At 48.0% G+C, this 53,860-nt stretch overlaps 1 protein-coding gene across 1 annotated transcript; it reads left to right on the top strand.

Moving 5' to 3' along the window:
- Positions 1-10,472: 10,472 nt before the first annotated feature.
- LOC136617896 (zinc finger protein 432-like) lies at positions 10,473-50,758 on the top strand. The gene is made up of 4 exons (XM_066594290.1): positions 10,473-10,589; positions 10,990-11,084; positions 28,802-28,892; positions 48,059-50,758. Exons 1-4 carry the CDS (start codon positions 10,517-10,519, stop codon positions 48,871-48,873), a joined length of 1,074 nt encoding a protein of 357 aa, XP_066450387.1. The 5' UTR covers positions 10,473-10,516; the 3' UTR covers positions 48,874-50,758.
- The last annotated feature ends 3,102 nt before the right edge of the window (positions 50,759-53,860 follow it).

The following is a 53,860-nucleotide window of genomic DNA, read 5'->3' as shown; positions in this document are numbered from 1 at the left end:
TATTCCGCAACGGCTGTGGATAGGGGGCCTTATTATTCCACACACTCTGCTTCCTCTCCTCATTACCTTCCTCACACTCTGCTCCCTCCATTACCTTCCTCACACTCTGCTCCCTCTCCTCATTACCTTCCTCACACCTTACTCCCTCTCCTCATTACCTTCCTCACGCTCTGCTCCTCCTCCTCATTACCTTCCTCGCGCTCTGCTCCTCCTCCTCATTACCTTCCTCGCGCTCTGCTCCCCCTCCTCATTACCTTCCTCGCGCTCTGCTCCCCCTCCTCATTACCTTCCTCGCGCTCTGCTCCCCCTCCTCATTACCTTCCTCGCGCTCTGCTCCCCTCCTCATTACCTTCCTCGCGCTCTGCTCCCCCTCCTCATTACCTTCCTCGTGCTCTGCTCCCCTCCTCATTACCTTCCTCGCGCTCTGCTCCCCCTCCTCATTACCTTCCTCGCGCTCTGCTCCCTCTCCTCATTACCTTCCTCGCGCTCTGCTCCCCCTCCTCATTACCTTCCTCGCGCTCTGCTCCCCCTCCTCATTGCCTTCCTCGCGCTCTGCTCCCTCTCCTCATTACCTTCCTCGCGCTCTGCTCCCTCTCCTCATTACCTTCCTCGCGCTCTGCTCCCCTCCTCATTGCCTTCCTCGCGCTCTGCTCCCTCTCCTCATTACCTTCCTCGCGCTCTGCTCCCTCTCCTCATTACCTTCCTCGCGCTCTGCTCCCTCCTCCTCATTGCCTTCCTCGCGCTCTGCTCCCTCTCCTCATTGCCTTCCTCGCGCTCTGCTCCCTCTCCTCATTGCCTTCCTCGCGCTCTGCTCCCTCTCCTCATTGCCTTCCTCGCGCTCTGCTCCCCCTCCTCATTGCCTTCCTCGCGCTCTGCTCCCTCTCCTCATTGCCTTCCTCGCGCTCTGCTCCCTCTCCTCATTGCCTTCCTCGCGCTCTGCTCCCTCTCCTCATTGCCTTCCTCGCGCTCTGCTCCCTCTCCTCATTGCCTTCCTCGCGCTCTGCTCCCTCTCCTCATTGCCTTCCTCGCGCTCTGCTCCCTCTCCTCATTGCCTTCCTCGCGCTCTGCTCCCTCTCCTCATTGCCTTCCTCGCGCTCTGCTCCCTCTCCTCATTGCCTTCCTCGCGCTCTGCTCCCTCTCCTCATTGCCTTCCTCGCGCTCTGCTCCCTCTCCTCATTGCCTTCCTCGCGCTCTGCTCCCTCTCCTCATTGCCTTCCTCGCGCTCTGCTCCCTCTCCTCATTGCCTTCCTCGCGCTCTGCTCCCTCTCCTCATTGCCTTCCTCGCGCTCTGCTCCCTCTCCTCATTGCCTTCCTCGCGCTCTGCTCCCTCTCCTCATTGCCTTCCTCGCGCTCTGCTCCCTCTCCTCATTGCCTTCCTCGCGCTCTGCTCCCTCTCCTCATTGCCTTCCTCGCGCTCTGCTCCCTCTCCTCATTGCCTTCCTCGCGCTCTGCTCCCTCTCCTCATTGCCTTCCTCGCGCTCTGCTCCCTCTCCTCATTGCCTTCCTCGCGCTCTGCTCCCTCTCCTCATTGCCTTCCTCGCGCTCTGCTCCCTCTCCTCATTGCCTTCCTCGCGCTCTGCTCCCTCTCCTCATTGCCTTCCTCGCGCTCTGCTCCCTCTCCTCATTGCCTTCCTCGCGCTCTGCTCCCTCTCCTCATTGCCTTCCTCGCGCTCTGCTCCCTCTCCTCATTGCCTTCCTCGCGCTCTGCTCCCTCTCCTCATTGCCTTCCTCGCGCTCTGCTCCCTCTCCTCATTGCCTTCCTCGCGCTCTGCTCCCTCTCCTCATTGCCTTCCTCGCGCTCTGCTCCCTCTCCTCATTGCCTTCCTCGCGCTCTGCTCCCTCTCCTCATTGCCTTCCTCGCGCTCTGCTCCCTCTCCTCATTGCCTTCCTCGCGCTCTGCTCCCTCTCCTCATTGCCTTCCTCGCGCTCTGCTCCCTCTCCTCATTGCCTTCCTCGCGCTCTGCTCCCTCTCCTCATTGCCTTCCTCGCGCTCTGCTCCCTCTCCTCATTGCCTTCCTCGCGCTCTGCTCCCTCTCCTCATTGCCTTCCTCGCGCTCTGCTCCCTCTCCTCATTGCCTTCCTCGCGCTCTGCTCCCTCTCCTCATTGCCTTCCTCGCGCTCTGCTCCCTCTCCTCATTGCCTTCCTCGCGCTCTGCTCCCTCTCCTCATTGCCTTCCTCGCGCTCTGCTCCCTCTCCTCATTGCCTTCCTCGCGCTCTGCTCCCTCTCCTCATTGCCTTCCTCGCGCTCTGCTCCCTCTCCTCATTGCCTTCCTCGCGCTCTGCTCCCTCTCCTCATTGCCTTCCTCGCGCTCTGCTCCCCTCTCCTCATTGCCTTCCTCGCGCTCTGCTCCCTCTCCTCATTGCCTTCCTCGCGCTCTGCTCCCTCTCCTCATTGCCTTCCTCGCGCTCTGCTCCCCCTCCTCATTGCCTTCCTCGCGCTCTGCTCCCCCTCCTCATTGCCTTCCTCGCGCTCTGCTCCCCCTCCTCATTGCCTTCCTCGCGCTCTGCTCCCCCTCCTCATTGCCTTCCTCGCGCTCTGCTCCCCCTCCTCATTGCCTTCCTCGCGCTCTGCTCCCCCTCCTCATTGCCTTCCTCGCGCTCTGCTCCCCCTCCTCATTGCCTTCCTCGCGCTCTGCTCCCCCTCCTCATTGCCTTCCTCGCGCTCTGCTCCCCCTCCTCATTGCCTTCCTCGCGCTCTGCTCCCCCTCCTCATTGCCTTCCTCGCGCTCTGCTCCCCCTCCTCATTGCCTTCCTCGCGCTCTGCTCCCCCTCCTCATTGCCTTCCTCGCGCTCTGCTCCCCCTCCTCATTGCCTTCCTCGCGCTCTGCTCCCCCTCCTCATTGCCTTCCTCGCGCTCTGCTCCCCCTCCTCATTGCCTTCTCTCGCGCTCTGCTCCCCCTCCTCATTGCCTTCCTCGCGCTCTGCTCCCTCTCCTCATTGCCTTCCTCGCGCTCTGCTCCCCTCTCCCATTGCCTTCCTCGCGCTCTGCTCCCCCTCCCCATTGCCTTCCTCGCGCTCTGCTCCCCCTCCCCATTGCCTTCCTCGCGCTCTGCTCCCCCTCCCCATTGCCTTCCTCGCGCTCTGCTCCCCCTCCCCATTGCCTTCCTCGCGCTCTGCTCCCCCTCCCCATTGCCTTCCTCGCGCTCTGCTCCCCCTCCCCATTGCCTTCCTCGCGCTCTGCTCCCCCTCCCCATTGCCTTCCTCGCGCTCTGCTCCCCCTCCCCATTGCCTTCCTCGCGCTCTGCTCCCCCTCCCCATTGCCTTCCTCGCGCTCTGCTCCCCCTCCCATTGCCTTCCTCGCGCTCTGCTCCCCCTCCCCATTGCCTTCCTCGCGCTCTGCTCCCCCTCCCCATTGCCTTCCTCGCGCTCTGCTCCCCCTCCCCATTGCCTTCCTCGCGCTCTGCTCCCCCTCCCCATTGCCTTCCTCGCGCTCTGCTCCCCCTCCCCATTGCCTTCCTCGCGCTCTGCTCCCCCTCCCCATTGCCTTCCTCGCGCTCTGCTCCCCCTCCCCATTGCCTTCCTCGCGCTCTGCTCCCCCTCCCCATTGCCTTCCTCGCGCTCTGCTCCCCCTCCCCATTGCCTTCCTCGCGCTCTGCTCCCCCTCCCCATTGCCTTCCTCGCGCTCTGCTCCCCCTCCCCATTGCCTTCCTCGCGCTCTGCTCCCCCTCCCCATTGCCTTCCTCGCGCTCTGCTCCCCCTCCCCATTGCCTTCCTCGCGCTCTGCTCCCCCTCCCCATTGCCTTCCTCGCGCTCTGCTCCCCCTCCCCATTGCCTTCCTCGCGCTCTGCTCCCCCTCCCCATTGCCTTCCTCGCGCTCTGCTCCCCCTCCCCATTGCCTTCCTCGCGCTCTGCTCCCCCTCCCCATTGCCTTCCTCGCGCTCTGCTCCCCCTCCCCATTGCCTTCCTCGCGCTCTGCTCCCCCTCCCCATTGCCTTCCTCGCGCTCTGCTCCCCCTCCCCATTGCCTTCCTCGCGCTCTGCTCCCCCTCCCCATTGCCTTCCTCGCGCTCTGCTCCCCCTCCCCATTGCCTTCCTCGCGCTCTGCTCCCCCTCCCCATTGCCTTCCTCGCGCTCTGCTCCCCCTCCCCATTGCCTTCCTCGCGCTCTGCTCCCCCTCCCCATTGCCTTCCTCGCGCTCTGCTCCCCCTCCCCATTGCCTTCCTCGCGCTCTGCTCCCCCTCCCCATTGCCTTCCTCGCGCTCTGCTCCCCCTCCCCATTGCCTTCCTCGCGCTCTGCTCCCCCTCCCCATTGCCTTCCTCGCGCTCTGCTCCCCCTCCCCATTGCCTTCCTCGCGCTCTGCTCCCCCTCCCCATTGCCTTCCTCGCGCTCTGCTCCCCTCCCCATTGCCTTCCTCGCGCTCTGCTCCCCCTCCCCATTGCCTTCCTCGCGCTCTGCTCCCCCTCCCCATTGCCTTCCTCGCGCTCTGCTCCCCCTCCCCATTGCCTTCCTCGCGCTCTGCTCCCCCTCCCCATTGCCTTCCTCGCGCTCTGCTCCCCCTCCCCATTGCCTTCCTCGCGCTCTGCTCCCCCTCCCCATTGCCTTCCTCGCGCTCTGCTCCCCCTCCCCATTGCCTTCCTCGCGCTCTGCTCCCCCTCCCCATTGCCTTCCTCGCGCTCTGCTCCCCCTCCCCATTGCCTTCCTCGCGCTCTGCTCCCCCTCCCCATTGCCTTCCTCGCGCTCTGCTCCCTCTCCCCATTGCCTTCCTCGCGCTCTGCTCCCTCTCCCCATTGCCTTCCTCGCGCTCTGCTCCCTCTCCCCATTGCCTTCCTCGCGCTCTGCTCCCTCTCCCCATTGCCTTCCTCGCGCTCTGCTCCCCTCTCCCCATTGCCTTCCTCGCGCTCTGCTCCCTCTCCCCATTGCCTTCCTCGCGCTCTGCTCCCTCTCCCCATTGCCTTCCTCGCGCTCTGCTCCCTCTCCCCATTGCCTTCCTCGCGCTCTGCTCCCTCTCCCCATTGCCTTCCTCGCGCTCTGCTCCCTCTCCCCATTGCCTTCCTCGCGCTCTGCTCCCTCTCCCCATTGCCTTCCTCGCGCTCTGCTCCCTCTCCCCATTGCCTTCCTCGCGCTCTGCTCCCTCTCCCCATTGCCTTCCTCGCGCTCTGCTCCCTCTCCCATTGCCTTCCTCGCGCTCTGCTCCCTCTCCCCATTGCCTTCCTCGCGCTCTGCTCCCTCTCCCCATTGCCTTCCTCGCGCTCTGCTCCCTCTCCTCCATTGCCTTCCTCGCGCTCTGCTCCCTCTCCTCATTGCCTTCCTCGCGCTCTGCTCCCTCTCCTCATTGCCTTCCTCGCGCTCTGCTCCCTCTCCTCATTGCCTTCCTCGCGCTCTGCTCCCTCTCCTCATTGCCTTCCTCGCGCTCTGCTCCCTCTCCTCATTGCCTTCCTCGCGCTCTGCTCCCTCTCCTCATTGCCTTCCTCGCGCTCTGCTCCCTCTCCTCATTGCCTTCCTCGCGCTCTGCTCCCTCTCCTCATTGCCTTCCTCGCGCTCTGCTCCCTCTCCTCATTGCCTTCCTCGCGCTCTGCTCCCTCTCCTCATTGCCTTCCTCGCGCTCTGCTCCCTCTCCTCATTGCCTTCCTCGCGCTCTGCTCCCTCTCCTCATTGCCTTCCTCGCGCTCTGCTCCCTCTCCTCATTGCCTTCCTCGCGCTCTGCTCCCTCTCCTCATTGCCTTCCTCGCGCTCTGCTCCCTCTCCTCATTGCCTTCCTCGCGCTCTGCTCCCTCTCCTCATTGCCTTCCTCGCGCTCTGCTCCCTCTCCTCATTGCCTTCCTCGCGCTCTGCTCCCTCTCCTCATTGCCTTCCTCGCGCTCTGCTCCCTCTCCTCATTGCCTTCCTCGCGCTCTGCTCCCTCTCCTCATTGCCTTCCTCGCGCTCTGCTCCCTCTCCTCATTGCCTTCCTCGCGCTCTGCTCCCTCTCCTCATTGCCTTCCTCGCGCTCTGCTCCCTCTCCTCATTGCCTTCCTCGCGCTCTGCTCCCTCTCCTCATTGCCTTCCTCGCGCTCTGCTCCCCTCTCCTCATTGCCTTCCTCGCGCTCTGCTCCCTCTCCTCATTGCCTTCCTCGCGCTCTGCTCCCTCTCCTCATTGCCTTCCTCGCGCTCTGCTCCCTCTCCTCATTGCCTTCCTCGCGCTCTGCTCCCTCTCCTCATTGCCTTCCTCGCGCTCTGCTCCCTCTCCTCATTGCCTTCCTCGCGCTCTGCTCCCTCTCCTCATTGCCTTCCTCGCGCTCTGCTCCCTCTCCTCATTGCCTTCCTCGCGCTCTGCTCCCTCTCCTCATTGCCTTCCTCGCGCTCTGCTCCCTCTCCTCATTGCCTTCCTCGCGCTCTGCTCCCTCTCCTCATTGCCTTCCTCGCGCTCTGCTCCCTCTCCTCATTGCCTTCCTCGCGCTCTGCTCCCTCTCCTCATTGCCTTCCTCGCGCTCTGCTCCCTCTCCTCATTGCCTTCCTCGCGCTCTGCTCCCTCTCCTCATTGCCTTCCTCGCGCTCTGCTCCCTCTCCTCATTGCCTTCCTCGCGCTCTGCTCCCTCTCCTCATTGCCTTCCTCGCGCTCTGCTCCCTCTCCTCATTGCCTTCCTCGCGCTCTGCTCCCTCTCCTCATTGCCTTCCTCGCGCTCTGCTCCCTCTCCTCATTGCCTTCCTCGCGCTCTGCTCCCTCTCCTCATTGCCTTCCTCGCGCTCTGCTCCCTCTCCTCATTGCCTTCCTCGCGCTCTGCTCCCTCTCCTCATTGCCTTCCTCGCGCTCTGCTCCCTCTCCTCATTGCCTTCCTCGCGCTCTGCTCCCTCTCCTCATTGCCTTCCTCGCGCTCTGCTCCCTCTCCTCATTGCCTTCCTCGCGCTCTGCTCCCTCTCCTCATTGCCTTCCTCGCGCTCTGCTCCCTCTCCTCATTGCCTTCCTCGCGCTCTGCTCCCCCTCCTCATTGCCTTCCTCGCGCTCTGCTCCCCCTCCTCATTGCCTTCCTCGCGCTCTGCTCCCCCTCCTCATTGCCTTCCTCGCGCTCTGCTCCCCCTCCTCATTGCCTTCCTCGCGCTCTGCTCCCCCTCCTCATTGCCTTCCTCGCGCTCTGCTCCCCCTCCTCATTGCCTTCCTCGCGCTCTGCTCCCCCTCCTCATTGCCTTCCTCGCGCTCTGCTCCCCCTCCTCATTGCCTTCCTCGCGCTCTGCTCCCCCTCCTCATTGCCTTCCTCGCGCTCTGCTCCCCCTCCTCATTGCCTTCCTCGCGCTCTGCTCCCCCTCCTCATTGCCTTCCTCGCGCTCTGCTCCCCCTCCTCATTGCCTTCCTCGCGCTCTGCTCCCCCTCCTCATTGCCTTCCTCGCGCTCTGCTCCCTCTCCCCATTGCCTTCCTCGCGCTCTGCTCCCTCCTCCCCATTGCCTTCCTCGCGCTCTGCTCCCTCTCCCCATTGCCTTCCTCGCGCTCTGCTCCCTCTCCCCATTGCCTTCCTCGCGCTCTGCTCCCTCTCCCCATTGCCTTCCTCGCGCTCTGCTCCCTCTCCCCATTGCCTTCCTCGCGCTCTGCTCCCTCTCCCCATTGCCTTCCTCGCGCTCTGCTCCCTCTCCCCATTGCCTTCCTCGCGCTCTGCTCCCTCTCCCCATTGCCTTCCTCGCGCTCTGCTCCCTCTCCCCATTGCCTTCCTCGCGCTCTGCTCCCTCTCCCCATTGCCTTCCTCGCGCTCTGCTCCCCCTCCCCATTGCCTTCCTCGCGCTCTGCTCCCCCTCCCCATTGCCTTCCTCGCGCTCTGCTCCCCCTCCCCATTGCCTTCCTCGCGCTCTGCTCCCCCTCCCCATTGCCTTCCTCGCGCTCTGCTCCCCCTCCCCATTGCCTTCCTCGCGCTCTGCTCCCCCTCCCCATTGCCTTCCTCGCGCTCTGCTCCCCCTCCCCATTGCCTTCCTCGCGCTCTGCTCCCCCTCCCCATTGCCTTCCTCGCGCTCTGCTCCCCCTCCCCATTGCCTTCCTCGCGCTCTGCTCCCCCTCCCCATTGCCTTCCTCGCGCTCTGCTCCCCCTCCCCATTGCCTTCCTCGCGCTCTGCTCCCCCTCCCCATTGCCTTCCTCGCGCTCTGCTCCCCCTCCCCATTGCCTTCCTCGCGCTCTGCTCCCCCTCCCCATTGCCTTCCTCGCGCTCTGCTCCCCCTCCCCATTGCCTTCCTCGCGCTCTGCTCCCCCTCCCCATTGCCTTCCTCGCGCTCTGCTCCCCCTCCCCATTGCCTTCCTCGCGCTCTGCTCCCCCTCCCCATTGCCTTCCTCGCGCTCTGCTCCCCCTTCCCATTGCCTTCCTCGCGCTCTGCTCCCCCTCCCCATTGCCTTCCTCGCGCTCTGCTCCCCCTCCCCATTGCCTTCCTCGCGCTCTGCTCCCCCTCCCCATTGCCTTCCTCGCGCTCTGCTCCCCCTCCCCATTGCCTTCCTCGCGCTCTGCTCCCCCTCCCCATTGCCTTCCTCGCGCTCTGCTCCCCCTCCCCATTGCCTTGCTCGCGCTCTGCTCCCCCTCCCCATTGCCTTGCTCGCGCTCTGCTCGCCCTCCCCATTGCCTTGCTCGCGCTCTGCTCGCCCTCCCCATTGCCTTGCTCGCGCTCTGCTCGCCCTCCCCATTGCCTTGCTCGCGCTCTGCTCGCCCTCCCCATTGCCTTGCTCGCGCTCTGCTCGCCCTCCCCATTGCCTTGCTCGCGCTCTGCTCGCCCTCCCCATTGCCTTCCTCGCGCTCTGCTCCCTCTCCCCATTGCCTTCCTCGCGCTCTGCTCCCTCTCCCCATTGCCTTCCTCGCGCTCTGCTCCCTCTCCCCATTGCCTTCCTCGCGCTCTGCTCCCTCTCCCCATTGCCTTCCTCGCGCTCTGCTCCCTCTCCTCATTGCCTTCCTCGCGCTCTGCTCCCTCTCCTCATTGCCTTCCTCGCGCTCTGCTCCCCCTCCTCATTGCCTTTCACCACAGCAGCCCTCCCAGCCCTTCCCCCGCCTCCTCTTCCTTCCATAGAGCTGCATTAATGGTAAGCCCTGCCCCTTCCAGTCCAGTCAGGTGACCCTTCCTCCTAGCAGCCCATACACTATTAGCAGCGCCTGATCTCTGGAGCTGGCGGCCGGATATCTGGATGTAGGAGAATCTCCTCTCTGAGCGCCGCCAGTTCATGAGGAGATCAAAGCCGGCTGTCAGCTCCGCAGTCTGGCCGTGTAGCCGGCCTCCACCGACCGCTCAACCGGGATCTTCCTGCAGGAAACATTCAAGAATACTGGCCTCTAAGGGCCGGTAAAAAAAATATACCGCCACCAGCCAGGCTGGTGAATTAACGGTTGGGTGGCAACCCTAGGTGTAGCTGTAGGTGGCGGTCTGGTGTAAGTCTGCCGCAGAAGCCGTACTCTGCTAATCCGGGTACAGGAGAAGAGAAGGGAGTAAAGGAGTAAAGCTAGACTGAAGAATGCCCTTCTTGTCATTCCCTGGAGATACTTGGGGTTACTTGAGTCTGCTCATAGTCTGTCGAATGTGAGCGCCGGATTCTGGCGGATTCCCCCTGTCTTCAGACATACCACACAGTTTGCAGTATTACTTGTATCTAGAATTTAGGGGACGCCAAATGGGGTGGGGGGTCTTTTTAGGGAGTCAGTTTTTTTCTGCACAAGGGACAATTGGGCCTGGAGTTTATTCAGTTGTGTCCTGAAGTCCAACGGGCATTCCCTGCATTCCAGGCCGAGCCATGGGTCCAGTAACCAGATTGGGGCCACAATGGGGGTATTGCCGAGCACAGAAGAACCAGTGCTATAACATTTGGGGTGCTTGAAAAAAGGAAACTCATGAAAGTGACATTGATGAAAAAAATAAAATCTTAACAATTTTTCACCTGTTTATAATAATTTTTGTAAAAAACCGTGGAGTCAGAATGCTCAGTACACACCTAGATAAACGGGCTATGGGGTCTAGATTTCAAAATGGGGTCACTTTTGGGGGGCGTTCTATTGTTTTTGTACCTTGATGGCTCTACAAGCGAGCAATGGGGCCTGGAATCTATTCAGTTGTGCCCTGAAGTCCAATGGGTGTTCCCTCCATTCCAGGCCGAGCCGTGGGTCCTGTAAGTAGATTGGGGTTACAATGACGCTACGCCTTCACCGGCGGCCGCCGCTGGACGCTACACCCTGCCATGTGATAATACATAATATAACGCTTACATACACTAGTATTTGATAAGAAGTACAAAAATGCAGCCATGTTGACTATTTTTGTACTCCTGGATCCCAACAACACGATGTGAATGGAGACGTATTAACCCCTTAAATAACAAGTAACGCAGGTCATACACAGTAAGTTCTCTACACGTCTCCCTCCATCCACAGGAGTACACAGCAGTGAAGAAGACAGCGACTCCCATCATCCATCCTCACTCCCTGATCCAGAAGCTTCTAGAACTCACCAACAAGATGACGGAGCTGCTGACAGGAGAGGTGACTGCGGGGAATGTGGGGGGACATTCTAGCGGGGGGCTCTGGCTGATGACTGGCTATTGTGTTGTCAGGTTCCTATAAGGTGTCAGGATGTGGCCGTCTATTTCTCCATGGAGGAGTGGGAGTATGTAGAGGGCCGGCGGGATGTGTACGCGGCCGCCATGCTGGAGGCGGGGTCACCAGGTAAGAGGAGTGGGAGTATGTAGAGGGATGTGTACGCGGCCGCCATGTTGGAGGCGGGATCACCAGGTAAGAGGAGTGGGAGTATGTAGAGGGCCGGCGGGATGTGTACGCGGCCGCCATGATGGAGGTGGGGTCACCAGGTAAGAGGAGTGGGAGTATGTAGAGGGATATGTACGCGACCGCCATGATGGAGGCGGGGTCACCAGGTAAGAGGAGTGGGAGTATGTAGAGGGATGTGTACGTGGCCGCCATGCTGGAGGCAGGGTCACCAGGTAAGAGGAGTGGGAGTATGTAGAGGGCCGGCGGGATGTGTACGCGGCCGCCATGCTGGGGGCGGGGTCACCAGGTAAGAGGACAAGAATAAATACTAGATTGATTTAATCCCCTTTGTGTCCTCCAGTGAGATGCGGGACAAGCCCACCAATGCCGCCCCCCAGACCTGACCTTCCACTTTGTTACTCAGAAGAACATGCGCTCCTTCCATTGGATCACCAGGTAGATGCAGAGACCACAGACGCTCTAGTTGTTACTCTGACCCCTCAGGGCAGAATATTTTTAGTCATCACCAGACTATTAGAATTTGAAATCTAATAAGGGTGTAGCGTGTGCCACAGGGGGTTTACCAGGCGCTGCCGGAGGGGGAGGGGTGGAGGGGTATTACTAGGCACCACGGGAGGGTGTGCTGAGCGCTACAGAGGGACAGCGTTTCTGACTACCAGACCGCAGTTTCATGAAAACACCAATCCAGCATTGAAACGCAGCGCCATGTTTTCTTCTCACGTGGTTCAGTAGCTGAATGTTTCCAGGTTGTCCATCATGGCAGCACACAGGAGGTTGTCTCTTTGACCTCTGAAGGGACAGAAAAGGCTTCTCTGGCACCCGCTCTTCGCTTGTGTCCTCGCTGCACCTAGCGGGAATGCTGCTTGAGTCCTCGCTAGCGCCGCCATTTTGGGGAACCTTGTGGGTCCGGCGATATTACCACGACTCGTGAGGTTTTGTAGCCCATGTTTCCCTATAGAGCCTTCCTCTCTGTGGCATCGTATCACTCGAAAACGGGATTTTCCCCCAGTCGTCTCCACGACAGCACCAATTGAGATTGCCTCCTCCTGATAGGACAGGAACACACTGAGAGGTTAAAAGCTCCCCCCCTTCCCCACTTTCCTCAGTGTCTTCCTGTCCTGCCAGGAGGCAGGATCTCTGAGAAGGGCTGGTGGAGAAGCCAGCCAAAGCATACTCACGGGCGGATCGGAGGGCAGTGGGTCAGCCTGTCCTCCCTTCCCAGCCAGACGACTCCCGGGACGCCACATGGGGTGGTAACCCCTGGGCCAGGTTCCTCCCGCGGCGGCCCATGGGGGGTACAAAGCGGGAGCCTCAGTCCCCCTCCTCCTCCTTGTATAGTCACAGCGCAGCGCTCCAGGAAACCCTTTGACGGCGGGGGGCGGGGCGTCGCGTCACATGTCCAGCGTGGTGACGTCATCACGCTCGCATCAGGAGCCGCACGGAGGGGGCGGGGCTTAGCGCAGGAGCGCGAAAATTCAAAATAAGGAACCTGAGAGAAGCCAGAAGGTGGACCAGCACTACAGGTTTGCAGGGTGTCTGCAGCACCGGTACAGTAATGAGTGCTCCAGCCCCAGAGATAGCTGAAACCTCAGCCTCAGCGGCCGTAAGTAGCCAGTGCTGCAAAAAATACAAAATGCAAAATCCAATGTATTGTATATGGAAAAATTGCATATTTACCCGCAAAAAATACTTACCCTTTTTTTTTGTTTGTCAGGGGGATAAAAAAGACATCCCCCCCCCCCCCCCCCCCCCCCCCAGAACAAAACCCAAAAAATGCGTGGAGTGCGGGACGAGACTGCCAGCTACGTACCAGAGGCCTCTATGCAAGGCATGCGTAGCTAGGCTAGTCAGAGAGGAATCGGGGGGGATTCATGGAGGACGTAAGGAAATTGGTGAAGGAGGAGGTTCGATCAACCCTAACGTCACAGCTGGCGCCACCAGAGAAATGCCAGAAAAAGGCGTATGTTCCTGACGAGCCTTCCGACTCCGAGAGTTCTATCGGATCGGAGCAAGAGGAACAGGCGGCCGAGGAGTCCTCAGACGATGAGGACTACAAAAGATACCTTTTCCGTCAGGACGACTTAACAGAATTGATTAAGTCAGTCAGGGCTACATTAAAAATGGAAGAGCCCAGAGAACCACGCACCCTGCAAGATGAGATATTCGGTGGACTAGGGGAGAGGCGTAAACATACCTTCCCTGTCCACAAAAACATCATTAAAATTATCCAAAAGGAGTGGAAGAAACCAGACGCAGGTTCCTTCTCCGCTAGAGGGGTAAAAAGAAGGTACCCATTCTAGGAGGAAGTTTGCGCAAGCTGGGAGGAGATACCCAAGGTAGACGTCCCAGTGGCCAAAGTAGCTAGGAGGACAAGCCTGCCCTTTGAGGACACCGCACAGTTAAAAGATCCCATGGATCGCAAAGCCGAAGGCCTTCTACAAAAATCATGGGAGGCAGCAGCAAGCATACTTAGGCCAGGGATCGCAGCCACTTGCGTGGCGCGCACTCTGGGGGTATGGCTCGAACAGCTGGAGCTACACTTAACCAATAAAACACCAAGGGAACAGATCCTAAATTCCCTACCTATCCTGCGTATGGCGACAAATTTCCTAGCGGATGCCGCGGCCGAAATGGTTAAACTCTCGGCAAAAGCTACAGCCCGATCTAACTCAGCCAGAAGAGTACTATGGCTGAAATCATGGTCAGGCGACCTAGCCTCAAAAAATAAACTATGCGCCCTCCCGTTCTACGGTCAGTTTTTGTTCGGACCAGACCTAGACAAAATCCTGGAGAAGGCGGCCGACAAAAAAAATGGATTCCCGGAAGAAAAGCCGCAGAGAGGGAAGACCTTCTTCCGAACCCCAGGGCAACAGCCCGAGGCCTACTGAGGCAAGGGCAAGACAGGCCGCTGGAGTTACCCCAAGGGGGGCAGAGGGAGAAATATCCTCTTTAATCCCCACCAGGGGGAGCCCAAGCAGAGACCCTGACGCCAGCTCCGTAGGGGCAAGTCTGGGGAACTTTGTGGACCAATGGGCCGCAATTTGCGAAGGCCCATGGATTCCAAAGATCCTACAGCAGGGATACCAGATAGAACTGGTGTCCCTCCCCAGAAGGAAATTCATTATCACAGGAGGCTCAGGGCAACAGTTACACTTACTAAGGCAGAGCGCGTTCGGGACCTGCAACATCTAAACGCAATATCCCCCGTATCGAAAAACGAGGAAACTCAGGGCCATTATTCCAGGCTCTTCCTAGTAAGAAAACCTTGCGGGAAACAGCGGATGATAGTGAATCTGAAGCCTTTGAACACCTGTGTCAGGTACAGAAAATTCAAAATGGAGTCCATCTCTTCAACGATAAAGTTGATTCCCAAAGGGGCCTACATGGCATCCATCGATCTGAAGGACGCTTATTTCCACATACCGATCCACGAGGGGTCCCAAAGATACCTAAGGTTTGCAGTGGATATGGGCAAAGGAATAGAGCACCACCAATTCAGATGCCTGCCTTTCGGGATCTCCTCAGCACCCAGAATTTTTACCAAAATTATGGCAGAGGTAGCTGCCTACCTGAGGAAAAAGTCGGTCCTAATAATACCTTACCTGGACGATATTTTAATAATAGCAGAGTCCAGGAAACTACTAACGAAGCACCTGGGGATAGTGCTAGAACTCCTCCAGTCTCTAGGATGGATCATTAACTGGGAAAAATCCAGCTTAGACCCCGACAGGAAGAAGACGTTTTTAGGCATAACGCTCAACTCAGAATTACAATGCTCCTGCCTGCCGGAGGAAAAAATACAAAAAATCCAAAGGCTGGTCAGATCCTTCCTACAGAAATGATCATGCACAATTTGGGAAGCCATGTCTCTCCTGGGAAGCCTAACATCATGCATTCCCGGAGTAGCATGGGCCCAGGCTCACACCAGAGCTCTACAGGCATCCGTCCTATCCACATGGGACAAGAAGCAGTCCTCGCTAGGGACAAAAATGTATATCCCAAACACAGTGAAAACATCCCTGCGTTGGTGGACATCCCCAGCGAACCTGCAGGAAGGGGTTCATTGGCTACAAAACCCAGGCACGCACATCACAACGGATGCAAGCGCCTGGGGATGGGGAGCGCATGTGGGGAACCAGTTCTTTCAGGGCCCGTGGTCCCAAAGGATAAAAGAACAATCCTCCAATTACAGAGAGCTACAGGCCGTATGGTGGGTCCTACAGCAGTTAGGAAACTCGCTACGGAACCAGCATATAAAGATACTGTCGGACAATACCACCACGGTCGCCCATATTCGCACAAGGGGGGCACAAGGTCGCCTGCCCTGCAAAACATTTCGCAGAAAATATTCCACTGGGCAGAGGGCCGGATCCTTTCGATCACGGCAACACACTTAAAAGGGACGCTAAACCAAAAAGCGGACTTCCTCAGCAGGAGGCAGATAGACCCAGGAGAATGGTCTCTCTCCCTGGAGGCATTCAGAATCCTGACCAACCGGTGGGGGACCCCACAATTGGACCTATTTGCAACCAGGGAGAACGCCAAAGTAGGCAATTTCTTCTCCCTCCGGCCAGGAGATCGTCCTACAGCAATAGACGCCCTAGGCCAGGACTGGGGAAAGGGGCTAGCGTACGCGTTTCCTCCGATACCGCTGATCCCCAGGGTCTTACAACATTTCAGAACCCAGGTATGCACGCTAATCCTGGTGACCCCCTTCTGGCCCAAGAGAAGTTGGTTCGGTCTTCTGACAACATTGAGTGTCCAGGACCCAGTCACCTTTCCGACCTGGACAGATCTGCTATCACAGGGGCCACTGAACCACCCGGGCTTAGACAGACTCCACTTAACAGCATGGCTCTTGAGGAATCCTCACTAAGGGGGAAGGGATTCTCACAAAGAGTGGTAGAAACGTTAATGTCCAGCAGAAAAAAGACGACCCACCTTATATACCAGAAGGTTTGGAGAAGGTTCTCCTCATGGAGACAGGGAAGGGATTCCGGGGATTCTATCCCGAGCATCCCTTTGATCTTAGAATTCTTGCAGGAGGGCCTACAGATGGGCCTCTCTCTAAGTACCCTGAAGGTCCAGGTCGCAGCCCTTAGCGCCATATGCGACACAAAGTTTACGGACAATAGATGGGTCAACAGGTTCCTGACAGCAGCAGCTAGATTACGACCTAGACCCATAAAACTTGTTCCAGACTGGAACCTTAATTGGGTTCTAAGGGCCATGTCAGCGGAACCATTCGAGCCAATCGAAGCACTTCCGATAAAAATGCTTACGATCAAGACCGTTTTTCTAGTAGCCATCACGTCTGCGAGGAGGGTTAGCGAGCTTCAGGCTTTGTCCATTCGCCACCCATTTCTAAAAATCTCGGACTCCAAATTAGTATTTAAAACGGACCCTGCCTTCATGCCAAAGGTGGTATCACATTTTTATAGGTCCCAGGACGTAATAATTCCCTCATTTTTTAGCAAACCTAAAAACGAGGAAGAAAAATATCCTAAGCTGCCTGGACGTCAGGAGAGCAGTCCTAGGCTACATAGATGCTACAAGCCACTGGAGACGGGACGACAACCTGTTCGTCCAGTTCAGTGGCCCAAATAAAGGGAACAAAGCGGCAAAAAACTCCATAGCCAGGTGGATCCGCCTGGCCATCATAGAGTCCTATAAGGCCCTCGGGAAGGAAATCCCCTTAGCTCTTAGAACCCATTCTACAAGGGCAGCAGCATCCTCATGGGCCGAACATAGCTCAGCCTCGGTCGAGCAGATATGCAAAGCCGCAGTCTGGAAAAAAAACCACACGTTCATTAAACATTATAGGGTAAAAGTGCAGCAGGACGAGGACATGGCCTTCGGCCGCAAAGTCCTCTCGGCAGCAATCCCACCCTAGGAAAAGACTTTAGTTGGTACGTCTCAATTGGTGCTGTCGTGGAGACGACTGGGGGAAAAATGGATTATACCTACCTGATAATCAGGTTTCCAGGAGTCTCCACGACAGCACCCGTACCTTCCCCCCCTAAATGGATAGAAAAGAAATTATAGAATATAATTCCCCCTCCAAAAAAAAATAAAAAATCCTAGTTAGGGAAAGAATTTAATTTAAGCTCCTACCCCGGCAATTCGTTAGAAACCACTGAGGAAAGTGGGGAAGGGGGGGAGCTTTTAACCTCTCAGTATGTTCCTGTCCTATCAGGAGGAGGCAATCTCAATTGGTGCTGTCGTGGAGACTCCTGGAAACCTGATTATCAGGTAGGTATAATCCATGTTTTCGTGTGGTGCGATGCAACTTTGACAGTAGGAAATCCTACTGTCAAAGCCAAATCTAAGCCCTAGCTGCAGGGAAAAATTAGAAAAACAGTATACATCACCTTAGAAGCGCTCTCCGACACCGCAGCAGCTTCTCCTCTTCGCCTGGCATTGTTTCTCTTCATCATCATCTGGCCACGGATTGAAAAATCCCCAACTCCTGAAAACGCTGGCTGTGATTGGCTGACACTTAACCAATCACAATTTTATCAAAGAGATTGAATCAGCAGCACAAAAAAGAAATCCCAATAGGGGTTAGACCTATGTGCAATCACCAGTAAGGAGATCCAAACCAATGCCTCCAAATCAAAAGTCCATATAAGAAAGGGATCCGGCAGCACTTCAGGATGCAATGAAAAATCCAATGGTATTTACCCATCACCCACAGACAGCGACGTTTCGGCTTGAATAAGCCGCCTTCATGCTAACAAAGTATGGTCTAAACAGGTCTTTTATAGCAGAGTGCATACATCCATAACCAATCACAGATCATCGCAATTTAGTTAAAGGGGTTGTCCCGCGAAACAAAGTTTGGGTATACACTTCTGTATGGCCATATTAATGCACTTTGTAATATACATCGTGCATTAAATATGAGCCATACAGAAGTTATTCACTTACCTGTTCCGTTGCTAGCGTCCCCGTCTCCATGGTGCCGTCTAATTTTCAGCGTCTAATCGCCCGATTAGACGCGCTTGCGCAGTCCGGTCTTCTCCATGTTGAATGGGGCTGCTCGTGCTGGAGAGCTGCTCCTCGTAGCTCCGCCCCGTCACGTGTGCCGATTCCAGCCAATCAGGAGGCTGGAATCGGCAATGGACCGCACAGAAGACCTGCGGTCCAACGAGGGTGAAGATCCCGGCGGCCATCTTCGCAAGGTTAGTAAGAAGTCACCGGAGCGCGGGGATTCGGGTAAGTACTATCCGGTTTTTATTTTTAAACCCCTGCATCGGGTTTGTCTCGCGCCGAACGGGGGGGCTATTGAAAAAAAAAAAAAAACCTTTCGGCGCGGGACAACCCCTTTAATTAAAAACACCCCTTGGTTAACTTACATACTGGTGGTCTGCGTCTCCTCCACGCTACATACTGCCACATGTCTGCAGCGTCTGAATAAACCTCATGCGCATGTCAGAGAGTGTTCCCGGACGTATTATGCTACCGCGCATGCGCGGCGCCATTTTGTTGGAGCCCAAGGCACTAGAGCTCTCCCTTTGAGAGACTGTAGGTAAAATCCATCACTGCGCATGCGCGGCGCCATTTTGGAAGGAACCTCCATGCTAGGCCTTTCTTAGTAGGTATCACATGCAAGATATCGTGCCACGTACCTCCGGCAGCGTTTTTCTACACTAGAAGATGCTGGATATCTCCAACGGGAGATCTATATACAGTTCACATGTTAATATGTATAATGCACATATCCAATATATACATATACACATTACATGTTATATAGTGCATGTAAATAAGGGAACCAGTTAGGTCCATCTTTCCCAACAAATGTAATATAGTACTAGGTGTATTTATACATATTGGGATATGCCTCAAATGGGGTTAAAAAAACCTCTTATTCTTTGCATTATCCTTTCAAATGTACATGTTGGGATATCCATAATATAATTACACCCATATCTATAGAATATCCTAGAAATAGAACACAAGACGGTCCAATTTTCAAATGCACAAATTTTATTTAGACACATAGGTCTGCATATAATAGTCATATTTTAGCCGTCAGCAATTCTGCATTTGATGCATGACAACGGCAAGGGATGCGGGAGGAGCACAGTACCAACAGCTGTAAGAACCTGTGAAAGAAAAAACAAAAAAGGGGGGGGGGGAAGAGAAATTGGACATAAAAACAAATCTATACAAAAAAGGGATGATAAAAGTACCTATAAATATTAGACAATGATCATAGAATTAAATATGTGGCTGATAAGCATACTCCATATTGAGTCCCTTCGGGGTCATCGTGTCCAGTTCGTAGATCCATTTCAGTTCCCGTTTTTTCAAAAGGAGACAACGATCACCACCCCTCGGCGATTTCGGGACATGATCGATGACCCGATATCGAAACTGACTGATTGAGTGTCCCCGTTCAACGAAATGTCGTGCAACGGGTGATTCTTTACTCTCAGTCCTGATGGTACTTTTGTGCTTCACCATTCGTGATCTCACCTCTAGGGTCGTCTCTCCGACGTAACCCAAGCCACAAGGGCAGGTAATGAGGTAGATCATGAATGATGAAGCACATGTATATCCAGCCCCTATGGTGTACCTATTGCCTCTTAGTGGATGGAAAAAGTGGTCCCCCTTAATCAGGTTTCCACAGCAGGAACAATTTAGACAAGGAAAGTTGCCCTTCCTAGGGGGTTTAAGTGTAAGTTGTTTCTCAATCACAGCATTGGTGAAGTGTGAATGTACCACTCTGTCGCCGATGTTGGACCCCCTCTTGTAGGCCATCAAAGGAACCCTCGCAAACTCAGGGACTTCCGGACACCCCAATTCAAGTAATGACCAATGTTTTCTAATGATACCAGAAATAGCATAGCTCTCCGTGCCATACGTGGAAACAAAAGGTATCCTCGCCCCATCCGCCCTCCTGTTTTTGGGGACCAAAAGCTCACTTTGTGTCAAAGCTCTAGCTCTCTCGCAAGCCCCCTGTATCATATCTGCCGGGTAACCCCTACGTCGGAATTTGTCACACATGTCGCTCAATCGTTTGTCTACTGTATCATCATGCGTTATGCGTCTGACGCGCAATAATTGGCTCCATGGTAGAGATCGTTTCATTGTCAATGGATGATAACTATCATACAATAAGAGACTATTGCGGTCCGTATCTTTAGTGTGCAGATCCGTACATAGTCTGGTGCCTACTTTCCTAATCAGGACGTCCAGAAATTGCATTTCCGTAAGGGAGTATGATAAGGTAAACTTTAACTCCGGATAAATGGAGTTTAGGAATCCATGAAATTGCATGAGTTCCGTCAACGTTCCATTCCAGAGGACAAAAATGGCATCGATGTATCTACCCCAATATTGCAAATAGCATCTAAAGGGGGATACATAGATGTATCTCTCCTCCAAATCCCTGACAAAAATGTTGGCATATGTTGGTGCCATATTAGATCCCATGGCAGTGCCCTGCCGCTGCCGGTAGTACACCCCCCGGAACAAGAAATAATTGTTCATGAGGATGTACTCCAGCAGCGACAGGGCAAAGCCAACACAAGATCCATCCATATCCGATGCAACAAGATATCTCGTAACAGCCTCCACACCCCCAGCATGTGTGATGGAGGTGTAGAGAGCCGTCACGTCAAACGAGACCAAGATGGTATTCTCTGTTACAGTCATAGGCAGAATTCGATTAAGGAAGTGTGTAGTATCCTTAATGTATGAAGAGGCACCCTCCGCATAGACCCGCAGGAGTCTGTCTAAGAACCGGGCAATGTTGGAAAAAAGTGAGCCACAGCCCGAGACAATGGGTCTCCCTGGTGGCTGTTTAAGATTTTTGTGTATCTTCGGGAGGACGTATAGTGTTGGCAGTATCAGATGTTGTACGTCCAAAAATTTCAGCAGATCAGAGTCTATGATGCCCTGAATAAGGGCCTCATTAAACATGATCCGCAATTGGGTCTGCAATTTTGAAGTAGGATTATACCAAAGTTTTTCATATACCTCCACTACATTTAGTTGACCCTGTATCTCCTGGATGCACATGCATGTGTCCATGACTACTATTGCTCCTCCCTTGTCCGCAGGTTTGATGGTAATACTCTTATCTGCGGACAAGGTATTAAGAGCAATATATTCAGCTTTTGTTAGATTATAGTGTTGTTTGCGTTTGCTAGTCAAAGATTTTAATCTCAATTTCTCAATATCTCTGTCAACTTCTTTGATGAAAACTTCAACATATGGATTAGTAGTAGGGGGTTGATACGTACTCTTGCCACGCAGACCAACACCCCCCAGGGAAAAGCCCCCACGGGTGTTGGTCTGCGCGGCAACAGCCGGGACCTGTGTGACAAAAAATCTCTTCAATCTTATATGTCTGTATAATCGACGTAAGTCCAAATTCAAAGAGAAACAATCTGTCCTAGATTTTGGGCAAAAAGAAAGTCCCTTAGATAGGACAGATACCTCAATAGAAGTCAGTGGTCTGGAGGAGATATTTACCACTATGTCCTTTGGTGGAATCTCCGTTGATCTATCGGTGGCCTCTTAGTCGATCTCGTCGAGATCCCTTCTCCTTCTCTTCCGGGACCTATGGTGTTTTCGTCCTCCCCTGGATTTTCGACGGATGGGCCATCCTTCCTCTTCCTCCTCGTAGCTCCCGCTTGGCCTAAATAAGACGAAGTCGATGCAATAGTGCCACTTTCAGTAATGCTTGAGTCATCCGTCGAAACGGATCCTCTAGATGAAAACCCAAAACGAGCCCCTATTTCTGGGAGCACGTCTTCTCTGCCGTCGTTGTCCCCCCATATTGTCGAATGGTTCAGAGATTTTACTTTTTGAAGACTGCCAATTGAAAACACGGCCATGACTATAATCGTCAATGTCACAGAACCATTTTATTTTCTTGATGTTTTCCAATTCGTGTTGATGCCGATTTAATATGGTGGATTTTTTATCTTTATGCAAATCCCAGTTTTCTTGGGACATATTATCCAATATGCCCCTCTCTATTGTTGATATTCGTTCTTTGCTGGCTTGGATCTCCAATTGTAAAATTCCACGTTTAGCACAATCATATCAAAAGCAAATTTATTTACAATTCCTTCAAACTTCGAGCAAAATGCTTTGTTATCAGCCATCAATGTTGGCCTGATGTGGGGACGTAATCCTCTAGGGATTCTCTTTGCTTTATAATATTCGCAGAGAGTTGTCATATGCAGGGAAAGAGAAATATTCTTCTTACTCTCTATTTCCCACTTGCGTAATAACATATCGGTCGTCGGTTGACCCAAAAACGTCCCATCACGTGCAACAGACATAATTCTACTTGCATCATTGTCAGAATACGAAAAGGTGGTGGGTATACCTGGAGCATTTTGCTCGAAGTTTGAAGGAATTGTAAATAAATTTGCTTTTGATATGATTGTGCTAAACGTGGAATTTTACAATTGGAGATCCAAGCCAGCAAAGAACGAATATCAACAATAGAGAGGGGCATATTGGATAATATGTCCCAAGAAAACTGGGATTTGCATAAAGATAAAAAATCCACCATATTAAATCGGCATCAACACGAATTGGAAAACATCAAGAAAATAAAATGGTTCCGTGACATTGACGATTATAGTCATGGCCGTGTTTTCAATTGGCAGTCTTCAAAAAGTAAAATCTCTGAACCATTCGACAATATGGGGGGACAACGACGGCAGAGAAGACGTGCTCCCAGAAATAGGGGCTCGTTTTGGGTTTTCATCTAGAGGATCCGTTTCGACGGATGACTCAAGCATTACTGAAAGTGGCACTATTGCATCGACTTCGTCTTTTTTAGGCCAAGCGGGAGCTACGAGGAGGAAGAGGAAGGATGGCCCATCCGTCGAAAATCCAGGGGAGGACGAAAACACCATAGGTCCCGGAAGAGAAGGAGAAGGGATCTCGACGAGATCGACCAAGAGGCCACCGATAGATCAACAGAGATTCCACCAAAGGACATAGTGGTAAATATCTCCTCCAGACCACTGACTTCTATTGAGGTATCTGTCCTATCTAAGGGACTTTCTTTTTGCCCAAAATCTAGGACAGATTGGTTCTCTTTGAATTTGGACTTACGTCGATTATACAGACATATAAGATTGAAGAGTTTTTTTGCCACACAGGTCCCGGCTGTTGCCGCGCAGACCAACACCCGTGGGGGCTTTTCCCTGGGGGGTGTTGGTCTGCGTGGCAAGAGTATGTGTTGGCTTTGCCCTGTTGCTGCTGGAGTACATCCTCATGAACAATTATTTCTTGTTCCGGGGGGTGTACTACCGGCAGCGGCAGGGCACTGCCATGGGATCTAATATGGCACCAACATATGCCAACATTTTTGTCAGGGATTTGGAGGAGAGATACATCTATGTATCCCCCTTTAGATGCTATTTGCAATATTGGGGTAGATACATCGATGACATTTTTGTCCTCTGGAATGGAACGTTGACGGAACTCATGCAATTTCATGGATTCCTAAACTCCATTTATCCGGAGTTAAAGTTTACCTTATCATACTCCCTTACGGAAATGCAATTTCTGGACGTCCTGATTAGGAAAGTAGGCACCAGACTATGTACGGATCTGCACACTAAAGATACGGACCGCAATAGTCTCTTATTGTATGATAGTTATCATCCATTGACAATGAAACGATCTCTACCATGGAGCCAATTATTGCGCGTCAGACGCATAACGCATGATGATACAGTAGACAAACGATTGAGCGACATGTGTGACAAATCCCGACGTAGGGGTTACCCGGCAGATATGATACAGGGGGCTTGCGAGAGAGCTAGAGCTTTGACACAAAGTGAGCTTTTGGTCCCCAAAAACAGGAGGGCGGATGGGGCGAGGATACCTTTTGTTTCCACGTATGGCACGGAGAGCTATGCTATTTCTGGTATCATTAGAAAACATTGGTCATTACTTGAATTGGGGTGTCCGGAAGTCCCTGAGTTTGCGAGGGTTCCTTTGATGGCCTACAAGAGGGGGTCCAACATCGGCGACAGAGTGGTACATTCACACTTCACCAATGCTGTGATTGAGAAACAACTTACACTTAAACCCCCTAGGAAGGGCAACTTTCCTTGTCTAAATTGTTCCTGCTGTGGAAACCTGATTAAGGGGGACCACTTTTTCCATCCACTAAGAGGCAATAGGTACACCATAGGGGCTGGATATACATGTGCTTCATCATTCATGATCTACCTCATTACCTGCCCTTGTGGCTTGGGTTACGTCGGAGAGACGACCCTAGAGGTGAGATCACGAATGGTGAAGCACAAAAGTACCATCAGGACCGAGAGTAAAGAATCACCCGTTGCACGACATTTCGTTGAACGGGGACACTCAATCAGTCAGTTTCGATATCGGGTCATCGATCATGTCCCGAAATCGCCGAGGGGTGGTGATCGTTGTCTCCTTTTGAAAAAACGGGAACTGAAATGGATCTACGAACTGGACACGATGACCCTGAAGGGACTCAATATGGAGTATGCTTATCAGCCACATATTTAATTCTATGAACATCATTGTCTAATATTTATAGGTACTTTTATCATCCCTTTTTTGTATAGATTTGTTTATATGTCCAATTTCTCTTCCCCCCCCCCCCCCCCCCTTTTTTGTTTTTTCTTTCACAGGTTCTTACAGCTGTTGGTACTGTGCTCCTCCCGCATCCCTTGCCGTTGTCATGCATCAAATGCAGAATTGCTGACGGCTAAAATATGACTATTATATGCAGACCTATGTGTCTAAATAAAATTTGTGCATTTGAAAATTGGACCGTCTTGTGTTCTATTTCTAGGATATTCTATAGATATGGGTGTAATTATATTATGGATATCCCAACATGTACATTTGAAAGGATAATGCAAAGAATAAGAGGGTTTTTTAACCCCATTTGAGGCATATCCCAATATGTATAAATACACCTAGTACTATATTACATTTGTTGGGAAAGATGGACCTAACTGGTTCCCTTATTTACATGCACTATATAACATGTAATGTGTATATGTATATATTGGATATGTGCATTATACATATTAACATGTGAACTGTATATAGATCTCCCGTTGGAGATATCCAGCATCTTCTAGTGTAGAAAAACGCTGCCAGAGGTACGTGGCACGATATCTTGCATGTGATACCTACTAAGAAAGGCCTAGCATGGAGGTTCCTTCCAAAATGGCGCCGCGCATGCGCAGTGATGGATTTTACCTACAGTCTCTCAAAGGGAGAGCTCTAGTGCCTTGGGCTCCAACAAAATGGCGCCGCGCATGCGCGGTAGCATAATACGTCCGGGAACACTCTCTGACATGCGCATGAGGTTTATTCAGACGCTGCAGACATGTGGCAGTATGTAGCGTGGAGGAGACGCAGACCACCAGTATGTAAGTTAACCAAGGGGTGTTTTTAATTAACTAAATTGCGATGATCTGTGATTGGTTATGGATGTATGCACTCTGCTATAAAAGACCTGTTTAGACCATACTTTGTTAGCATGAAGAAGGCTTATTCAAGCCGAAACGTCGCTGTCTGTGGGTGATGGGTAAATAAACAACCATTGGATTTTTCATTGCATCCTGAAGTGCTGCCGGATCTCTTTCTTATATGGACTTAGCCAATCACAGCCAGCGCTGGGTGAACCAATCACAGGCACTCATCGAGTGCTGGCTCTGATTGGCTAAGCGTCAGCCAATCATTTCCAGCAGGTGGGAGTTGAAGAGACGAAGATGACCAGTGCCAGGAACCCGGGGAGAAGCTGCAGCGGAAAGGTGATGTATACTTCTTTTTTTTCTTCAGCTATGGCTTATTTTCAGGGTAGGACTTATATTTTAAGCCCCCCACTCCCCTAAAAAAATCCTTGCATGCGGTGCTACAAAGTTGCAGTAGCACCACGAGAAACTGCAGCGATATCACACGGACCAGTGATGCAAGATCGCTGCAATTTTCTCAAAGTGACGCTGCGTCGCTTGTGTGAACGAAGCCTTAAAGCCCAGGACCAAGCGCCGTAAATTTACAATGCTTGGTCCTTAATGGGTTAAGTGTTTCACTAAACTGTGTGTTATTGCAGCTTCACGAGCGCATGCGCTATTGGACGCACCGCAGCACAACGTATTTGCACCATGAACTCAGCTTATTTTTTGTACTTTTTGCGCTCGCAGGGTTTGTTGCACATGGGCCACAACCACACAACGATTTAAATGCCCATATAGATGTGTTTTCTTTCCCAGCACAATTGTGCAGTGGAGTGCGCACTTCCCATAGACTTCTATGGGGACCTCTGGTGCGTAAACGCACACAAAAGTACAGCATGCTGCGTTTTTTTCCACGGCCATGTAAATTCGCCCTTGCAGAAAACACATTGCAGCATGTTCTGTTATTCTGCGTGCTCTCGAATCGCAGCGCCATTTTTTTTATCGGCGGCAGCAGTGACTGGAGGATTGACTACTTCCCCAAAGGGATGTGAGGTTGTTTTGACATGAAAGCGTCTCGTATCCTTGGGGAATTCACATGGTGGGGAGCGTGATATGGGTGGGGTGGGGGAATTCAAGGCCCATATCGCGCACGCCCATGTGAAGTTAGTGTTCGAGCTCACTCACAAACGGGTGTATGTTTACTGCAGGATACACCATACACAGCAAATACGAATGTACCGTGTATTCTAAACACGCATAGCTTACAATGGGTGTATTACGTGACAAAACAGGACTTGCTGCGCTTTTGGGTTGGTTGATTTTCATGTGTGTGAGGAAAACGCAGGTTCGAAAGGCCCAAATAAATCAACGGGCTTTTAGCACTGAGCATTACGTACATAAAGAATACAGGCACATATCACAGATACACAGCTCTACTACATGTGCGCACACACACAGCTCGGCTACATTACCTGCACACGTCACCCACACAGCTTTGCTGAATACGCATGACACACACACGGCTGTACTACATGTGTTTTGTCGGCTTGTGCTGGTTTAGGATCTGTGATGTCATTGTCATGTGACCCCCCCCCCCCCCCCCGACTCCAACTACACATGACTGATCACATGACTTTGACATCATCACAGGTCCTGTGAGCACATGGAGGCTGTCAGGCTCTGCATGTTTTATGCTGTAGGACCTGTGATGTCGGCATCATGTGATCAGGGGCGGAGCATGAAAAGCACTCACACACACACTAACGGACAAGTGGTTGTTAGCAATTTGATTTCTTGTGGCTAACAGTCAGAAGGATTTAAAATACAAAATAATTTCTGAAGCCTGAAAATGTCTTTCCTCTCCATCTTGGTCAAGGAATTATTCCTTCCTCTTGCTATGCAAGTCCATTTAACCAGATGCGTATCGGCATTTGATGCCTTGTTAGAAGAGATGTGGAAGGCAACATTCGCACTAAACCCCATCCAGGACTCGGTCTTTGTCCGGATGTCCGCTGTCGCTGAGCTCCACTTATTTGATGCTGCTCCTGTGTGCAGTCTTGAGGGATGAGCTGGAAAGTAAAAATATGCCCCATTCACAGGGGATGACGGTCGGCTAAACATTCGGCTTGACCGGGTGACGTCACCGCTAGATGTTCGCACTCGTTCAGAACGTTTAGATAGGCAGATCATCGCTGGTATAGCTCACTCCTCGCTCAGTGCTTCACATTCCAGCGTTTAGACGCAGCGAGAAGTCAGCGAACCAGCGATGATGTTTATGCTGGTTGAAACTCGGCGACAAATGAAAAGTACACAAACGGCACCGATGGCATTTAGACGCAATGATTATCCTGCGTTCTCTTTCGTTTGAACGAATTTTGCGCGCTAATCATCCCACATAAACATGGCATCAGTCCTACGGGTAATTGTGTTTCCAGGAGTCCATCGTGACAGCAGCGGTATTTTATCATTTATTTAATAAGTAGAAACCTCCGGCCTGGGGCGGTTATTGAGAGATGCTGGCGGGGGTGTCCAAGGGGCCTTCTAACTTCTCTGCACTTACTCTCCCTTCGGGGGCCAGGCGATAACCTCCTGTGTGCTGCCATGACGAACTCCTGTAAATACAATTACCTGTAAAATTCATTTTTACTTTTCTCGTCATGTAAAACCTTCCACGGTCCTTTAAAAAAAGTTTGGTATCGTGTCGCCAGTAGAGCAAAATGTGATTGTAGAAACCAAGTCATCTTGTAGATATGATACTTTTTAATGGCTAACGAAAATACATGATGTTACAGCGAGATCCGAACCGACGCAGCACAGAAAACACTGTAGTCTGGTGACCCCCCAACACTAATTCAGGGAGCATAAAACCTTCACTCCCTTATTAGTGACTATATAAAGATGTTTGTGTTTCTGTGGTAGTATTCACATCTATGTCTGCGCCATGTCATAACTATATGTGTGCATGTGTGTGTATATATATGTACGTGTGTGTGTGTGTGTGTGTGTGTGTGTGTGTGTATGTGTATATATATATATATATGTATATATATATATATATATATATATATATATATATATATATATATATTGTGTGTGTGTGTGTATATATATATATATATAATATACATAATATATATATATATATAATTAGTGTGTGTATGTGTGTGTGTATATATATATATGTGTGTATGTATATGTGTATATATATGTGTATATATATGTATATACACACACACACACACACACACACACACACACACACACACACACACACACACACACACATAATTAGTGTGTGTGTGTGTTTACATACATGCCTCTTTGGATATATTTAATTTAAGCCTGAAGCAGGGCCCTGCGTTGGTTCGGAAGCTGCTGGAATATCCTGTATTTTTGTTAGCCATTAAAAAGTCTCATATCTGCAGGATTACTTGGTTTCTCTTACTGAGAACAATCACATTTTGAGGTCCTTTCACACAGGTCACTTATTAGTTTAATGTCCGTCCTCAACCATTGACCTGTGTGAATATAACGATTAATCATCCCCCGTACTAGCAATCGGATGCCTCATATAAATGGCAGTATCAAGCGCCGGCAATTGTGCTACATTGTCGATTGGCGCTCGTTAAGCACAATGTATATCTGCCTGTGTGAATCCCCCCTTCATACAATTGTCTGCTGACTTGTGCATTATTTGTTTCACACTGATTGTATTAGGTTGAAGAGCTGAAGACGACTAAAGTTGAAGAGGTACAGGCGAGTGGTGCGGAGCAGTGTAAAGAGGAGATCCTCCCAGATCCCTGCCCAGGTGAGTAGAAACCACACAGTGAAGCAGAGAAGTCAAACCTTCTTTTTAGCCAGTTGTTTTAAAATATGGATGTAAAAATTAATGTCATGTGGTCATGAGGTCCTTCTACATGAGCGAGGCCTGTACTATCCTCATCTGCTGTCAGAACTGAGCAGGGAAAATGTGACCAGCTTTAAGACTAAGGAACTATAAGTTTCTATTGGACTCCTATGAAGTTACTGTGCAAACAGAATCCAGGACCCAAGACGTAACAGAAGATTCTGGGAGGATGGCTCTGAGTGTCGGGTATGCTGCTCAATGGGGCACTAAAGGGAAGGCCCCCAGCTCGCCACTAACCACTTCATAGCACGCATGAAGGACAAGCATTGCCGTCCGATTTCTCTGCCATGGGTTTCAGCTCTCTCATTTATCTGAGGATCGTTCTGCTAAAGTTGTTTCAATCAGTGGTTGTTCAAGATATGAAACTCGAAATTAAGAAAAAGAATTTCCCAGCATTCTGCAGAGAGAGATGGTGGAAAATTGATCCCATGCGGGAAATGCCCCCTTCCCTGAACATTTGTTACTGACTCCTTCATCTTTAGAGTCTTCGCAGACAGATTTATGGCACCCTCTAGTATTTCACTTGCATGGAGTACTAGGCCCCATTCTGTTCAGTATATTTATCAGTGACCTGATAGAGGGGCTGCACAGCAAAATATCAATATTTGCAGATGATACAAAACTATACAAGATAACTAATGCAAGAGAGGACAATGTGCGGCTACAAACGGACCGAGGGGGCTCGGGATGGGGGGGGGGGGGGGGGGATGGTAAATGAAGTTCAATGTGGATAAATGTAAGGTTCTGCACATGGGCAGGAGAAACGGATGTCACCAATATACACTAAATGGGGTACTGCTAGGAAAAAGACCTGGGGTACTAGTGGGCTGTAGACTAAACTGGAACAACCAATGCCAGTCAGCTGCTGCAAAAGCTTATAAAGTCTTGGGGTGCAGTAAAAAAGGTATAGGGGTCAGGGGCGAGAACATTATCCTCCCACTATATAAGGCACTTGTCAGGCCTCACATGGAGTACTGTGTACAGTTCTGGACTCCGGGGCTCAGGAAAGATGTTGCAGTGCTTGAGGGGTCCAAAGAAGGGCAACTAAACTAATACATGGAATGAGGGGACTGGAATACCCAGAGAGGCACCAAAACTGGGATTATTCACCCTGGAATAAAGACGGCTAAGGGGCGACCAAATAACTATGTATAAATACATAAGGGATGATACAAGGATCTCTGCCATGATCTGTTTATACCCAGGACTGCGACGGTAACAAGAGAGCATCCGCTACGTCTAGAAGAAAGCAGGTTCCATCACCAACACAGAAGGGGGTTCTTTACTGTAAGAGCAGTGAGACCGTGGAACTCTCTGCCTGAGGACGTGGTGATGGCAGGATCCATAGAGGAGTTTGAGGGACTAGATGTCTTTCTAGAGCAGAAGGATATTACAGGATTTAGACATTAGGTGACCAGCGGGGTTCTTGTTCCGGGTCTTACATTCAGGTAGAAACTGTCAAAAGTTGATCCAGGGATTATTCTGACCGCCATTATGGAGTCGGGGAGGAATTTTCCCCCAAATGGGCTAACTGGCTTCTGCCTCTTGGGGTTTTTTGCCTTCCTCTGGATCAAGAAGGGGGGTGGAAGCAGGCTGAACTGGATGGACATTGTCTCCCTTCAGCCTAACATACTATGTATTGGTCTTGTCTCACAAACAGTTGGATATATTCCAGATTATGAAAATATCCCCTGATTTAGTGTGATGTCGCTTTTGCTGTTAGGATGGGCCGTTTGATTAAGAACCTCTTTATCGGATAGTACAATGGATACTACAGTCAGAGACTTGAGCTTACCAAGACAGAACGGCTCCACCATGCCAGCTAATTCACATGCAGACCCTATAAGAACTATAGACCCCGGACCTCAAAGTAAATATAGAGTCTGGATCTGATCCCAGAATAATTACAGATTCCAGTATAAGTAGAGACCTCACACCAGGTCGAAGTCCAGTCCCCAAAATTAAGACCTTTCCCGAGCAAGACCTTACGACCTGGTCTTCATATAACCTCTCTTAGTTGGGCAGGATCCATTCAGTTAAAATTACGTTGCTTCCAAAAATTACATTGCTTCCAAAAATCTTATGCTTATTTTGCACTTTACCTATTACCACAGCTTTGAAATGCCTTTAGGCCGCCTGCACACAGGCGGAAATCCCGCGGCTGGATTTCCCGCGGGATTTCCGCCACTAAAAGCCTGCATAGGAGTGCATTACAATACGCACTCCTATGCAGACGGCCGCGGTTTGGCCGTGCGAAATCTCACGCGGCAAACAAACCGCGGCATGTCCTATTTTTGTGCGGGGCTCGCAGAGCCTCGCACAGAAACGTCACTCACCCGGCCGCCGGCTCCGGTCTGCGCATGCGCCGGCTGCCCGGCAGCCGGCACATGAAAGAGCCGGGGGCGCGGGTGAGTACGCGCTCGTCTCTGCAGGCGCTCGGGTCGGGTCCCGCGGCGAGAATTCTCGCCGCCGGATCCGACCCGCTCGTCTGCAGGCGGCCTTATTTGGTCTACGGTGCCTAGGCACATCCAGTAATCTACATTATATGCGATCCATAATGCAGGTCGCCTGGGTGTCTCTAAACTTCAGCTGGCAAAACTACCCTTTATACTTTCTCACTATTGTACGCCTTCATGAGTAAATATTAAATCTTGTGCAGTTCTCCCTCAACCCCTTGAACAAACCCTTTGGTGTGGATCCACGAACAGACCAACATATATATTGCCCAGCCCTATCCTCTTCTTTGATATTGTGGGACAGACTATCAAGAAGATATGGCTTGATCTCCAAGGATCTTCCCAAGTCTACTTTGGCAATCCTGCTTTTTCTCCGGCTTTGGATACTACTAGATTTGAGTGGTGGGTTGCTGATGGGTTTCGACAGTTTGAATATTTCCGAAAGTTTCAGTCAATTCCAGATTCGGAAATATTTCACTTACAACAAATTAAATATGGTTTTATCATTAACAGAAAATAGTCGCAGTTTAATGTTCAAACGCATCAGTAATCCAGTCTCATGGGAGTCTAGAAGTATCACCAAATTATACTCTAATTTTATTTCGCCTACAGGTAAACTGTCCTATATGCATAAATGGGAGGTGGAACTGGGAGAGGAGTTACCAGTCTTGAAAATAAGGGAGATGGAATAAAACCTCCACAGTGCCACCTATTGGAAGGTAGCATTCTTTCAAGCCGTCATTCCTTCAAGGAATGCTGCCTTCCAATAGGTGGCACTGTGGAGGTAGAATTCCATCTCCCTTATTTGCATATTACCCAGAGGAGTATGAATGGCCTTTTGAGTCTCCTCACTCTAGGTGCTCTCCCTAAGGAGAAAAGATAGCGTTTCTGACACCAGTCTTGGATTGACAAAATGGCCAACTGTACCCGCCAGGGCTGCCCTTTATCCCCCGCCCTATTTATCCTTGCAATGGAACCTCTCCTCCAGTGGGTGAGACAAGACACAATTATTAAAGGCTGGAAGGTTGGAAAGCACATATTATCCTCCGCAGCTTTTGCGGACGATATAATGTTCGTCGTCACGGATCCAGAGAGAGGAATCCCAAGACTTACTTCTATTCTGAATGAGTTTGGCTCTTTCTCCAATTTTAAAATAAACTTCACTAAATCGACCATCCTCAATGTATCTATCAGGAGAAGAAGTTGCAGTTCATTAAGAGCCAGCTCTCCTTTTACCTGGTCAGATACGACAGTAGAATACTTGGGCATCAAATTAACTAAAAAAGTGGATAATATCTTTACCTCCAATTTTTTACTCTTAATCTCCCAAGTCAAAGACCTGCTCCGTTCTTACGATTTACCGGCCCTATCCTGGTTTGGGAGGAAAAACGTAATAAAATCTTACGTACTCCCGATTGTCTTATATAAAATGCGCATGTTACCAATACACCTACCTTTATCCTTTTTCAAGGCCCTGCGTTCTGCTTTCTCCGGGTACGTGTGGAGACAAAAGAGACCCAGGCTGGCCTACAGTCTGATGATTAATAAAAAATTCGAGGGGGGCATTGAAATGCCCTGTATACAGGGTTTCTATAAAGCAGCACAGCTCAACTTGTGGGTGGACTTAACATCCCCCTCAGGCGACCCATTGCTACGATCTCTAGCTGAGGGTACACATGGCAATTCCCTGGTGGAGGATCTATGGTTTCCCTCTAAAGGTCTCTACAGAGCAAAAAACTTCAACCCTTTGCTCAAAGGCCCTTGCGAGACCTGGGACAGACTCAGCGAATCATTAGCCCCCAAACCATCACCGATGACACCACTCAGAGCACTACGTAAGCTACTTGGCCTACCACATAACACAGGGGTAGCCAGCTTATGGAAGGGAGCTCGCGACAAGGTAATTAGAGACCTCCAAACCCTAGCACATAAACCCCACACAGAAATAATACAAACACTCTTACCCAATCAGAACCACTCTTTCCTACAAGAGAAACACCTCCAGAAAACACTCACTGAGTTTCAGAAAATACAAATCCTCTCGCCCGATGACCCAATTCGAGAAGCTTCTCAGCGCAAATACTCCCAAGCTACATAGAATCTCCAACGTGAGAAGACATTTTATAGCCCCTCCGACACTCTCCAAACCAGCATTTATTAGCTCATGGGAAAAGGATCTGGGAATTTCCATTTCACCCACTGAAGTAAAACTCATTCTGAAAATGGCCTATTGCCTTTCCCCATGCATACTAATGCAAGAAAGCCACTATAAGCTATTTGTTCGGTGGTATAAAACCCCACAATGGCTTCATGATTACAAACTAGCACCCCACAACAGATGTTGGAGATGCGACTCGGGAGTGGGCTCTTACTCCCATATATGGTGGGAGTGCCCAGTTATCACCCCCTACTGGAAAAAAGTGGAGAAAATTCTGAGAACTATCCACCCTAACCTAACCATAACAGCAGAGATGGTCTTCCTATGGAAACCAAGTTCTAACTTCCACCCTTTAAAAAACAGGCTGACCGCCTTCCTCTTGGACACAGCCAAAGCTCTAATCCCCCTAAACTGGTTACAAAAATCCCCTCCCACAGTTGTACAATGGAAGGAAAAAACAGACCTCCTCTGTGATTTAGAAGAGCTCTCGAGTTGGTCAAAAGGATCACATGATAGCTGCCTTCAGACCTGGAGCCGATGGAGAACACTGAGACAAAGCTCTTAGGCTCCAAAAGGCCCTGACCCAGCAGAGCCACGGGCGCGAGCTGACACTAGCTCTAAGATAGGGTACCCACCTGATTATGACCACAGAGGGACAAGATTGTTGAAGGGACCTCGGACGTTGGACAGGGGACATTGAACACAGCCTGAATAGTGGCGCGCATTCGGACTTCGGGACAGGTGAGGACGCTAGTGCATACCTCCAGGGTAAAACTCTCCATCCCCTCACCCCACCCCCCTTGACCCCCTGAGCCCTCTACTGCTCAGACCCTCCCCACCTCTCTGTGTCTTTGCTCTGCTCTTCTCTAGTTCCTTTTCCCTAAGTAGATGGCTTAAGTTTATAAAGTTTCATCTTTGACAATCTTTTCTGTTGGTTTAAGCCTCATTTGATACGTGTGATTATGCGGGATGTCTTCGGGGTCAGTTTGTTTTGGACCACGGTAGACAGCTCGCAACAGACAGCACTGTAACCAATTGATTGAAATTAGTACCTCTATATGTCATGATAAATATTTTGGTTGCGATTTACTCTCGTATTCTCATATCACATGCAATCTCTGTTTAAAAAATTCTGTAAGAAATTCAATAAAAATTGATTTTAAAAAAAAAAATGGCCAACTCAACCGCTAAGACATGTCAATTATGGAAGCTGGCTACAAACTTTTAATGTGCTGGTACTTGATTGTCTTGTATATTCCCTGGGGTATCAGTTCTTTGTTTGTGGGATGAGGGCTCTTTATTGCATATCTTGTGAAATTGCCCCAGACTTTGACATTTCTGGATGCAAGCTTATAATTGAATATTCAACACCACAAATTTGATGATGATTATCTGTTCAGTCACATCCGACCTTTTGTCACTCTATGGTTTGTAGTTCTCCGTTTCTGTCTTTCACCGCTTCTTTCTGTTCGGCGATAGACATGTTCGTTGTGGCCTTGATTGTACCTAGCCTTGTTCTTTGTCGTCCTGATCTTCTCTTTTCACTGACCTTGCCGAACATCAGTCCTGTTTCCAGTAAGTTTGCGCATCACATGGCCAAAAAGAGAGCCGCTGTTTGATTTTGGCCTCTAGTGATATTTTCGGTTTGACGTGATCTAACACTACCTTGTTCGTTGTCATGGCGGTCCAAGGTATCCGTAGGATTCAACTCCTGCACCATAGTTCAAACTCCTCAGTTTTCCTTCTGTCTGTTTCCCTGAACGTCCAGCTTTCACAACCATATGGGATTATGGGAAAGACGATTGCACTGACCAGTCTGGTTTTTGTTGCAATGCTAATATCCCTGCTTTTCCAGATCCTTTCCATTCCTTGCATTGCATTCCTACCAAGTGTAATCCGTCTCTTGATCTTGGGTCCAGATTGCCCGTTGCAATCAATTTTAGATCCAAGGATGATAAAATCTTGGACCGTCTCGACTTCTTCGTTGTTAACCCTTATGTTCCCTGTACCGTTGCCTACCGCGGTCATGACTTTAGTTTTCTTGCTGTGGAGGTGCAGTCCCATGCATTTGCTTTCCTTTTGCACTCATCTGTGTATTGGAGGTCGTTTAACATTTGATATGCAGATGACACCACCCTGCTTGTGGAAAGCAGGTAAATTTAAACTTGCGTATATCAGCTTGGCAGGCGGATAGCCAATATATCCATATATTTAGATGGATTCCATTGTGTTTCCTGTCTGCCCTTATGGCTATTGCTCGCTCCTGGAGGAACACATTGGTCAGTATTGAGCTTGTTAAAATCAAATTTCCTGGATTATTGTCAATTTGGACCTGGCTGCTATCCCCCCAGATCATGAGGAACTTTTTACTAAAACCAGGGCTTCCTGGTAATATTCCCCCACTATGCGGTTATGGAACCCCTCAGATCCTCCCACCCTGCACTAGTCAGCCTATCAGTATTCCTGTTATTTTTGGGAAATCCTGGAGCTACAAGAGGCCTTTTCGCTATCTTTAGCTGACTTTATCTTTTCCTTTCCCCACATTTATTCGTATTATGTTTGTCTGCTCTCCCCACGTTTTTATATTGAAATTGATTTTTTTCGGGGACCCCTGTCAATAATATATACAGATTTACATTCCACAATTGTTCTACTTATTAAGCACAACTGATTTTACTAGCTCTGGTCCCAGTTGATGTTTTACTAATTTGTTTCTACAATTTTGATTGTAATTTTTCGAAGAAAATTGATACCTTCTGTAAACCAAAAATCCTCCCCAACCAGATGTCAAAATCCAAAATGACCCCCAGCATAACCCCAGACGATAGCAGAACACAAAGTTTACATGCTCTCCTAGTCTTCTTTCCCTAATCCTCCTCTCTGCAGCCTCGAGGACCAGAAAAGATGTAGTCATGTGACCTTCTCTGCGGTGGTCCTACAGCAGCTCCTGTATAACTCCATATGATCTTTTAATAGGCAAAGCCGTGTGAGCCGATTCATCCAAGAACAAGGTTCTACCAATTTTCCATTTTTTTTTTCATTGTCGCATTCCTTGAACCATAATGTTTTAATTTCCCTATCATATCCACGACAGCACCAGCTGAGATTATCTTCCCCTAGTAGGACAGGAAACACACCAAGAGATTTAAAGCTGCCTCCTTCCCCACCTTCCTCAGTATTGTCCTGTCCTGTTAGAGGAAGGTTATCTGAGAGGTGCTGGGAGCTCTCTAGGGTTCCCAGCTGGAAGGTTTAGCTGGATTGGAGTAGCAGGGAAGAGTGCAGCGCTCCCCTCCTGGAAACGTCCCCTTCGGTAGGCTGTGGATGTGGGCAGCCCTCCCAGGCCGGTTCCTTCCCACCGCGGACCCTAGTGAAATAGGGGCTAAGTGTGGGGCTGTACTTGGTCTCCCCTTCCATTCACTGGGGGCTGCATCCTCCTGTCCTGGGATTGGTAGCGCATGGTGTCTGGCCCAGCTGACTTCTGGATTGTGTCATCAGGCAGGGTTTTGGTCATGTGATTGACGTGTTGGCGTCAGGTGACTGGGCAGGGGAGACTCTGGATAGTGGAAAATTCAAAAAGCAACTGAGAGAAGACTGAAGTGGTGCTTGTAACCTCTGGATTGCAACAGATTTCAGGAAAAAAGGTTTGGACAAAGTAAGCCTGTAACACTACCTTGCTCCAGTTACTGAACCACCTGTACAGGCAGCGACCTCTGGTGTTGTAATTAGCCCGTGGGGTACCTCATACTCAGTGTCTTCTGGATGCACAGGTATTAAGTGCCGTATTATATTTTAATAGGTGGACAAATTTACAGCAGGATCCTCAAGGGCTAAGCTTAAAAATGTGCTTCCTGCATGAGGAGACAACCGCATGAATACTCCAAATTACTGTGCAAGATATGCATAGCCCAGCTGCTTAGAGGGAGTCAGTGGGCTTTATGGAGAATATTAAGATGCTGCTGAGGGATGATGTGCGGCTTCCTTCTCTAAACCTACTACTCGGGCGGCTAAGAGACCTTGTAGCAGAGGGGATAGAATCTGACTCTGAGGAAAGTTTCAGATTGTCAGAGGAGGTCAAACAGGATGGTGCAACCATGGATTCCTCTGATGAAGAGGAATATAGGAAATTTTAATTTAGTTAAGAGGGCATAGATGAGCTAATTTGGGCGATTAGAGGCATGCTTGGTGTGGAAGAACTCAGAAAGCCTAAGTCTATTCAGGACAACGTCTTTGGGGGCTTGGGAGAGCGGCAAAAAATTATCAGGAAGCAGTGGAAAAGACATGATTTTGGGTCCAGCTATAGGGCTATTAAGAGACGCTATCCCATTACTGATGATTTATGTACCGAGCGGGATTCCATTACTAAAGCTAACGTACAGGTTGCCAAAGTTGCTAAGCATACTTTCCTTCCATTTGGGGATGCTATGCATTTAAAGGATTTGGTGGATCTTAAGGCTGAAAGCCTTCTTAAAAAGATGTGGGAGGTGACTTCAGGTCTGCTTAGACTTGGTGTTGCAGCTACATGTGTAGCCAGAACCCTGCAGCTTGGCTGAGTCAGTTGGAGATGCATATCCAGAGCAAGGTTCCACGGTAACAGATTTTGGTATTGTTGGCAATTTTTAAAATAGCGACTAGTTTTTTGGGCAGAACACTGCTGAAACCGTGAAGTTTGCAGCACGATCTGCAGGAAAGTACACTTTTTAAAGACATGGTCGGTGGACATGGTCTCTAAGGGTAAGTTATGCTCTCTGGCCCCCCATGGTCAGTTCCTCTTCGGGGCTGACCTAGATAAAATTTGGGAGAAAGCTTCCGATAAGAAAGAGAGGTTTCCAGAAGAAAAAAAAACTTTTTTTCATGGCCCAAGGCAACAAGAGAGATATAGGGCTAAAAGTAAAACGGGGCAATGGAACTATCCGAAAGGAGTAAAAGGGAAACATTTTCTCTTTAACCCCAATCAATTGGATTTCCAGGGATGCAGGCAATGATGCCATTCCTGTGGGGACGAGGTTACAGGCATTCTCAGAAAATTGGACCCCGTTATATGAAAATGACTGGATCTCAAAAATTATGAAAGATGGATACCACATAGAGTGGGTTTCTCATCCACCACAGTCTTTTCAGATCACTACAGGTCCTCCTTTACAGATGTCCCTTCTAAATCACGGAATCGGGAATTTAATAAGGCTCAGGTCTATAGTACCCCTTGATCAGCAAAAGATAGGTCACTATTCCTGCCTTTTTCTTATAAAGAAACCAAATAGGGAATCACGATTAATTGCGAATCTGAAGCCTCTGAACAGATTCATCAAATACAGAAGATTCAGAATGCAGAATGTGAGCTCGGCAGTGAGGTTGATCAGGAGGGATGCCTTCATGGCGACTATATACCTGAAATTTTCATATTTCCATTCACTCTGAAACTCAGAGTTGTCTCAGGTTCATGGTCTTTATGGGAGGAAGGTTAAGGCACTTCCAATACAGGTGCCTTCTCTTCGGGATATCTTCGGCTCCATGGGTTTTCACAAAGGCGATGGTGGAATTAGTGGCTATCCTATGAGAAAGCTTGATTACGATCATTCTATATTTGGATGGTAACCTCCTAGTAGCTGACACCAGAAATCTACTTTCCCATGTCGCCATTACCATTCAACTGCGACAACATCTAGGGCTAATAAATTGGAAGAAGTCAGACACAGAACCCAGCCAGCAGAAAAGGTTCCTAGGTATCACGCTGGACTTAATATATTGGCATTTGTTTCCACCCTTAGTTCGGAAGCAGGATCTCCGCTGCAAGTCTGTCAATTTCTAGGTCCGAGATGTTGTACTATCAGGGCTGCCATGTCACTCTTAGGGAAGCTAACCGCTTGTATTCTGGCAGTGGCCTGGGCGCAGCATCATTCAAGAACGCTGCAGAGGTTTGTGCTGTCCATTTGGGACAGAAAACAGACCTATTGGGACAAAAAAGTGGTGATCGCAAGCATGTTGAAAAGTTCACTCTGCTGGTGGTTATCAGAGCTCAACTTAGCAAGGGGCGTAGATTGATTCCAAAACCTGGTGGTTTCGATCACAAAGAATGCCAGCGCTCAGGGTTAGGGGTCCCAGGTAAATGATACATACTTCCAGGGAACCTGGTCGCAAGAAATCAGGAGGCAATCGTCCAATTTCAGGGAACTATATGCAATCTGGAAGACCCTTCAGAAATCCCAGCGTCTAATGGAAGGAAAAAATGTAAAGATTCTATCGGACAATGTCGCGGCAGTGGCATATTTGCGACATCGGGGGGGACCAGGTATGCATCGCTGCAAAGAATTTTTCACTGGGCAGAACATCATGTTCGGTTAGTGACAGTGGCCCACTTAAGGGGTGCTCAAAACATTACGGCGGATTTCTTAGTCGCCGATGTTTTGGTTCTGGGAGAATGATCACCTTCACATGTGACCTTCCGGGATATAGTGTTCAAGTGGAGGGTTCCCCAGATAGATCTGTTTGCCACCAGGAAAAAATCAGAAGGTGAAAACATTTTCCCTCAGGCCGGAAGACCATCCAGCCGGCATAGATGCGCTGGTACAGCATTGGGTCAGGGACTGGTTTATGCCTTTCCTCCAATTCCCTTAATCCCCAAGATATTACAAAAATTCAGGCACGAACAATGCACTCTAATTTTGACAGTGCCTATTAGGCCCAAAAGGAGTTGGTTCTGCCTACTAAGAAGTCTAAGCATCAGCAATCTTATACTTCTACCATCCCGCAAGGATCTCCTGACAAAAGGTCCCCTGAGCCACCAGGGGGTAGGAGGTCTGCAACTTTTGGCTTGGCTGCTGAAAGATCCATCCTGTTAAGCAAGGGTTTTTCATCCAAGGTAGAGGATACATTGTTATCTAGCAGAAAGGATACAAATAATAACATTTATTTAATGATCTGGAAGAAATTTTCTTCCTGGTGTGAGAATCAACATCTGCATTGTTCATCTCCAGATTCGGTGGTAATCTTACAGTTCTTACAAGAAGGGTTGGATTTGGGTCTCTTGCCCAGCACACGAAGGGTAAAGGTGGCTGCTCTATTTTCTATGATACTAGGTTATCAGAGGTGAGTTGAGTTGCTAGGTTTTTAAAAGTGGCGGATAGACTAAGACCTAGAGTCCCTAATCTAGTTCCTCCTTGGAACCTAAACTGGGTTCTTTCAGCAATGTCAGGGCCTCTCTTTGAACCTATAGCTTCTATTGTTCTGGATAATATTTTCCTCCAGCAGGCTTCAGGGTATTCTGTAGCTTCCAAATTGTATAGTGTGCACACATAATGAAGCAGTCAGACACAAGTCATCAGCCTTGAATCCTAACCAGCTCTGCGTTATGGTCTTCAGAGCCCTAACTTTATTGAAACACATGATACCTGCCCTTTATGGGCGTGCAACAGATTACATCAGTAACATATACATATTCTTATTCGCTGGATCATATAGAATTCCCAGCCTCCTTGCCCACCTTCTCTCAAGTCCAGTATAATGTGGACTTTGTCTTATCAACATGCGGTCAAGCTGAAAGAATTTCCTTTGTTGGAGAAGTTGGAGGGTGGGTGAGGGGCTTGATACTCTTCTTCAGTATTGGAATGTGACTTAACTCTTTAGGAGGCTGCTTGTGGAACTTTGTGCCAAGTCAACATTATACCACACACACATCTTTCACCATGCCATTGTCCAGCAATTACTATAATAAAATTATGCAACCATTAGTCTCTAAGAGTTAGTCACTACAGCTGCGTAATACATCTAGTTCATTACAAATCAATAGACATTTTACGCTAACTAATTATCATGTCTATCACACTATATCTATTAGGTATTTAACTCTTGAAACCATCTTTCAGGTAGCTATCACTACAGCTCATACAGTTAGTAAGCTCCAGGCTTTGTCAGTCCGAAAACCTTTTTGCAGAGACACGGGAAATAAGGTCGCATTCAGATTAGACACCTCTTTCTTACAAAAGGTGGTATCTTATTTTCACAGATCCCAGGATATAGTAGTCCTTTCATTCTGCGCTAATCCAAAAAATAAGGAGCAATACTTCCATTACCTGGATGTTAGAAGGGCTGTTTTGCAGTATATCAATGCCACGGAACAGTGGAGGAAAGATAAGAATTTATTTCTTCAGTTCCTTGGGGGTAACAAAGGTAAAAAAGCAGCCAAGAGTTCTATTTCTAGGTGGATCTGTTCAGCCATCACGGAGGCTTATGAAGCTCTTAACAAACCAGTCCCAGAGGGGCTCAGAGCCCACCCCACAAGGGGAAAGTCTGCTCCTTGGGCAGAGCCGGCCACTGCATCCATTGACTAAATGTGCAGGGCCGCAGTGTGGAAAAGACCACATGCCTTTATTAAACACTAGCTGATATACCCGGCATCGCCCGAGTTAATTTGGTACTGGTGTTGATCTGGTGTTCACACGGAAAATCTTATGAAGTTGTGGTTACTTTAGAGATACTGAGGAAAAACATATGTTCACCATTTTGCATAGTTCTCTGCGTTACCCAGGAAACACCACGGGAGGTAACCATGCGACGTTTCCTTTATATAAAATGACATCAGGAAGTGAGAGATTTAGATTCCATATGTAAAATTTGGACGCTAATTCTTTCGCACTTAGAATTGAATAATCGAGCCGGGACCCATTAACTTTTCCTATTTATGACATAATCAATCCCCGTGCCAAATTTCAAGTTTCTATGACATCGGGAAGTGAGAGAATTAGATTCCATACGTAAAATTTGGACGCTAGTTCTTTTGCGCTTAGAATTGAATAATCGAGTTGGGACCCATTAGCTTTTCCTATTTATGACATAATCAATGCTCGTGCCAAATTTCACGTTTCTATGACACTGGAAAGTGAGAAAAATACATTCCGTACGTAAAATTTGGACGCTAATTCTTTTGCGCATAGAATTGAATAATCGAGTTGGGACCCATAAGCTTTTCCTATTTATGACATAATCAATGCTCTTGCCAAATTTCATGTTTCTATGACATTGGGAAGTGAGAGATTTAGATTCCGCACGTTAAATTTCAGCGCTAATTCTTTTGCGCTAAAATTGAATAATCGAGTTGGGACCCAATTACTTTTCCTATTTTGGAGATAATCTATGCTTGTGCCAAAATTCATGTTTGTACGACTTCGGAAAGTTGGAGAACGTTTGGCGAGTCAGTGAGGGCTTTCGTCTTTATATATATATATATATATATATATATATATATATATATATATATATATATATATATATATATATATATCTGCCCGAACATCCAACCTATAATTTATATATATATATATATATATATATATATATATATATATATATATATATATATATATATATATATATATATATATATATATATATATATATATATATATATATATATATATATATATTGGATGTTCGGGCAGATGAAGACTTAGCCTTTGGACGGATGGTCCTGTTCGCGGTACTCCTGCCCTAAATTTTTTGTTTTGCTGGTATGTCTCAGCTGGTGCAGTCGTGGAGACGATGGGGAAAGTTAGATTAGATTTACCGGTAATCCTTTTTTTGGGAAGTCTCCATGACAGCACCTATATATGCCCCTCCCCCACCAGTATTTGGTTTACATTTTTCATAGCTAATAAAGAATAGTTTTCGTTGGCCTCCTACCTCCTATTGGTTCGTTATAATTACTGAGGAAGGTAGGGGAAGCTTTAAACCTCTGTGTGTTCCCCGTCCTATCAGGGGAGGATCATCTCAGCTGGTGCTGTCAAGGAAACTTCCCAAAAAAAGATTACTGGTGGATCTAATCTAACTTCCGCTGACATAACTGTATGAGGCATGCTGTTTGCAGGACAAGTTGTATTTTTTTAATTGCATGGGTTTGGGGTATATATTGTGGGGGGTGGGATTGAGAAAAATGCTCCGGTCTGTCAGTTTGAAATAATGCCTCACAGGGGCTGGTAGTGTAGTTTAGATAGCGGTCACCATCTAGGACCGTATTGTACTTTAGCCAGGTTAGAAAATGTATCACCACAATTTCTAATTGACCTCCCTGGCTCTTTTGTCAGTCTGGGACAATAAACGCCAAGTATCAGGTGTTCAGACTGTTTAATCACTAGCACCTGTGTTTGTTGAATAGTGTTCAATTAATGGACCTATCTAACATAAGGATTGCTATGTCAGCTGTCTGTTCATTATAAAACAGCATGGTCAATTGCACTATTTGCAAACCAATCGGGTTGCCTTTACAGTCGACTGTCTAGTGTAAGGCAACAAGATTGATTGCATTATAATCGCAAATCAATCTGTTTGTGTAAATCAGCCTCCACAGTCGTCTGTTTAGTGTAAAGCAGTGTTATTAATTACACTACACTAAAAACCATTCTATTTGCTTTTATATAATGTGCAATTAATCTACCAGCCTTCTTACATTGGCGCATTAAAAAACCAGTTCTTACGCGCAATTTTTGTGCAACTGCTGTTTGCTATTCGAACCCATTGCAACAAAAATTGTGTGCAGTTGATTGGCATCGCACAATTTTTGGGCATCATTCAGTCTTATTTTCGTCCTGATGAAGCAGCGCGCCAAATAATCTGTCTTGCGCTGCGGAAACGCGTTGACGATTAGACGATTACGGACGATCTTGTTCGCCCTGGTCCACATTGGATTTCAGCTAACTATTTATATGTTCATCAAATTCGCAATTTTGCGAATTGACATATTTTATAAGTAGCTTGGACTTCTCCTGACTTAATTGTCATTACAAGTCCAGCCTTCCAGCCTGTTTCCGATGATACAGACTTTGACCTAATTTAAGAACTGGGTCTTGTCAGATCGATGACCCTATGGGGAAGTGAATAAGTCTAGTAACAAATAAGGTTACGGACTCAGTACAGTGCTCCCATAAGCGAGTGTACTAGTATAATATTTGTCTAGTGTGGATGATCTAATTGTCATTATCCACCACTTAGGGTTTTATGAGTGACGCTCTCTAGTTGTTTTGGAACAGTGTCTTTCCATCAATAGGCATGTTCTTATTAATGCATAACAACATGGAGTTATCTCAGTAGGCGCTACCACTTTCTGGTCCCTTGTATACCTGATAACGGCCCGCTACGGTCACCACCTTATCTGGTAGCCCCTCTTATCATTATCAATTTAAATAATATATTAAAATTCTGTATTTGAGTCATTCTAATTACTTAAGCAAATTGCGCTAACCCCATAGGCAATTAATTTTGTGGTTGTTTTGTATGGTTGTCTGTCATTTTGTGTCCGTTTAGGTCGGAACCATCCTGCCTTAGCAGTATTGTTTTTTATCATTAATATTAATAAAGGTTATATTTTAGTTTCAGGCACTTTCAGTGACAAATAGAGAAAAATTCTCCCCATTTGTTTTTTCATAGCGTGCAGCATAAATATTATGATGACATCATTCTCGGGTCGGCACAATTCCTGCGATAGGAAGTTTATCCCTTTTTTTTGTTGTCTGTTTCGCCACATTCTGGGGTCAGTACAGAGGTACAATCGGCAAGGACTTTTTGAAGGAAAAAGGGAAATAAGTCCAGCGTATTGAAGTAACGTATCCTTGAGTACGAACCTGGGGATACTCCAAAAGGCCTAATGTACTGATACTGGGAACGGTCGAGAGGCCATACGGCTATAATATACCAACAGATCATCCGGCACATATTTGTCGACAATTGGCTAACTATCAGAATAAATCTCCCCCTAAGCTCAACCTTGAGCGCCCCCGTATGGACGTACATGTACAAGTACCCTAGATATAAACTGATTTCGTGGTACCACGGGCCAGGACAGTGTTACATTCGGTTATGTTTAGTCTTTGTATGTGATGGTATAGTGGTGAGGCAATTTTAAATAAGAATTACTAAGAAAAGTTATGTTTTATTAAAAGACAAATTAAACAAAGCCAATAATTTGGTTCTCTTCAGTGAATATTTAATTGCGGTGAGGACCTTTCTGTCACTGTGATTCCTCTGCATTCTGAGGTTCATCACATTGTATTTTTCTATTGATGGATCCCCCTGAAAGCTTGTTTTTTGGAGCATATGGCATTTTAATTACGTGTTATTACATTTTTGTTCTAGGGGCAAGATTAACAAAATCTGCAGTTCTGGCGTGTCTTTACACTATTTACCGTGCGGCATAAATAATATGTTAAGTTACTCTTGCGGGTCAGTACAAATTTTATTTTTCTTTCATTTTTTTACCATTAACGGTGCTGTGAGGGTTTTTTTTTCCTTGCAGAACAAGTACATTTTAATTGTACCATTTGATGATCCATATGATTTTTTTGATCACTTTCTAAATACTGCTCTAAATAAAATCAGCCTTTGACAAATTAGGAGTAGGCGGTGGTCTGTGAGTATGTGAGATGGACAGCACTAGAGATGAGCGAACATACTCGGTAAGGCCGATTTCGCAATCGAGCACCGTGATTTTCGAGTACTTCACTACTCGGGTGAAAAGTACTCGGGGGCGCTGTGGGGCGGGGCGTGGCGTGGTGGAGCGGGGGGTAGCAGCGCGGAACAGGTGGGAGCTCTCCCCCCCCAACTCCCCTCTGCAACCCCCCGCTCACCCACAGCGCCCCCGAGTACTTTTCACCCGAGTAGTGAAGTACTCGAAAATCGCGGTGCTCGATTGCGAAATCGGCCTTACCAAGTACGTTCGCTCATCTCTAGACAGCACCTAATCACACTGACTCACAGGTTTATCCACTGAGCATATAAAAGAGTGGTGACGGATACACTGAAACAGGGTGTGTAAAACCTCAAGAGAACAAGCAGATGGCTTAGGATCATGATCTATCAGGTCCTGCTGTGTGGGCTATAGTTAGATTGTGGCATTGTTTTACAACCAGTATATTGGTCAGTTAAAGAGGTTGCATCTGAATTAATTTATATCACCTAGCCATGGGATGGGTGAGAAAATTCTAATCGGTGGGAGTCTCAGCGGTTCACATGCCTGTGGGCTTGCTGTCCCCACCTGCAGTGAGGTCAGATTTAATGAAACTGTAGTCAAGGATTTGCGGCACAGCTCAATTCTTTTCAGTGAGCCTGATGGAAATAGTAGAGTACAAGTGCTTGGCTATATCTAGCAGTGCCATTGAAGATAAAAGGATTAGCACTGCCCATGCTCAGCCAGCACTCCATTCAATCTCCACTTCACTGCTGTGGGTGCAATAAGCTTGCTGTGAGAGGGAAACAAGACCTCCATTATTGGGATAGTGGAGTTCTCTGCAGTGAAACTCCCACCGATCAAACATTTTATTACTATGAATAGATGATAAAAGTGAATTCTGATGCTACCCCTTTAGTAATTGAATGCAATACATAGATCATAAAATGGTAGAGTTGGAAGGGTCATCAAGACATACAGGGTCATCTGGTCCTGCAGGATCACTAAATCATCCAGACAATGTCTGTCCAGCCTCTGAAGACTTCCATTGAAAGAGAACTCCCCACCTCCTGTGCCAACCTGTTCCCACACATTGATCCCCCTCACTGTCTAATCTCTAATCTGTGTCTCCTCCCTGTCAGTTTCATCCCATAGCTTCTAGTCTTTCCTTGTACAGATGAGAATAGGGCTGATCCCTCTGCACTGACAGCCCTTCAGATATTTGTAGACCGCTATTAAGTCTCCTCTCAGCCTTCTCTTCTGCTAAACATTCCCAGATCCTTTAACCGTTCTTCATAGGACATGATTTGCAGACCGCTCACCATCTTGGTAACTCTTCTCTGAACTTGCTCCCGTTTGTCTGTCTTTTTTAAAGGGGGGTGCCCAGAACTGGACACAGTATTCCAGATGAGGTCTGACTAAGGAGGAGTAGAGGAGGATAATGACCTCACGTGATCTAGACTCTATGCTTCTCTTAATTTATCCCAGAATTGTGTTTGCCTTTTTGGCTGCTGCATCACATTGTTGACTCATGTTCAGTCTGTGATCTATTGGTATACCCAAGTCTTTTTCACATGTGCTGCTTAGCCCAATTCCTAAATTTAGTGTGTGCTTTTTTTGTTTCTTTTGTTTCTTGCCCAGATGTAGAACTTTGTATTTCTCCTTGTTAAATACCATTCTGTTAGTTGCTGCCCACTGTGCACGATTGTACAGATTTTTTTTGAATCCTTTCTCTTTTCTTCAGTGTTGGCCATCCTTCCTAGCATTGTTTCGCCTGCAAATTTGATCAGTTTCCCCATGAATTCCCTCATCTAAATTTATTTATAAAATTGTTGAACACTGGGGCCAGAGATTGGACCTGCAGGAAGATAATTAGCATTTCTGAAATAGAGTCTGGCAAGAGTCAAGACATGCTGTGAGTTGGACGATTGCTGGGTTTAGCCGGGTCAGTTTTTCTAGGTGGCTTGTATTATGTATTGACATTGTTATAGAGAAATGTTAATAAAATCTGTTTTCTTCTTGGCAGATGACTGCACCTGGAAGACCTGCTCAGAAGGTCCACTGATATCTTCAGCAATTGATTGTGGTATCACACAAGATATATATGAAGAGCATTTCATTATCCCAGATATACGCGCAGCCCTTCACAGCAACGATCTATCATCTGATCCTTTTAAACAGGTTCTAGCTGCTGCATCATCACAGACTGTTAAAGAAGAAAAAAATCACACTACTGATGATGAACAACAAGGAGCTCACACAGGGGAGAAGCCATTTTGCTGTTCAGAATGTGGCAAATGTTTTACTCTCAAAGCCACTCTTATTGCACATCAAAGCAGTCATACAGGGGGGAAGCCATATTCATGTTCAGAATGTGGAAAATGGTTTTCTATAAAATCAAGTCTTGCTAGACATCAGAGACTACACACAGGGGCCAAGCCATTTTCATGTTCAGAATGTGGAAAATGTTTTTCTCTTAGGTCAAATCTTGTTGCACATGAGAAAATTCACACAGGAGAGAAATTCTATTCATGTTCAGAATGTGGGAAGTGGTTTACTGTGAAATCAAGTCTTGTTAGACATCAGAGAACTCACACAGGAGAGAAGCCATATTCATGTTCAGAATGTGGGAAATGTTTTACTCTAAAATCAAGTCTTGTTGCGCATCAGAGAATTCACACCGGAGAGAAACCATATTCATGTTCAGATTGTGGGAAACGGTTTTCTCTAAAATCAAGTCTAGTTACACACGTGAGAATTCACACGGTGGAGAATTATAGTGTTAAATCAAATCTTGGTGAATATCAAAGAACTCTTTCAGAGGAGAGGCCATTTTCTTAGCTAGAACACGGGAAATATTTTACTCTGAAATCAAATCTTGTCCATAACAAAAATGGGGAATTAATGGGAAACTTACTTTTCAGAGTGTCGAAAATGTTTTAACTAAAAATGCAATCATCTGATAAGGAAATCTTTTCAAAACAAAATGTTTTCAAAACAGGAATGCAGTGAATTTTGCTTAGAATGAGAGGTTAATAAAATAAAAGTAGAGCATTAAAAAAAAATTAAGGAATCAAAAGAGACATGCCCATGTGAGATACCCAGAAGACAGACGGCAGTGAGCTGAATAAATACAACCACCTTTGACCTTGTAATCGGTATTTCTGGCCAGCTGCCATTGGGAGGTTTCTCACATTTCTGAGGCAACCATTTAAAGGGCCATTCCGGTAAAAATAAATTTTTCCATCCCTGCACCCCTAACCTGATTGCCTGTCACACTCTGGAGGTCTCCTATGTATATTGCAGTCACTTCGCTGCAGTTCAGCCTCATGTTTGATGCTTATCAGGTATCATCTTGAGATTTGTTCTCCTGTCTCTTTTACAGTTATGTGCTATCAATTCTATTATGCATCAGCACAATATCACATGAGCAGTTAGAGCTGTACCATCTCTGCTTGCAGGAGGTTACTCGGTATCTGCACCTAAAGAAGCCATAAACAATTAGTTCAGCCTCTTGGGCTGTACACTATCATCTCCTCCATTATCACTGTGTGATAGTAGCCTATATTCATCATCAAAAACTGTGATAGAGGTTTCTATATCTCCTCTAAAGATCTTGTATAGTAGAATCCATAAATTATGGAACTGAGAAACTGACTACTGGAGAGCACATAAAGCCAAGTAAACTGAGCATGTCAGAATGAGATCACATGACCCATCTGATGAGGAGTCTAGAAAGTTTCAGATAGAAGGGAATAACTAAACAAGGTAACACTAGCAAACTTGTACTGGAAACTAGTTACATAATGAATACAAAAAGATGGCTCTTTGAATATTACGCATCCTTTAATGTACTTTTAGCCTTGCTGGAGTATATATCCTCTAGAGCTGAAACTCATTAATTTTCTTTTAAACTAGTTTTATTTAATAATCGTATAAGAAGAAAACCTAATTGTTACAATGAAAATAACATCATGTCCTACAAGAGAGAACAATTCAGAGCACTAAATGATGGCTCCAAAATTGCAATGACCAATAAATGCTTTATACAAAAAAGTAGCGCTCACATTAGTCATAGACCCGTGATCAAAATATGCCTGGTGCATCAGTTTACTAGACAAAAAAGGAGCTAGCATTACAAAAGCCTTTGAGCTGATATTTGATGGGGAACGGTCTGCAGTTCATGCTCTATGACGAACGATTAAAGGATCTGGGAATGTGTAGCTTGCCAAAAAGAAGGCTGAGAGGAGGCTTAATAGCTGTCTACAAATATCTGAAGGGTTGTCACAGTGCAGAGGGATCAGCCCTATTCTCATCTGCACAAGGAAAGACTAGAAGCAATGGGATAAAACTGAAAGGGAGGAGACACAGAATAGATATTAGACAGTGAGGTGATCAATGAGTGGAACAGGTTGGCACAGGAGGTGGGGAATTCTCCTTCAATGCAAATCTTCAAACAGAGGCTGAACAGACATGTCTGGGATGATTTAGTGAATCCTGCATTAAGCAGGTGGTTGGACCCGATGACCCTGGAGGTCCCTCCCAAATCTACCATTCTATGAATCTATGAAAATCATTAAATTAATTCAAATATATAATCAGCTTTTATGTATGAGTTATGAAAACCTCTACCCACCTTTATACTGTATAATGCCCTGCAAGCTCCTCCTAGTCCTGGAACTACAATTCTAAACTGGCTCCAAGAGATTAAAAGCAATCAAAGGTTCACTTTTGTTTCTTGATATGTAATGTGTGTTAACAATGAAAATTACTGACTAAAAAAGTGAATGAAGTGTGATCATATTTGAAAATCATCATTGTGTACCTTAAAAATGACAGTCGGACCGAGGCAGAGAATTTATAAATAACACCGTGAAGCACCTTTGTAAATCCTACACTATACACCATTTCCTTAGTACAATCACAGGGAAGGCGGCCCTAGTGGAACGATTTAACCGCACTTCAAAAATGATAGCTACAGTTTAGGTTGGTAGCTACTTTAGCACCTGGGGCAACTATCAGAGATTAACCCCACCTATACCTAGATAGCTAGCCATAGTACAGAGCAGTAGAGGTTCGCTCCGTGTGGGCATTTCATAGGCTATATTGAGCCATTTTTGATGTCCATTTCTCATGACCAGTTCTGTTTCTGAAACCAATTTTGGTTCCTGATGAGTCATACATGACGAAACGCGTAGAACTTGTTATATGAAACGATGTATTCACAGAACAGAGCTACGTGTACAACAGCCGTGGTGCTAAGAGTATACACAACTTTACCTGAATATCAATATCTATGTGGCAACCGGCATATTTCTATCGCAGCATCATAGATAGAGAGCGATCACTGATGGGTATTGGTCTGGTCACGCTCTATAGGGACTTAAACTGACACAAGTTTATCACTCTAATACTAGCCTAAATACACAGGACCGCTCTGCCCAGGGCGGCTCCATTGTGGATTTTTGGACATTTCTTCAATACTGGCTTGTAGCCTAAATGGAGAAGTATATTTGTTTGTGGTCTTTTCGTGTTGGTCCCAAATATAGGACCTTTAAATCATTAAATAAATCAATAAAGGTTACGTTTTAGGGGTCCCACCCAGTGATTACTTAATTCCCCTCCTGGGGCCTTTCAGTGACTACTCAAAAATGATAATGTGGCATTAACTTACAAAATATAACAGCTTTAGGAATATTGGCATTGTACCTGATCTTGTATATAGCTATAATCATAGCTATCACACAGCAATCTGATGCAAACTTGTTGATGTGACAGAGCACAACTACTTAAGAATGTGGCGAAATATCTACAGTGATATTCTGACCTTTAACCTTGACAAACCCGCTTTAAAAATTGGAGATCATGTAAGAATCCTGTAGAATAAAGGAACCTTTGCTAAAGGTTATGAATAGAGATGAGCGAGCATACTGGTCCGAGCTTAATGCACGTTCAAGCATTAGGGTACTCGAGATGCTCGTTACTCGAGACGAGCACCACGCGCTACTCGAGTCAATTCCATTTCCTTCCCTGCATGTTTAGCGCCATTTTTTAGCCAATAGAAATGCAGGGAAGGCATTACCACTTCCTCCTGTGACGTGCCAGCCCTATCCCACCCCCCAGCAGTGAGTGGCTGGTGAGATCAAGTGACCACCAAGTATTTAAAGCGGTTCCGCCTGCGGCTCGCCTCAGACACACGCTGGCAGAGATTAGGGAAGGTGCTGTTGCTCATTCAGGGATAGTGTTAGTGTAGGTTCCTGTCTTCAAGAACCCCAACGGTCCTTTTTAGGGCCACATCTGACCATGTGCATTACTGTTGTGGCTGGTGGGAGCAGTTTTGCACAATTTTTTTTTTCCATCTCGGGCTGTGCAGGCCACTACAGCTATAGCGTTCTCTGTCTGCAGTCTATTATACAGAGTATAGGGAAAGTGCTGCTGAGATAGGGAAAGTGGTAGTGTAGAATCCTGTCTACAAGAACCCCAACGGTCCTTCTTTAGGGCTACCTGTGACCGTATTCTTTGCTTCTGCCTGGCGTTAGCTTTACAATACCACTGTCTGCCTCCAACTGTACGCCAATAATTCTATAATTATTTACACCGCTCTGTGTCTGCCGTTAACTTCACGCACAGCGTACAGCCACAGCCACTGATAAAGGGGAAGTCATGTACACGCTATATAGCCAGTATTCTTTTTCAAAAAAATTAAAATAAAAGCTCCTTCTTACGGCTAGCTCTGACCGTCTGAAATTTACTGGGTGTCAGGTTGGAGTTGTAGTGAATCACTATTGCACAGCTAGGCCTGTTTGCAGCCCTGCGTATTCTTTGTTTCTGCCTGAAGTTAGCATTACAATACCACTGTCAGCCTCCAACTGTATGCAAATAATTCCATAATTATTTACACCGCTCTGTGTCTGCCGACAACTTCACACACCGCGTACGGCGACAGCCACTGATAGAGGAAAAGTCATATACACGCTATATAGCCAGTATTCTTTTACAAAAAAACGCCAAAAAGCTCCCTCTTAGGGCTACCGCTGACCGTCTAAAATTTTACAGGGTTCTGCTGGGAATTGTAGTGCATCACTATTGCACAGCTAGGCCTGTTTGCAGCCTTCCATATAATTTTTTTCTCCCTGCAGTTTGGTTTACAATACTGCTCTCAGCGACAAAGTGTACGCAAACAATTCCATAATTATTTACATCGGGCTGTGTCTGCAGTGAATTTGACGCACAGCATACGGCCACAGCGACTGATAGAGGGAAAGTGATATACACACTATATAGCCTGTATACTTTTACAAAAAAAAAAAAAAAACTCCTTAGGGCTACCGCTGACCGTCTAAATTTTACAGGGCTCTGCTGGGAGTTGTAGTGCATCACTATTGCACAGCTAGGCCTGTTTGCAGCCTTCCGTATAATTTTTTTTCTCCCTGCAGTTTGCTTTACAATACCACTCTCAGCAACAAAGTGTACGCAAACAATTCCATAATTAGAGACGCACAGCGTATGGCCAACGCAGCCACTTATAGAGGGAATGTGACATACACACTATACAGCCTGTATTTTTTTTTTTTTTTAAAAAAAAGCTCCTTGGTTGGGCTACCTTTGACCGTTTAAATTTTACTGAGTGTATGGTGGGAGTTTAAGTCCATCACTGTTGCACAGTTAGGCCTGTTTGCGGCCTTCCTTCCATTTTTTTTCTGCCTGGAGTTAGCGATACAATTCCGCTCTCTGCGTGAAAGTGTACGCATATAATTCCATAATTATTTACAGCGGTCTGTGTCTGCTCTATTTGTAATCCACCATGCTGAAGGGTAGGGGGCGAGGA

Source organism: Eleutherodactylus coqui, chromosome 1, assembly GCF_035609145.1.
Source record: "Eleutherodactylus coqui strain aEleCoq1 chromosome 1, aEleCoq1.hap1, whole genome shotgun sequence".
In the NCBI taxonomy this organism is placed as follows: Eukaryota; Metazoa; Chordata; class Amphibia; order Anura; family Eleutherodactylidae; genus Eleutherodactylus; species Eleutherodactylus coqui.
Note: the sequence above shows the minus strand (reverse complement) of the source record. Positions and strands in the feature narration are given on the sequence as shown.

Bases quoted from the DNA above. Each gene is read 5' to 3' on its own strand.
- LOC136617896 (XM_066594290.1), top strand. From the start codon at position 10,517: ATGGAGGAGTGGGAGTATGTAGAGGGCCGGCGGGATGTGTACGCGGCC. The intron at 10,590-10,989 runs GTAAGAGGAGTG...TGTGTCCTCCAG, and splicing joins GCTGGAGGCGGGGTCACCAG to TGAGATGCGGGACAAGCCCA. The intron at 28,893-48,058 runs GTGAGTAGAAAC...TCTTCTTGGCAG, and splicing joins CCTCCCAGATCCCTGCCCAG to ATGACTGCACCTGGAAGACC.